We start from the raw sequence: 72,089 nt of genomic DNA, 5'->3' as shown, positions 1-72,089 counted from the left end.
ATTGCATTCCACTTGGATACAACCTAGTTTGAGCTGGAAGATAGATTCTTTTTGAGTGTAAGTTCAGACTGTTCTATCTAATGAATATTGTGCAGGTAGTCAACATTGATGCCTAATAATGTACACCACAGAATGGTCTTTGTTACGATTACTGATCTGAACGATCTATCACTTTATGAAGAGGTACTTCACGATGTCCTTGACCAGATAAAAGTACGATCTATTATATCAGTTCCACATCTGCTGAACCCCTATCAATATTCGTAGTTTTTCTTAACTATAGCATGGACAGATATTCATATCTGATTGGGGGTCCCTTGGAAGCCTGGAGCAGCTCTTGTAATGAAAGAGGTCATATGGACTCTGCCCAGTGTATGATGAGATAAAAGTCAACACCGATTGATCCTCTATTGGAAACCCTGGCAATGGAAGCGCTACTGTACTCTTTAGGAATAAAAACAATGAGATAGTAGGTGTTCCTGCACAAGGGATTGGACTATTGGAGTAGTAACTTTGAAGCAGAATATTGGGCAATCGTCTTGGCTGCAGAACATGCTATGCACAGAGGATGTTCCTGGTTATGGATAGAATGTGATTCATCCACAGTGGCTTTGAGTCTTATGGGAGCAAGATGGAAAATAGGCACTTCAAAATTTAGGTCCTGGTGAATAACTCATACCTTTCAGAGAAGCTATTTTGGAGCAGATGCGGCAGCAAGGCATGCCTCAACTCTTGATAATAGTCAAGCTGTTTGGACTTTGGAGTGACAATCGACAAGGGTTTGTATCGAGAATGGAGTGCCCCTTTCAAACTTTTTTTAGATTCTGTTAACTCAGATGCAATGTAATCTTATTCTCCCTCTGTAACAGATTCTTTTATTCGTAATGCAATTCCCTACTTGCGTGCAAAAAACACGGACATACATATCTGATCATTCATAGTTCAGCCGACTGTTAATCATTCATCAATGATAAGGAAACAAAAGAGTTCTAAGCTGAAAGAAAGGATGGAGAACAGTCTGACATATCGTTATAAAAGGATATGAGGAACCAGTGTTGCTCGGTTCATGTTTGACCAGACAGCTTGATAAGTAGGCAACTTCACAGAACGAAGTGCGGCCAAATCATTTCATTTACTATCGTTTCATTAGTTATATTGAATTTAGTGTAACCGAGGTTTGCACATTTACAGATGCAGAGTTTTTTCCCTCTTTCACGTATGTATATGCTAACAAGTGTATATGTTTTTTTTTTTGAATCATCAAAAAATTTCTTATTCTTTTCACTTGTATAGATTTCCTAGCAGATCCTGACCAGGATTGAGTGATTGACGACCTACCCATTGATATATTAGTCATTAATTGTAAGAACAAAATACTGCAAAAACAAAACTTTTCTTTCAAGGTAGGCTGCTGCTTCGCTTTGATGAGGGTTGTCTCTTAGGATTCCTCAATGAATTGTATTCAGATCCATATGGCCCCGGCTTATGGATTTAGTGTGGTAAAGTTCTTAATTTTAGCCTACTCAGCAATGAATATCAAAACTCGTTCATTCATCGATATATTATCAGTAACTACTGAAAATTAAAATTTGTGAGGTTTGCGATGCGTCGTATCCAAAGATCCTACACCAATTTAGAGCTTCACCGTGGCTGGACTTCTGAGATTCTAGATCATTTTACAAACGAGTGAGACTTTAAGTATACTAGTCCATCAGACGAATCATATCAGTAATCAGTTATATTGGACGGGTGGAAATCAGCCTTGAGACTTCCTGTTCAAGTTACTGAGATTTTGGATAGGTATAAAAGAAATTTCTTTTGGGGTCATGACAATGAACGACGGAAGATGCACTATTTTGCTTGGGATCTAGTTTGCAAGCCTTTTCGTCTAGGAGGACTAAGCGTCAAAGACTTAAAAGTTCAAAATGTGGCCTTATTGGGTAAGCATGTTTGGTCGCTATTACAACCATCTTCTTTATGGGCTTCGCACATGAAAGCAAAGTATTTTCCTTCTACCAAATTTCTAAGAGCCAAATGCCCCAAAAATGCATCTCTGGTGTGGAAGTCTCTGTTCAAGTTAAAACATCTTCTAGCTTATGGGTTGAGATGGAACATTGGCAATGGGATTTCAATTAGAGCATGGCTGGATTCATGGGTTCCGGATACTCCATTTACTTTACCTCTACAGACACAACCTGAAGGATGCCACCTTGATAGGGTTTCAGATTTTATCGACCCAGTGCTTCGAAGCTGGAATGTTGATCTTCTTTCAATGTATTGGCCACCTGTATATGTTGAGAGAATATTATCAATTTCTCTCCGTATCCATCCTCATGAAGACTCTATATTTTGGGCACCTAATAAACACGGTATTTACACTGTGAAAAGTGCCTATGCCAAAGTAATGGAATATTTACAACCTGAAGCAGATCTTCATGCCTCTTTATATAGGAAAATTTGGTCTCTCACAGTGCCTTATAATATGAGATTCTTATTATGGCAAGCCATATATGGAGTCATTCCTACATAAGATTTCCTAGCAACTAAATCTTTCATAGTTGATCCAATATGTTATTTATGTGCACATGCTTCTGAATCTCAGGTACATCTGTTTGATAATTGTTCTTTTTCGAGAGCTGTTTGGTTTGGTCTTAACTTTGGCTGAAGCTATTAATGGCGCAAGGAAGGACTCTCTTCGATTATGGCTAACAGATATATTCTCGCTTATCAATAGTAGAGCGAACAGAAATTACTTCAGCACTCTTTTTACCGTTACTATGTGGCCTATATGGTTAGAGCGAAATAAATATAGATTTCAGCAGACCACAGGTCCACCAAATCCGGTTGCCTTGATTCGTTGGGTTCATAGATTAACTGCTGAGTTGTTAGAAGTGTATCCTAAGAAGTTAAGATCAGTGGCTCCAATACAGTTATCTTCAGTTCTTATATGTTGGCAATCACCAAGTCCTAATTATTTTAAATTCAACATTGATGGCTCTTCACTTGGAAACCCGGGACCTGCAAGCGCTGGAGGTGTTCTTAGAGATGTATTTGGGCAATTCGTTATGGGTTTTGCTACTCCACTCAGGCAAGCTTCTACTTTAATTTAAAAGCTGAAGCTCTAGCATTGAGGACTGGTTTGCAGTTGGATAAGCAGATGGAATTGTGCAATGTTGAATTTGAAATTGATTCTCAAGTTATCTACAATCTTGTGAAGAATGAATCACAACAAATTCCTATGGACATCAAAGCCATTGTTTTGGATATACAAGATTTGCTTGCTGAAAATTCCACTTCTAAACTCTACTGGACATATTGGGAAGGAAATTTTGTGGTTGATTTTTTTGCAAAATTGGGATCTAATCAGGCATCAATCAAACTTGGTGGTCGAATCCCATAGTTATTCGAGAAAACTTGCCTAATACACTTTCACATATGCAATTGGGTGTTACCTCTATTTGGTGTGATAGGCCACCTAACTCTATAAATAGTCTTTTGTTAAATGACTCGGCTGCTACTTGTACTTTTCGTACCTTTCGTTAAGTGAATAAATAGAATGCATTTTACCAAAAAAAAAGTAATGTCATTGTTATCACTAAAACAAAATGAACATTTGACTAAACATATTGGGAAGTTTAAGTTGGTTGCAAGAAATTGTGATGGTTTTGAGATTGACGTTGAGTTGCTCAAGGTGGGATCTAGTCATACAAAGTCTTTCTTTTCCGAGTATTAAACCTTGAAAATGAGATGGGGGTATTTTATGTCTTCAAATACTATCTATATTTTTTCGATAATTTCCAATACCCATACTAACTATTAATGGTAGCAATGTGGATGTACCAACATTGGAGGGTGCATTGAATCAACCTGAAGGAAATGTGGTGAGAACCATTCCTACAAAAGAGAGATTTGAAGGTATCAATAGGCCTAATTCTACAAGAGTAGAGAGGTTAACTCCTACAGGAAGATAATGTATTTTTGAGTGTGTAAGTTCCGACTGTTCTTGCCTAATATCTAATGAATATCGTACAGGTGGTCAATGTTGATGCCTAATACATATAACATAACAGTTTTAGATTGTGGTTGTTGGTTGTAGTGAAAGCTTACAAGTAGAGAGATTGTTGTAGTGAAATTTTAGATTTGATTGGAGTTTGGAGTGTCTATATACAAACTATCTTAATGGGGATCAATTGGTATCATTTTCTCCCAACAGTTGGGTGTAAGGGAGAAATGTTCTTAGTTTATGTCGGTCCCATAGGAAAATGGGTGGATGTTTACAAGTGGGATTATTTGAAATCGATATGGATGGGCGTAAATAGTTTGGAAGAAGATAAAATGTGATGTGTTAGTCGTTCTACATGTATTTCATTAAAGGCGACAATGGAACAAGATATATTTTCCCACTTCATTCATTGACAAGGACAATTATGTGTACTATTCTCTTGAGATTCGTAGTTGTCACTCCTCATTTGGCGACTTCCATAGCAAGAAAACTTACGACACAAAAGAGCAATTGCATTGCACTTGGATACAACCTAATTTGAGCTGGAAGAGAGAATTTTTTTGACTGCCAAACTTTCTTGTGCTCAAATGTAATCAGATTGTTGATTTTATAATAATAATTATTATTATTATTTTGAAATAAAATTCTTGTTATTTTTGTTGAATGGAATGGAAAACGTTCTGCATAGTTGTACTTGTCATGTTAGTCCAGAATCACCTTATAGTTGATATAGAGTAATAGAGAATTAGTTTATATTAAGGTAAACTAGTACCCAAATGCAGGAATATGTAACAAACTTTACACGAAATCTAAATTTGGGGTACAAACTCTTTTTTGAGCAATTTTGGAAAACTAACTTGTCACTTTTTTGCAATTGTGTGCGCATGATCTTTCCACAATTCCAACATATTGAATTCAATTGTAAATTCTCTATATTAAATGGAGGGATTGGAGACTTCGCTAGGTGCTTGGAAGATGAAATGACTTGTATTGAAATGACTTATATGTTTTTTTTTTTTTTTTTTTCCGTTAATACCTTATATATATATATATATATATATATATATATATATATATATATATCATCAAACTTAAACCAAGACAGGCAGAACATTGTGAGTCAGGACGCACTGTGGAAGCTGACACACTTTCTGCTGATGGTAAGCCCATTTCGCCAACAAGTGTGCCTCTTCATTGTCTCTCCTACTTATCCACTTAAATTTACAAAAAGAGAAGGAATAACTTAATCTAATCACAGTCTCTCAAGCTCTCATACTGCCAAGAACATGTTTGGCTATTAAGAGCCTTGATGCTTTCTAAGCAGTCCCCTTCTATCAAAACCTCTGTCCATCCTGATGCTAGCGCCAGCCCTACAGCTACCTCTGCAGCCACCATCTCTGCTTCCTCTGCTGATCTGGCTTGGTACCTTCTAGTGCCAGCCCCCACTATCTTTCCTTCGTTGTTCCAAGCAATTGTACCAGCTGCTGCCCTTCCTGTTGCTACCTGGAAAGAAGCATCATACTGAATATTAATACACTCATTTGGTATAGAAGGAAAAACAGAGACAAAATCAAATTGAGTATCAGGTAGTTCATGAGCAATAGAGGATCCATGCTCTAGGTTGCATGTAGCTAAGCTAGCATAGCACTTTTCTGTCTCCATCTCACTCCTTCTGGTTATTCTTTCTTTGTTTGGTGGTCTATGCTCGAACTTGGCTTCATTTCTGGCTTTCCAGATGTTGTATAGCAGATAGCATGCTTGTACCCTAGTTTGGGATACATGTTGCCTTTTGCTGTTGCTCCAGCTTAGGAACTTAGAGACCCAATCTTTGACCACATTCTTCCCATGATCCTCCATTCTCAGACCCAGGCCTGATGAGAACCACATGGTTCTTGACCATTCACATTCAAAGAACAGATGAACATCATTTTCCATCAGAGATGAGCAGAGAGGCACTACACCATAACAGGCTATTTGCAACGGCAAAAAAGCGTTGCTAATAATTTTCGCAACGCTTTTTAAGCGTTGCAAATATGGCGTGGGTAAAGTGTTGGAAATTTTATTAACGGTTAATAACCGTTGCAAATTGAAATTTCCAACGGCTTATTAGCCGTTGTAAAACAGAAATTTCAACGGTTTTTAAGCTTTGCAAATATTATTTGTAACGCTTTGTTATGCCTATTTGGTACAAAAATTTTAGCAACGTTTTTAAATTTGTAACGGTTATGAACCATTGCTGATGGGTTGCAAATAATAAAAAAAAATCCCATATTTTATAGCAACCACCTAAACCCCGCCCCACCAAGGTGAGAGAACGCTAACATTGTGTCGGACAATTATAAATATCTCTTTGGAGCCAAAGAGGCAAAGGCTGAGGGACTATCGGTTCATGGAGCTAGCCACAGCTTAAGATGAATCTACTACACCTATATCACTCGCTGAATCAAAGGGCCAATAAGTATCAGCAGATGAACCCAGAGAAATCCCATCTGATTCCTAGCAAACATTCAAATCAAGATACACCAGACGAAACATCAAGTAATAGCAAATAAAGATGGGAACAGTAATCATGATAGACTAGAATTACTGAGAATATTCAGTACAACTAATTGTCATATAAATCTTGCTCCAACAGATTTAAACACACTGAAATCAAACTTTTTATCATCTATTAAGGTCCTAATTCACCACAAAAAAAACATGTCTTCATCACAACAATCTCCACCAGCACAGCATGCCGACTCCACCCTTTAGCGATACTGAAAAAGTGTAGACAATAGCAACAAATCATAATATGCATCTTATTAATTCAATAGCCTTGGAGAGAAAGGAAATCATGTCCCTAATTTAATAATCCACTTTCTTTCTTTTGGTCTAAAAGACTAAAACCCATTAGTGTCAACTAAAAACATACCTTGATAAAGCCAATTTCCTTGGCATTGCTTCGGAAGCACTGCCTGCAACATATGAGACCATTGGCAATGAGTTTTCTGTTTGATGGCAATGTTGCAGATGATCATGCAGGAGAGAGGTTAGGCTCAAGGCGTCTTGACATGATATTAAGTTGAAATGCATCGCGAGATCAGAATCAAATATAATAAGCGAAGTTACGATCAAGATCGAGGTTGTGGCGGCCCCGAAGTTGGAGTTAGAGGTCTTTGAATGTTAAGCTCCTGCAAAAATCCAATTATGTGAGTATTCAACTGGGTACATTTTAATCAACTATATATATATGTCAAAACCCTGCCATATCTCACCGTGATCCATGTCTCATCTAGGACACGTTCGGGGAGATGTCTCGGGGAGACTAAATTGGAGGTGGCAAGGGATGAATCAATTTGGGAACCACAACCAATCCCCTTCCAACTACCAATATGGCCCCAACATTATTTGCCGTCCCCTAAAAGGTGTTACCTTTATCGGCAGATTTGATTTGATGCATAAAGGGAATGGGAAACTAAAACTATGCATACCCAAAGTAGTTGGTAGCAGAAAATAGAGTGATCAACTGCCTCGAAAGCAAACCGTTCAAAACCATCCATAACACATTCATGGGCTCTTACAATAAGCTGCAATTTGTTTCTCTTACAGAAGTCAGCGACGCGGTCAGGCTGCAGGGACAAAAGGCATTAGATAAAAGCTTCATAATTGGAAAAATAAACTTCTGCGTATATCTTCTTTGAAAGTATCCAAGGTCTAGCAGAAATGAAACACCTTCAAAGCTCCCACCAAGTGAAAAGAACTTGTCAACTCTAAACTTGCCCTTCACAAAGAAAGAAACAAATTTTATTAATCAACTAATAAAAGATGAGAAAGTATAAACCTCGCCCCGCGTATATTGCATATGACAATTGCTAATCAAGGACACGACATAAGATATGATGAAAACTTAATAGACTCTTTCTTACGGCTGGTAAAGTGATCTTCATCTGGGAGACACCAGATGAATAACATTGGAATTCCTATGCTATACAAGAGTAATCAAACTATAGATAATTTGGACAGCACCCTGCTTACAAGGGATGGACAACACCCTCACAACAGATGCACAAACGGAACACGTGCTACATATTTTAAATGAAGAAAATAGCTATGAAGACCATATCAGGGAAACCAAAGAGGAATGTGGCAGCAACATACACTAGTGGTGGCAGCAGGAAATCAGTGATTTTTCATTAACACAACAATGCCAAGCACTAATCGAAACTAGCCTAGGTGTTATAGAATTCGAAACACTTACTATATAGCCAAGGACATCCAGGATTACCACAAAGAAAGCTAGATTCCTCTCACGTAAAGCGTGATGATACTTAATCTTTCATGGAACACCGAAAACAAAAATATGATTGGAAACTTGAGAAAAAACTTCAAAAACTTGCCACACCCACGAGCAACTGAACTGCGGCCACGCGCAATGTCACATTGAAGACATGTACTATAGCCATCTAAGTAAGTGCTCATTGTTTATAAAACGACACATTATAAGATATTGCAGATAAAAAAAACACGACACACTATAACCACTCAATGTTCTGCTTTCGATCTTTGATGTCACATGCCTGAAGATAAAAAAAATGCATGCAATTGGTTTAAGACGTTTGAACAAATAGTAAAATATATTTGAATATAAGTACAAGAAATTCAGTGAGCAGGAGGGAGGGATGGTTGATGTGGCATCGATATAATGGGTTTAACGGGTCAAAGTTAGGCACATGAAAGTTCCAAAGACATTAGGAGTAACCCAGTGATGTTTTGTTTTAGTTCCAAAACAAGTTGTAACATAGCTTAGGATAGAAACAGTCTAGACGGATGTGCAAGGGTAATGTTGCGGACGTCACCGGATTGGATAGGCTAGAATTTGGATATAAAATGATAGTTAGACCATATTATCCCTCGTTAAGGCTATGACTTAGTGGAATCGGTAAAATACCTTGCAGTGGAGGCAATTTTGAGCATTGATCTGCAGCTTTGGATGGCCTTCATCGTCTTTGATATACCTTAGTTTTGGGACAATAAGAAATAGACTTTAGATAAAATGTACTGAATATGAACATTTATAATTTAGAATCCAAACCATGGAAAACATGTTATTACTCATATACACATGCAGGACAATATCTTGATTCAGTCCAAAGATAATGTGGTAGATTTACAAGTTCAGTGTATTGCGGGGATCCCTCAGTAGATGAGCGGGTTGGTCATGTGCATGGTTAGTGTTGCTTTCCACCGTTTAAAGAGAAACATCATTGTTATTACAAGTACGATAATAGAGAGTCTGAAAATTTACAGACCCTCAACCACCCGTTTATATATCATCTAAAGAAAAGTCTCAAGTTCTACCAAGTTAGGACACAACCATACTTTTCTTATTTCCAGAAGAAAAGATCTGTTGAATGGTAGCATCACACACCTGATTCAATGGTGCTGATCAAGTTAAATACCCAACTACCACATTTCACAGTATCACTATGTAAGTAAAGTGTTTTATGTCTTGCTTTTAAAACTAAAAGGCCCTTAACTTTCATATTTACAAACATAGATATACAGATGAAAGAAGAATTTCCTGGTCAAACAAACCTGTACAAAGAAGTTGGCACATCATACGATATCATCCTATCGGGCTTTAAGTATTGGATTGGAGAGAGCAAACTTCGAGGGCTGCAAATGTGAGAGTGCATCGATGATGATCGCAAAGACCATGAAACCATCTAAAATCATAGGTTAACAATCTTTTCTATCGAAACAAAAGCTACCGTAACCCGGTGAAAGATAATGATATTTCCAAGGCAAGTGTCCCAAGAGCCCAAACCTAAACTAGTGTTTTGGAAACCGACCGCTTATTAAATAGGAAAGCTAACAAGTTTAATCACCAGCTCAAAAGACAAACATTAGAGTATTTGCATAAAAATTACAGTTACTAAACATAATAAGAGTTGAAAGTAGTATTCAACAAATATAATCACTATATGAGACTTTTTCTCGATTGGGATCGATGGGTGGCAAGATATGCAAGTACCTTCAAGTTAAAGTTCACCTATGCTGCTTTCATTTACTAGTATGTTTCTAAATCATTCAATTAGTGAGCCACCACAACAAAATCATGCTATTCAAAAATCTTGACCACCTTCAACAATCGAATGCTTGATAACAATATGATAGATTCAGGAGAAACATCTAGAGAATATGACGTAAGGTTCCACCCAAAATACAGTCGTTTAGTAAGTGATCCATCTTGAAAAGAAAGTCAGTAATGTATAACATGTGCTAACCCACAAATCCTACGAATTTCAGATAATATGCTTACTTTTGTTGCTTCGTGATCAGGTTTCCCATGCTTCAGGGTCAAAGCCGACCTACCCCTAAGAACGTAACTGCCAAGCATACAAATAAGAGTGATTCCTTTGAAGAGAAGCAAGGAACAAAAATTCTATCAATAACTACAGAATGAGGAAACTTACTGTTCTATTGCGGACAAAGCCAGACCTGGTATCAGTCCATAATCAAATGCCTGCACATGTACACAAAGACAAAGTGACATGACTTCAATGAGAAGCTCGAAACTGACATGAAACCCCCAAATCAGTGAATTGCAAAACCCAAAATCAATTTATGAGAACCTTCAACTAATAAAAAAATAACCAAATTGAACGACCATTGTTCAAAATTAGGTGTTTCAAAATTAAGGGTTTTAAAATTAGGGCCTTAAAATTCGAAGAGAGAGAGAGAGATCTGGGCATACCGAACTAGTATTTATGGATGTGAGTAAGACTCTTCGCCAATAGAGAAGTGTCTGGCGTTAGAAGAAGATGAAGAAGAAGTTTTGGTGGGGGAGGTTTGGGTTTCTTGTTCTTCTAAATAATGGTGTTGATGGAAGAGATCGACGAGATCGATAAAACTTTGTTACAAATTTACGAGAGCTGCCCTTTGAAGTTGCGTGACCTAACACGTGCCTTAATTCTGACGCCAACTAGCCGTGGGTTTGTTTCAGAATAAATGCCAGAATTAAATCAAGTAAATCTCAGTATTTTTCTGACTATTTTCATCAATTACTGACGCCAAATTACCGTCACAACGTTTCTGAGGCCAATATGCCGTCACAATTAAAAAATGGCTAGTCTCACAAATATGCTGTTATGGTGTGGTGAACATGAAAAAAAAAACAAAAATTTGTGTACATGTGTTGCATTATGAAGATTGGTACTATAGAAGGAATACACAAAAGCATTATGATACCAAGTTTACATGAACTAATCATGCTCGAATACACAAGGTGTGCCCCTTAAAGGTGTAATACAACGACCACTTGAAAGATCCCACATCATGATTGTACCCTCATCATCACCTGATGCCATATACCGCCCATCAATTTAAACCTAAAACATCTGTAGGAAATAATTAACAAAATCTCTCTCCCACACACAGACACAAAATCAATGACTTTGGTGGTTCAAGAAAAGATTATTAAGAATTATAATGAATGTGACTCGACTACTGTCAAATCTTGTGCATATCAAAAACCAACCATTATGCAAAGACTATATAGTCTTAGTCTTGCCGGATCAAACACTAATGGCTAGTGTGTTTCCACTAACCAGATAATCAATCAAGTTTTGCAGGTTTGCATATAACATTTTGTAATTTCAGTTGTTTGTTTCACATGTTTCTTTTCAGTTTTGCACCTTTTGTTTTTTAAATGAGTTGTATACCCAAATGGTTGGAGAAGTCCACATCAAAATTCCAATAGAGTAGTCATTCCAATATACTAGCCATCCATCCAACAATTACCATAAGTGGAGCAACCACCATGGGATAAAGGTCACAACTCATTAGTGGACCACAATTAACAACCATCCGATCAGCAGTGTTTAACTACTTCATTCCAACGCCAGTTACATCCAATATCCAATCAGTCAAACACCAAAACATTTCTAATATGTTGTCTTCAAATTGTCTTTAAGACATTACCTCAAACAACCAAAACAGAGCCAATCTTCTTAGATAAGAAAACAATAACGTTGAGCACAAAACCTAGCTAAACATGTCTTTGTTTAATAAGTAATTAACAGTCTTCAATCTCATAATTATTTCGTTTAAGGTTAGTATCTTATCAACAGTCATTGATATATCCCTTCATGAAATTTGCACCATCCCTATCAGACCCTTAAAAAGGATTGTGTATCTCAGACATGAAAGGAATGGACTCATAGGATAATGATGATTTATGGTTTAAAACCCATGATATGGCACCAAAACCATGGTCCACAGATAGTTATGAAAGAAGGGAGATTATTGACACAAATTAGTTATTGAATTCTTGTGGCAGCTCCAGACTCCAATGTTGTGTCATAATCGCTGAGAAAGTGAATAATTTGAAGATGAAAAGGACTTAGCATTATCTATCTGATGCACAAACACTAGTATGAAAAAGCCAAGACATATGCTTGTCAAATATTGGATAAATATTAGAGCACGCCGACATTGAATAATAATGCAGAATCTCTTTCAATTAACTCTAAGATGTCAAAGAATGGAACATGAAAGTCAGCCATAAGGTTGATTAATCAAATAACTACTAAGTTTTCGTTAATCATAGATTGAACAAAATAAATTTATTTCTTCAGGCAAAGTAGGAGAAATGCTTTCTTATTTTCTATGAAAAAGAAAGCAGAACTGCATCTGTGCATCCTAATGAGAATGATAAAACCAATATCTTTAGACCTTTTTGGTGCTACGATTTGATCAAATAAGAGCTACTTTTATTGTAAATACGGCTGTGTAAAATTCTAAGTGTTGTTCAGATAAAACTAAAAAGAAGTCATTCAACTTTCTTCTAACCCTTATCTCCTTTAAAACTAATGACTCGCAAAATGGTTTACCACACATCCTTCAACAAAACTCAAAGATTTTGTGTAAGGCATTTGTTTAACTATATATCAACAAGCAATGACCTTTCTAACGGGTGGTATATCAACATAGGCATAAATGCATAATGTCATTAAGTAGGTTGACAAAGTTTTGAGAAGTCTGTCTCGAGTCCAAACATCAAAAGAGTGAACCACATTATAAGTGTAAAGTCCATCTTTTAGATTCATTCCAAGTTTCTAATCTTGTGATGCATGTATCAAAGCACAAAATTTCATTCGGGTTATGTTAACCTAATCAAAGCTAAAGTGTAAATTATAAAACTGAAGAAGAAAAAACGACCCCCCCTTCGGCCGATACGGAACTTTACACACTTGGCAATGTAAATCGACTTCATGGATTCCCAGAGTGCATAAATGAAAAACAAGAGGAAAGAAAATTAAAACAAATAGAATTTTAAAACGAAAAAAAAAAAAAGGGAAATTGATTGTTTCTACTTACTTGCGTAAGACATGGTTGCATGTTAACGATCTTGCCGATTTCAATAGAAACTCAAACCTAAATGAAAAAAAGAATATCCCAAGATTCAAGAACAAAATATTTGAGAGAAAATTGAAAAGTCTATTTCATAGATAATTATTACCATATTAGGCATTTGAGCTCTCTACTCATCTCTAAATTATCATAAAAGGCACAAAACTTCAACAATAGCAGCAAATTCGAGTTGTGAAGTAGTTTCACCTTCTTAGTTTGCATCATCAAGCCATTGCAGGTGTAGATACCTGCATCTTGAAGCTTCTTAACATCTCCAGCATTGATTTCTTGTGAAATCACTATAAATAAACAAACATAAACGTCAAAATTAGGTTGAAATAGTATTGTTTCTATTTCATTGAGAACAATCAACAAATATTCTCAGATCTGAAGTTAATCAAACACAAGTTTCACTCTAATTAACGATGAAAACTGAAAAACACTCAGTTATGAAGTGAAAAACAACTAGAAATGAAATCCACAACAAGTGAAATCGATTAACAGATCATTAGTCAAGTGAACGATCTGAACTCATGTTGAGTTTTGATCTAAACATGCAAATCTCCCCTTATTACTTAAAAACTCCAAGATAAACTTCTTCAAAAGTGTTCATGTATTCAAAACAAGATACGTAAACAGGTTTTCCCTTCTTTATTCTGGCTTTTTTAACATCCAACAATCTAATTTGAACAAAAAAACTAATTAAACCCTAATAATAAATAAATAAAGATTGATTATTTAAACCTGACGACGGAGGGATCTAGAGAAAACATTATGAGAATGGATATTTCACGGAGGATTGAAGGAGAGAGAATGGAGATTTCACGGAGGGAAGCATTCTTAGGTTAGGTCACCATAAGAAAACCCTAACCTAGCAGCGTGAGAGAGAAAGAGAGGTTTTTTATATACGAGCGCGATTTCTTTTTTGTTTACCTGTTTTCGAAATTTCGATCTTGTTTTGGTTTTTTGGATTTGTAACACTTCTCAAACGATTTTCAAGCGTTAGCAATTAATTCAATAAATTCACCAAAATAAAGTAACGCTTTACAACATTGCTAACGCTTATATAGCGTTGGCAACTTACTAACGGTAAATAACCGTTGCAAAGCAAAAAAGGTGCGTGTTGCAAATATCCTATTATGGTGTAGTGAGGGCAAGAAAAGTCTCCCACCATCTTCCTAGATGCCATCCTATCCCCCATTGGTAAAGCCTCCATATAGACCTTCCAAAGGAACATATGGATATTGGCTGACAATCTAGTTTTCCAGAGAAGCTTAACAGCCTGAGAGTTGAAACTGGAACTCTACCCTACATACTTGTCTTTGGTAAGATACTTGTAGGCAGATTTCACAATGAACTTTCCAGACTTCTCTTCACTCCAGACCATCTTGTCCTTTCCAAGGCCCAAAGGTCTGATCACCACCTCTTTAATTATGTCAGCTAGAATTGGTGGTAAAAAAACTGTGAGTTTAGCCTCATCCCATCCAGTCCCATCCTCTTTGAATAAATCAGCCACATGGAGATCATCAAGTCTGTAATCCTCCACTCCTAACTCTCTTAGAGTCTTTGGGTTTCCATTGCTAACAACCCAAGGGTCATCCAAAATAGAAGTGGAGGTTCCATTATGAATCCCAAAGAGATAGATCCATCAATTCCACCAACTTCATCCATTTCAATCACATCCATCCATTGTTCTAACTCCATTTATTGTTTCAATCACATCCATCAATTCCACCAACTTCATTTCTTCTGTCAATTTTATAGATCACAAATTTCTAATATTCTCCTTCACTCGCACCTTTTGTTTTCATTGGGTACCATCAAAGCTTCACCATTCTCAACTTTGCAACCTTTATTCTCACATTCAAAATGAGTTCTTCTTCTCGCTATGCTAAATCAAGCTCCTCATCCGAAGAAGAGAACATGGTGAATGATGATGAGAATATGTTCTTACCTATCTTCTCGTTGTTGCAAGACATGCTCGAAACTATTCATGATCGGCTCGGTCACCAGTAGAAAGTATATTTATCATGATCGAATCGAGGCGCACAATAGGATTATGATGGATTACTTCGTGCAAAATTTGAAGTATCCCCTTGATGTTTTCCGTACGAGGTTTAGGATGCAACACCATCTCTTCCTCTGAATCTTGAAAGCTGTCTCCGACCATGACAAACATTTCACATACAAGGTTGATGGCATTGGAAAGCCATGTTTGATGGGTATGCAAAAGGTGGTTGCTTGCATTCGTTTGCTTGCATATGGTTGTGGTGCGGATGCGTGAGATTAATACGTTCAAATAGCAAAGAGCACTCTTTTCGAAAGCTCGAGGCATTTTTGTGATGTCGTGATGGCGGTTTTCAAAGAAAAATATTTGAGGGCTCCAAACGAAAAAGACATTCAACATCTAATTCAACAAGGTGAAAATCGTGGTTTCTCAAGAAGCTTGGATTGTATGCATTAGCAATAAGAAATGTGTCATATGGCATGACAAGATACACATGTAGGACATAAGAAGAAACCAACAATAATTTTAAAAATCTTGTGGATTTGGCACGCATTTTTTGGTATGACGGGTTCAAACAATGACGTCAACGTGCTTCAATATTCTCACCTCTTTGACAATCTTATGCGTGGTGATGCTCTTCGTTGCAATTATACCGTGAATGGCCGCCAATTACTATCTAGCCAATGTGTATCATTTTACATAATATGATTGTCAAGGATGAATGAGAGATTGATATCGAAGATTGGCAAATTGACATTTCTTGGGAGCCTCCAATTGCATTGCATATTGCAGGAAATCGACATAAGAAAATTGCAAGAAGGCTCAATACACTTTGTCGTATTCATAGTAGAGAAACTAATGTTCAACTAAGAGTTGACCTCATCAATCACCTTTGGCAATATTGTGCGGATCAAGGAATGTAGTATGAGAGTTATCTATGTCATTAGTGAGTATTATCTATGTTTGTTCTATAGTTTGAGTATTATTTATGTTTGATTTCATGTTATTTCAAGACAATTCAAAGTAAAATTATATTAAAACCTAAAATTGAAATTATAATATTGGAAATGAACTAACAACAATAATGGAAATAAAAGAACTAACAACAATGAAATTAATCTAAGTAGTAGAAGCACCACCACCACTTTGAGTTCCAAATGTTCCTCTCTCTCTCTCTCTCTCTCTCTCTCTCTCTTTTGGTGAATTGAATTATCTCCATTGTCATCATCTTAAAGTATTCAGCAACTTCCAGCTCAAGAGTCGAAGTATCTTGTGCTAATATTTTGTTGTCTTCTTTCCACTTCTTGAGCTCCATCAACTTCACCCTATTAGTGGCGGCATTCGTCATTTGTCCCAAATACTTCTCCATCATCTTGTAATTCTCTCATCCTTTCTTCAACCTTTCTTTCTCACCCCTTGTTCCTGGTAGTCATTTTTTCTTGGTTCCACTTCCACTTGCACTTCCACCTCCACCATGCACCACTTCCATCCCCAACTTGTGTAGGAAATGGATCAATTGGAATGCTACTAAGAGTTACCGACGGTGTGGTGGGTGTATAAGGTACGACTTCATCATCTACATCAAGAATGATGTTGGCTCGTCTCCTCGTTGTAGTGGTGGACCGACTGTCCAATTTTTCATTACATTTTAGACTATCCTTGAGGAGGACCCAACAATGCTTAAATTGAAAGTATGAGTTATGAGCCTACATATATGTTGATTTTGCATTAGCCAACCGATCTTGGATCGTTGTGCCACTTCTAGCCGTCCTATTTGAAGTAGAGATAATTCTCGCCCACCGGTTGCAAGCTCGTTGGATGTGTCCAAATCGACTTGGTTTTTTTATTGTTTTCACCAACTCTCACTTGAAATTTCTCATATATTTTCTCCCAATAGTGTGTGACTCATTGCCCCGCACAAACAATTGGATCTTCATTAACATATATCCACGCCTGGCAAAGAGCTTCGTCTTTTTGAATTGAGAAATTTATGGACCTTGTTGTAGTATATTTCTTTCCTTTTGATGTGGTTGCTTGTTAATTTGGATCCATTGTTGTAGTTGAAGTAGTGATTGTTGTATTTGGAGTAGATATAATTTTTATGAGAATTGTGAGAAAATGGTAAGAGAGTTGTGTGAAGTAGTTGTGTATAAATATGCATTTTCATAAAAACTAACAATTTCTAGCCGTTGGAATGGTCTGGATTATAAAGATGGCAAAGTTTCTGCCATCCATTACAATTTAACAGACAGACAATCCGTTTCCCGAACTTAACCGTTGCTAAAAAATGTGATTGGAATGGTTTTTTGATTTTGGGCAGCCAAATTTGTTTGGGCAAGCTAAAAGGCCTATGTGGCACCTTTTAGCAGCTCCCCATTGGACTTGCTCTTTATATATATATATATATATATATATATATATATATATATATGTTTGGGAGGATTCTTGGATTATCTTAAAGTTTTGGATGATTACTTTGCAAAAATATCTATGAACTTTATTTAATTTCCTTAATTATATTATATTTTCAATATTCAATTTAAAATAATTCTTTTGAAATGTTTCTAAAATTAATTCTTTGGGTGATGATACCAGAGGCTTGGGGCTCGAACCCCGCCAGCATCAAAGAGTTACTGATCTCCATTAAAACAGGCTTATCAATCTAAAAAAAATAATAAAAAAAAAAAATACCGATGATAATATCCAATAAAAATTAAAATTGAGAAATTCGCGTTGTAATTGAATAAAAAAGAACCCCTTGAAAAATCTGCAACATAAATCTTTTAATTTATAATTGAAAATTAATATTTTATTTTATTTTTATGAAAAAATAGAATAATTTGGAGAGAGAATAAAATAAATATTTGGTTAGATTTAATTTAACTAGAGTTAATCAATATTAAAAAGATAATAGATGTGTGGTGGATGAGTGCTTAGGAGACTTTTGCGAAATTTTCAAATAGTAGCATATTGTGAATTCTTTTTGAGTTGTTTTGAATTTGTCCAAATTGTATCTAGTTTTTATTGAAATTGGGAAACAACCAAAGGAAAAAATATATACTTTACTAGATCCTACCCTGTCTCCAGTCTCCATTTGCGAAAGACTCGAAATCTTACTCCATGAATTTGCCAATCTAATTTTACCGTATATAATAATGTGATATATTTTGAATATATCGAAAAAATGGCCTGACCGAATTATTGGTCTGGCATGATATTTTCTACTATGGTGGAATTATGCATTTTTTATTACCCTTAAATAAATATATCTATTTGCAAAGGAGTCCATTAAAGTAACAGGTTAATTAGACATACCCCCACAATTATAGTGGATTTAGCAATGGCCCCCTTAATTTTGTGTTTTTTTTACATGCCCCCCACACACACACACACACACCCTAATTAAGTCTTAATCAAGTGAGATTTCGAAGTGGAAAGGACTCATTTGTGATCTTTGCGTCTCGATTTTTTCAATTGCCACATGTCAACCATCAAGTGGGTTTCAAACTTTCATCCGATGACAACTAAAACGGTATTGTGTACAGAATAAAGTTGTGGACAGGGAACTGTTTGCTGTCCACAAGACCTCAACTGCTAATTGGTAGAGTAGCTGCTCGAAAAAACTATTTAACTGCCTGGAAAAACTATTTAGCTACCCAAAAGTTGAACTAACCAATCAAAAAGTGATGTTTGTGGACAAGTCTGTCCACAAATTCGTTCTCTATTGTGTATGAACTAGCTTACGAACCTGTCCTACGAACGGGTGTCGTTATATTATATTATTCTGAAAAATATTTGCAACTATGGCAAAGTTATGAGATATGAATATTATATTGATCACTCATTCAAATTTTTGCAACATGAAAACCCCACTCCATTGATAAAACCCTTTGAATTATTTTCGTTGTTTAATATTAAAAGTTTTACTGAAATTTTGTGAGAATGCTCAATGAGGCAAAGATCATATTAAAGGTACTTGAATAGCAAGACATTTCCAATCATATAAAAAGAGATATGATAAATACAATTTTAAATGTAAACATACACTTGTCAACACATTAAAAAAAAATTATTCTTTGAGGTTAGTTCAATGCATTTGCATATAGTTTATGATTTCTTGCTAATTATTCTTTGATGTTAATTCAATGCATTTGCATCTATTTTTTTTATTTCATGTTAATAATTTTTCTTTAGGATCTTTCAATGCATTTGCATCTAATTTCCGATTTATTGTTAATTATTCTTCTTTGAGGTTAGTTCAATACATTTGCATCTAGTTTTCGATTTCCCGTTAATTATTCTTTGGTGTTAGTTCAATGCATTTGCATTCAATTTTTGATTTACCGTTAATTATTCTTTGTGGTTAGTTCAATGTAGTTGCATTCAGTTTCCGATTTTTTGTTAATTATTCTTTAAGGTTAATTCAATGCATTTGCATCCAGTTTTTAATTTCCCATTACTTATCTTAGTTGTAGTGTTAATTACACACCAACTTCTATTGGTCCTTCTGTAGTGTCCTTGCAAAAATGGCATAAATTTTTTTATAAATGATTCACTATGTGGGTTCATCAAAGATTTCTATATGTTTTTAAAAAAAAAAACAAAAAAATAATAAAAATAAATGTAATTGAATGTTAGGAATATAACTAAGAATTAATGGCTATAACTAAGAATTAATGACATTATATATATATTAGTTAATAGTTAAAAAGGATGATTCTTAGAATATACATAATTGCATCTTGTCCTCAATGTATATAATAAATCCATGAAATAGCAATGGTGAATCTCTGAACAACCTATCACTCAAAAAAATAAAAATAAACACTTGTGGTATCTTTTAAACAAAAAAGAATATGTAATGGCAACAAACGTTGTAATTTTAGCATTAATCAATCTAAGACACCAAGTTAGAAAATAGGAGAGTGGTGATTTTTGCAACAAGACAATTGTTGTTGAATAGAATTTTTAGGCTTCAATAGATCAAAAGCTTCTCAGCACATAAGCACATAGTACAACACATTCTACATTTATAATACAAATTTCCAAGCTCTTTCTCCAGAGTTCAGGTTATCCCTATTGATCCTATAATCAACCATTTAGGTACTTATTGACTCAATTTGGTATAAGCAACTACTCATTATGACACCAGATGTTAGTCTCTCAAACTATTCCAAGTTCTATTCTATTCCTTCTGATCTCATAAATTCCTCTTTTTAGTTCTCAGTATTTAAAAGCATGGTAGAAAGAAAGATGATGCACAAAGTGGGTAACTTTAAAACCTCTTCCCCCAAAAACAACTGCACACCCCATTGAATGATGGAGCACCCGGCCATATTGTTCACATCCTTGACCTGGGCTAATCAACCATGATTCCATGAATGTCATTGCATTCCTAGGCGTTGTTGTCCAATATAATGCACATACCAACTATTAGCAGAATCTAGGTGAGGTTGAACTCTACCTATTTATTTGGATATATCAAACTTACACAATGTAGGGTGTTACGCTTGTTTGGTGATTGGGTATTATCTCCATCCACTTGGTCACTTACATAGCAATAGGACGACAACTTTGAACAAACCTCTCAAAACTCATAATCCAACATACATAGAAGTTTGTTCTGATATCAAAGTCAAATGTTCTAAAATTAAGCAGTTTGAATGTCCAACATCATGTCATGTCTTGTGCAAATTCTTGAACACTTGTTGAAATCAATAAAACCATCTGCGTGCATTTGCATCTTGAAATTAATGTTTTAGTCACTTCCATATCCAAATTCTACTTCCCTAATAGCCTCAAAGACTTTGTATGGAGTGATATTTTTTTCCTTAGATATCTTCCCAACAATGTATCGAACACATCAAAAACCCGCTTCATTTCCTCCACATTTGGTTGCAAAAGAGGATGTCAAACTTGACCATTGCCTTTCTTGTGAACCCGTGTTCTTTGGTTTGGATGGAAGCCTTGAAAGGTTGTAAACTCAACTTTGACATTTATATTGGCACTGTAATTGATGAGAGTAGAATGAAATGAATGATCTCTCTAAGAGACATGCCTTCATATAAACCTGTAAATATATACAATTTATTCTTACTTTAAGGACATTTATCTAAAAGGAAGGGCAATGAGGTAAAACATAGATCTGCTTCTTGTTATTATGGGATGGCTTATATGCAATTAGAGAATATAGGAATTTAATATAAGAACACAAAACTAAAGAACAAACAAAGGATAGTGATGTTTGTCAACATGTTTACACATTGAGATTGAGTCTAGTGTCACGAAAATCATAAAACCAATGTCATTAAGCATGAGGCTAATCAGAAAGTGCTTTGACACTAATAACAAACATTCTGAATACACAAAATCATTTATGCAAGCTATGAAAAAATCACTCAAAACTCTGAAAAACTATTTATTCTAATGGAACACCTATAAAATACCAATTATTAAATACAATAAGTTGATGAAGGCTTCTACAGTTCTACCTTAGGATCAATTCATTTGAGGTGAAACAAACAAAAGACAAACAAAATAACACTCCAAGTTGTGCATTCAACACTATCAAAAAATGAAGGCAAAAAATCTGACATACATTAAAAAAAAAAAAAGTTGTTAACATACCTAGCATGGGGAGCAAATAGGATTAGATACCTTGGTAGTCCATGCCGTAAACGGAAACTCCACTAGGTAGAATTTACTCGTTATTGTACTAAACAAATGTTTATTCAAGTATTACTGGCCACCATATGAAGAACTTTACGCCATTATGCTTGTATCTTTGTCATTTATGATTTGGGGAAAATATGTATAAAAGAATGCACCTGCCAAGCCAATTGGACAGTTTGAAGCCACATCAAGATGATGATAAGCAAAGTTCTTTATCCAATGTGATAATACAAAAATTGGTATAAGCTCAACGATTTTTTTTTTCTTAGGTGGTACAAAAGAGTAGGTGTGAATGGAACAATAATTTATCCACTACCGGTCACATTCTATGGTATGGCTCAATATGATAAATTTTAATGTGATAATGTCCATCATGATAAGTACATTAGTGATCATGAAATGATATTGTCTAATTTGAACTTCTACAAAATCTAATAGAAATATATAAATATACACAATGTTAATTAATTAAGTGGTGTTCTTCAATTCCATTTAAAACACTTCATTTTCTTTGTCAATCTAACCACCAGAAAATTTGGGTCATCTCAAGCACATTTTTTTCGTGAATTCAGACAAACAACCACATGCAAATAGGTATTCTTCATAGCTTCAAAAATCTTAGCTAATCTCAAAATCGTCAGGTCTTGTCTAGTAGTGCACTCAATACCTAATTCCATGATTTCCTATCTACTTATTCTCTTCACTTAAAAAACTAATATGGCAGTAATCAATGTGCTCATCAGTTTATAGACTACTATGCTTCCTAACAATAAACTCAGCTCGTACCATTATATGAATATGAAATATTATGAGAAAATGTGTATATATTTGAAATGAAAATAAAAATAAGATTACCTCTTAATGAACTCTAATGATAGTAATAAGTTCCAGATGGTTAAGAACAGATGTATTTAAACTGCAATAGTGAAACAACAAGCATCATGCATATCATACACATTATAATTCAAGAGATATAGAGTGAAAATGGTGTTTTGTCAACTATTGAATGTAGCAGAAGTGGCCTAAATCCTTTGCAGTAAGATTTTCATTTGACCTTAGCTTAGTCAACAACAAACTTTTTAGTTAATGACTATTAGAACTTTTGTTCGTCGCATGAAAATGAAGGTATAGATCCACCTATTAAACACCTTAACCACAAATGAACCAAAAGGTCACATTCAAACGATTTTATGTCCAATATGCATTTTAAGTTATATTTCTTAATCCGAATCATATAGTAGTAGCAAATAACGTAACTGATCAAAGAAGGGGATCCTAAAACTAAAGAATCATACATATTATTAAGCATCTTAAAATGTGTTGACATATATAATCAAAGGGCAACAAACAACAAATCCTAAGAAAAATCAAGTCTTAGCAAACTACATGAGTTCATTCTCTAATGGGCAAATGTTGTGCATGTTAATCCAATAGACTTGAACAAAAGTAAAGTTCATATACGCTAGTGTGAAAGCAAATAGTGAACTAATGCAATGCACTACATCTTAGTTCACTAAAAAGGATCAAAGAAATGGAAAGATATATAGTCGAACATTTAAGTATATCTAGTTATGTTTTGACACTTCTTTAATGTACATTTTTTTGTAGATCATGCAGAAAGAAGTCCGATAGTCCAAGTAGTTTGCCACTTCATCAACAATCATTGACAATTTGTTTCTTACTTTTTTTGTCCGTTAGCGAATTGTCTACCGATTATTGCAGCTACGATGGAACTTGAGTTTGAAGGAAGCGGACCTGTGGAAGATCGAAGAGGACCAACCTGGAATTCTAATAGATACCTTATATGGACTCTAAAGGGGATTCCTAAATTATATGGACTCTAAGATTTTATTTAGTAAGTTTGTTATTTAGTAAGTTCTTAAAGGAGCTGATTGATACAATCTTTTCCGAGAAGTAGGGAATTTTTCGTTAGTAAGAGACGTAGTTAAATTGGTGATCTTCCATTTTGGTATAATGATTATCCATTAGTAATAGAGAAGTACTTTTGTAGTTTTGTTCGTAATCTTTTTTTTTCCCTGATTTCTCGTGAGTAAAAACTGACGTGGACAGCCTAAGAGAGCTCCAAACAGGACTGCTATTGGTAAATGCACCTATCCAATCTCCTTCCAATGGGTAGCGATCAGAGAAAGCGAGTGATCTCATCCTAGGTTCGTCCTATTATCCTCTTCGGAAAGACAAAAATCTCGAGGGCTTATGCAGCCAAGCTCACAACTTCACTCAAAAAAACACTTAAAAAGCTACATTTTTCATGCCAACATTGATGATTAGAGATGTGTTCATGGTTTCAATTAATTTTTTAACTCTTTTTTAGGAATTAATAGAGATCACACCCTAACTACCACATATATTGTTATATGGGTTAGTTGAGTAAACCACAACACCTATAACTAAACCATTTTTTTTTAAGTAGTTAATATGGAAAGAAAAGTAAGTTATGAGTGCCCATAACTTAACCTGTTATACGGAGGTTTTATTTTTTTGGAGTGAGCCACCAATCAAAGGAAAAAAAAACTACAGAAGTATAGCAACACCAAATGGGGACCTCATCTACCATTACATGAAATGTGATTGTAATTCTTTTTTGGATACTCCATTGCAAAATATGCTCCTATACAGTAGTATACTTTATACTGTAATTCTTATATATTATACTATTTCAACAATCAGATTCATAAGATATCTACATTTGTATCTTTGTTACTGATATAGTCTCTGACTGGCATCTAAGATTACACTACAGTTCATACCACATAACTACAAACTGTCCAGTAATATTTTTTTAACATAATTAGGAAACAATAGAATTTACCTTGGCTAGAATGCCTCTCAGAATGAATTCATCTCAAGACAATAGGTCCGTCTTTTCACCGCAGTACCATAAGGCTCCTCAAATGCAGTAGATGGCGATAATGGCTTCACCCTCAGTTCCTCCAACTGATCTTCATTCATACAAAGCAACCATTGCCCATCCGCATCAGTTAAAACCAAACTGTTAAGCATCTGATGCTCAGCAATTATTGGCTGTAGCAAATAATGCCTAGCCGAAGCAGCAATCAAAGAGCTATAGTCCAAATCACTCGCAATTTCAAACCCCCATTTGTATAAAACGATTCAGGGTACTCCCATTATCATCTGAACTATTACCAACACCCCTTGAATACAAACGACTTGAGCGTAAACTTCTTTGTGGCTGATTGCGATGAAAGAATGTAACTTCTACTGTAAAACTGTTTGTGCTTGGATGTGATGATATAACTCATAATCACGCAAGCTAGCACGCACACAGACTGTGTGTCTCTGGTTCTGTGATAATATAAAACCAAGTTTATTCAGAATTTAAACCTTTTAGAGACGTGAGAAACAGGTTGAGCAATTCTACTAAAATGTACACACAGAAATAGAAGTGTAACCACACAAGCAAGTGGATGCAGATACACAAAAAAAAAGATAAAGAAATCATCTATCCTAAAAAAGTGAGCAAGGCATTCAGTCAAGAGCAATCATGCAATTTACTACGAAGATTAAACATAGTATGGACATACTGGCATACCGCATCAACAGAAGCCTCTGTAGGACCTCTGAGCGTACGTTCGTAACCAAAGAAGATTCAATGAGACAGAGATATACTTGTTCAGTTCTATTAGATGTGGCTGGTACTGCTTCAGTAATTAGTTTTCTTACATTCTCCATAGTTGGGATCGGTGGGTTGAATGGGTGAAGAAGATTCAGAGTCAGATGATGAAGATTCGCCGTATGAAGAAAATAGTTCGTCCATCGTTTTTTTTCTTCTTTTGTGTGCGTTTTTGGGAAGGGTCTCGAATTCGGAAATTTTTGTTATAGTGTTTTTTATTGTCAAAAACGCTGTCCAAGTAAAACATATTCTAGAAAAACTGAAAAACTAGAATTTAGAATGACGTTCGAATTAGAATTTAGAATGTCAAACGTCACGTCCCTCTATAAATACTCAAGTGCTCCGTGCTGCTGATTTACCTTTTCCTAGTAATAAATTTGCCCAGTCCTAAGTTTGGTCATATTTTTTTTTATCTGACTGAATTTAAACTTGTATAGGTATCATGGCGAACAAAGTAGCAAATAAGAAAAGCAATCTTCTTCCACCTACTCCTGAACCAGCACCTTGGATTATATTTCCTTGTGGAAAGGGTAGAAAGTCACATACCTTCACCAACATATTAGATCCACAGAAGAAGGGTTACGTCAGGAGCTTCCTTGAGATTCGGAGAAAAAGGTGTTTGTTATCAATGCATGGTTGGCTGTTAATGATAGATGATCTCAAAAAAGACCAGTTTGGAAAAGAACAATATTTCTTGTGGAACCCCGATACACGAGAAGTAATTAACCTACCATCGAGGGATTCACAAGATGCAAATGACTGTTGTTTCTGTATCCTATCGTGTGCACCTACAAATCCAGATTGTATAATTTTGTTCGTGGGAGAGGATTTCTTTCTGTTCTGCACACCAGGAGATGAGAAATGGACCAGACAATCCTACAAGCTAGAAAAAACTGATGATGCTTTAGATGACTACATTGATAGAGGCATTGGATGTACACATGGAACCATCTACGCCCTTACGTTTCAAAGAAAAGCCACTGCTATTATTGAACGAAATTGTGGCATATTGTCAGTGAGGTTGTTGGACTTTGAGAAGCCTCAAACGTATCCCGGAACAACGTATTATCGATCTTACATGGTGGAATCCGGTGAGGAACTATATTATGTAGTCATACATCACCTAGGAAGTAATATTAAGGCAATCCGCCATGTCGAGGTTTTCAAATTGGATTTCGCAAAAAAAGTTTGGGTGAAAGTGGAATCCCTAGGTGGATGCAATTTTATTTTGTCTCATTATGGTTGTATGTCTTTCTCCGCTACGAAGTCTGGAACGGAAGGAAATATAATTTATTTCACTTTAGATGAAGACAATAGCTTGTGTGCATTTGGTATGGAAGATGAGAGTCTATCAGTTTATCTGCCTTGTCCCAATCTAAAAACACCGTTCTTCTCACCTTTTTGGTTAATGCTCAGTGATAGTAACAGGTATGCCATGCATCTTACTCCGTTCTTTTATAGCATTTTTTTTTTATTTTTACTATTATTTTTTAAATTTCTCAGTTCTAAGCCGAAACTAATATAGTTTTTATTGTATTAATTAGGCTGGTGCAAGTCTTCAAAGGAAAGGCAAATACAAATACCTTGGAGGAATCTCAGAGGGAGAAGACCAACGACACACTTGGCGTTGCAGAGGAAAATGTCGAGAAACCAAATTCGCCTAACTGGATTGACATCCCCTTGGATATACTGCTTTCAATAACAATGAAGCTCCCTTTACCCGTCGATTACATAAATTCTCGTCTTGTTTGTAAAACATGGGCGTTGTATCTTCCTCCAACTATCCGATGGACTGTCAATCCGATTTGCTCAACAACTCAATGTCCTTGGCTCATGTTTTCTAATAGAGGGAGTAGCACATGCAGTTTCGTTGATCTAAAGTCCAATGCTACAGATAGCTTTGATATGCCGGAATTATTGGGTGCTCAAATCTGCTTTTCAAGTGATGGTTGGTTGCTAATGTGTAAAGGCTATCGTTCAATGTTCTTTTTCAATCCCTTTACTAAAGTCACAATTGAACTTCCAGACTTGCCACGGAATTTTGCATTTAGTGGCTTATCCTTTTCATCCTTGCCCACTTCTGCCGAGTGTGTTGTATTTGGTATCATACCCATAACATACAACTTCGCGGATGTATGCTATTTGCGTTTAGGAGAAAAGGCTTGGACTTGGTTACAATGTGACCATGATATCCGAATCACCCTGTCTTATACCAATCCAGTATTCTATGATGGGGCATTCTATTGTTTAAGTCAAGAAAGGCACATAGGAGTTTTTGATCTAAAGGATGGCAAAAGTGATTGGACTATTCTTTGTGCGCCCCAACCTTATAAATCCATGAACGAAAACTATCTGGTTGGGTGTGACGGAGAATTGTTCTCAGTTTATATTGGTCCCAAGGGAAAATGGGTGGATGTTCACAAGTGGGATTATTTGAAATCGAAATGGATGGCAGTAAACAGTCTGAAAGATAAAATGTTATTTGTGAGTCGTTCTACGTGTGTTTCATTAAAGGCGACAACCGAAGGAATGCAGAACAAGATATATTTTCCCATTACATTCCGAGACAAGACCGATTACGTGTACTATTCTCTTGACAGCCGCAGTTGGCACTCCTCATTTGGCGACTACCATAGTGAGAATAATTACGAGACAAAAGCACAATTGCATTCCACTTGGATACAACCTAGTTTGAGCTGGAAAATAGATTCTTTTTGAGTGTAAGTTCCGACTGTTCTATCTAATGAATATTGTGCAGGTAGTCAACATTGATGCCTAATAATATACACCACAGCAGAACGGTCTTTGTTAAGATCGATTACTGATCTGAACGATCTATCACTTTATGAAGAGGTACTTCACGATGTCCTTGACCAGATCAAAGTACGATCTATTATATCAGTTCCACATCTGCTGAACGCTATCAATATTCGTAGTTTTTCTTAACTATAGCATGGACAGATATTCATATCTGATTGGGGGTCCCTTGCAAGCCTGGAGCAGCTCTTGTAATGAAAGAGGTCAGATGGACTCTGCCCAGTGTATGATGAGATAAAAGCCAACACCGATTGATCCTCTATTGGAAACCCTGGCAATGGAAGCGCTACTGTACTCTTTAGGAATAAAAACAATGAGATAGTAGGTGTTCCTGCACAAGGGATTGGACTATTGGAGTAGTAACTTTGAAGCAGAATATTGGGCAATCGTCTTGGCAGCAGAACATGCTATGCGCAGACGATGTTCCTGGTTATGGATAGAATGTGATTCTTCCGCAGTGGCTTTGAGTCTTATGGGAGCGAACACGCCAGGGAGGATCAGAGCAAGATGGAAAATAGGCACTTCAAAACTTAGTTCCTGGAGAATAACTCATACTTTTCAGAGAAGCTATTTTGGAGCAGATGCGGCAGGAAGGCATGCCTCAACTCTTGGTAATAGTCAAGCTGTTTGGACTTTGGACTGACAATCAACAAGGGTTTGTATCGAGAATGGAGTGCCCCTTTAGAACTTTTTTTAGATTCTGTTAACTCAGATGCAATGTAATCTAGCTTGTTCTCCCTCTGTAACAGAATCTTTTATTCGTAATGCAAATCCCTACTTTCGTGCAAAAAAAAGGACATACATATCTGATCATTCATAGTTCAGCCGACTATTAATCATTCATCAATGATAAGGAAACAAAAGAGTTCTAAGCTGAAAGAAAGGATAGAGAACAGTCTCACATATCGTTATAAAAGGATATGAGGAACCAGTGTCGCTCGGTTCAAGGTTGACCATACAGCTTGATAAGTAGGCAACTTCACAGAACGAAGTTTTGGCCAAATCATTTCATTTACTATCATTTCATTAGTTATATTGAATTTAGTGTAAACGAGGTTTGCACATTTACAGATGCAAAAAAAATTCTATCTTTCACGTATGTATATGCTAACAAGTGTATATGTTTTTTTTTGAATCATCAAAAAATTTCTTAGGGTGTGTTTGTTAAATTTTAACTCATGGAAAGGAAAGGAAATAAAATGGGTGGTCTATGGAATGGAAATGAAATAATTTTAAATGGTATGTGTTTGGTAAACTGGGAAAAAGAAAGTAAAAACTGGGGAAAGGAATAATCATGTTTGTTTGCAAAAGCTATGAAAAGGAATAATTGTATTGTTGGGTCATGGGTGTATTAGTAGTAAACCCTATCTATCTATTTCCTTTCCTTTTCACAAAATTTTTAGGAGTTAGCTAAGGACACAAAACCTTTCCCATTTATATAATTTTGTTTCCATATGGAAAAACTCATTTCCTTTCCATGGGTAAACAAACGCCTTAAAAACTATGGAAAAGGTGGACCACTCTTATTTTCCTTTCCTTTCCATAGTGTTTCCATCATAACAAACACACCCTTATTCTCTTCACTTGTATAGATTTCCTAGCAGATCCTGACCAGGATTGAGTGATTGACGACCTACCCATTGATATATTACAGTCATTAATTGTAAGAACAAAATACCGCAAAAACGAAACTTTTCTTTCAAGGTAGAATTTCTTTGCCCGGCTTTGATGAGGGTTGTCTCTTAGGAATCCTCAATGAATTGTATTCAGATCCACAAGGCCCCGGCTTATGGATTTAGTGTGGTAAAGTTTTTGATTTTAGCCTACTCAACAATGAATGTCAAAACTCGTTCATTCATCGATATATTAACGGTAACTACTCAAAATTAACATTTGTGAAGTTTGCGATGGGCGTCGTATCCAAAGATCCTACACCAATTTAGAGCTTCACCATGGTTTGGACTTCGAGATTCTAGATCATTTTACAAAGCGAGTGAGACTTTTTAAGTATGCTAGTCCATCAAACGAATCATATCGATGTCGGTTATATGGTTTTGTTTTCCATAGGTGTCCTGCCTTGAAGAATTTATCAGTAATGTCATTGTTATCACTAGAACAAAATGAACATCTGACCAAACATATTGGGAAGTTTAAGTTGGTTGCAAGAAATTGTGATGGTTTTGAGATTGACATTGAGTTGCTCAAGGTGGGATCTCATACCAAGTCTTTCTTTTCCGAGTATTAGACCTTGAAAATGAGATGGGGGTATTTTATGTCTTCAAATACTAACTATTTTTTTTTCGATAATTTCAAATACTAGCTATTAATGGTAGCAATGTGGATGTACCAACATTGGAGGGTGCATTGAATCAACCTGAAGGAAATGTGGTGAGAACCATTCCTACAAGAGAGAGGTTTGAAGGTATCAATAGGCCTACTTCTACCGCAAGAATAGAGAGGTTAACCCCTACAGGAGATGGGAAGGAAATGCGGTGAGAATCATTCCCACAAAAGAGAGATTTGAAGGTATTAATAGCCCTACTTCTACAACAAGAGTAGAGTGGTTAATTCCTACAGGGAGATGGGGCCTCTACTTCTTGGTTAGGGTCTAACCAATCTTGTTTATATGGCCATTGGTTTTGCTAGTGGTGCAAATGCAAGGGTACAAAGTCATATAGCGACAAGAGTGACAAGTCCGGTGGAAACCTATATAGAAGTTCGGATCAGCTCCTCAAATGAGATGCTCCAACATGTATAATGGGTTGAGTAGGAGGAGGCTAGTGTATGTATTACACCTACTCAAACTATTCCAATAGTGCGTAAAGTAAAACACTTGAAAGATCTACTCCACCTACACAACAAGGCTCTAGAAGTGCTAGAACGGCATTCATGTCTTCTACTCCTCCTAGGTGTTTGAATACAGAGAAGGAGAAAACTACCAATTATTGTAGTAGACATCATTCCTGAGACCCAAGAGTTGAACAATGATGAATTACAGCTCTTTTACTATGAGAATCAAGAGTATGCAGCACTGGTAAAGGAAGAAAATGTGAAGTTTTTTCTATGTGGTATATACTAAATGTTTAAAAAGCGTTTGAGGCGTACGCTAGGCGAGGTGTATCTAAAACGCACTAGAAGCGTGGAGTAATGTGTTTATGCGTAAGAAGCTACGTTTCATCGTAGACTTTAGGCCATATAAATTTAATTTTTGAAAAAATCAATATAAAATTTCAGTTGATTTATTACCGAAATATTGCATGCCCTTACAAAATTATCATTTATCATTTATTTTGAGTCCAAAACCATTAAAGAGGGACAAATGTGTTTTTGAATGTTTGATGGGTTAATGAGACTAAAACAAATAGCTAGAGGTCCAAAGCACAACCGATCAGTTTGTATAATTCTAATCACCCATAACAAACTTGTAAGCTCTCTCTCATTTCTTTCATTATCAAGCGTTAGACCTCAACAAAAAAAAAACAAAAAAAAAATTCAGAAAAGATTTGCGGTGCAGCTGTTCCACGTTTGTCATAATTATCTTGTTACCATTATCAATAAAATTTTCACTTAAAAAAAACAAAAAACAAAAAACAAAACAAAATAATTTTTTACTTTCAATGTTAATCTTTTATAGTTTTCTCCATATAATAGTAGGGTTATATAAACTTATATATATCATTATATGAAGTTAGCAATTTGTTGAATTGTTGTAGACTTGTGGACTAGATTATGTGGATATATATAGACATAGTAGTATAAAGACTTGCGGTGCAGCTGTTCCACGTTTGTCATAATTATCTTGTTACCATTATCAATAAAATTTTCACTTAAAAAAAACAAAAAACAAAAAACAAAACAAAATAATTTTTTACTTTCAATGTTAATCTTTTATAGTTTTCTCCATATAATAGTAGGGTTATATAAACTTATATATATCATTATATGAAGTTAGCAATTTGTTGAATTGTTGTAGACTTGTGGACTAGATTATGTGGATATATATAGACATAGTAGTATCAATTAATTATTTAAGTACTTGAGTAGTCAACTTCATCAGTCCATATTAAATTCTTAGTAGTCAACACACTCTAGTTTTGTGAATTGAAATAAATGTATAATTTTGTTGATATTTATTGTTTATACCTTTTGACAAAAAAATATAAAAAATTGCATATATATATTTTTTTGTGGGGTGGGGTATGCACATAATCTCGCACCCCTTGGCTTAGACTCCCGGCTCCGTCCATAGTCGCATTAACAATAATTAACTAATTTTGTTTGTTAAAGATATATGCAGGGTTATGTTTAATGTGCAACATTCATACCTCATTACCAGCTGATAAAAAAGAAGTATACAACCTCATTAGCCCCTGACTTTGAATTTTAATATTGTTTTTTGTGATAAATTGGTTGACCAGATGAGTAGATCTAGATGCATCTCAACATGCTTTGCCAAATCTTCATTGTTGCCTTCAATCTTTGCTTTGCACGTTCCGCATCCTTGTGTGATGGTTCCTGTTTTTTTTAGCCCGTCGGCTTTCTTATAGTTCTGTCTGTTCTTGTTTCCCATCTGTTACAGTAACATAATCAAATTTTCATTAATTTTGACATATATAGCCATAGATGGATATAAAAGGGTGCGTGTAGGGGCGGTCGCACTCACTAATATTAGAAAAGCTCCACTACCACATAACTAATTGCCTAGAAAAATCTTCAAACTATAAAGACTCACACACTCCAATTTTTTTTTAACAAACTTCCACTACCGCACCCCCAAAATTTTAATTTATAACTATAGTGAAAATATAATCAAAAAAAAAAAAAATAGTATGAAAAAAAAACTAATAAAAAATATTCCAATTAGTTAACCAAAAATATAACCAAATTTTTTTACTTATCTTTTTTCCCTTACAAAATTATCATTTATCATTTATTTTGAGTCCAAAACCATTAAAGAGAGACAAATATGTCTTTGAATGTTTGATGGGTTAATGAGACTAAAACAAATAGCCAAATGCACAAAACCCAACCGGTCAGTTTGCATAATTATAATCACTGTTTCGACCCCCACCTACGTGGCAAATGTCCATTAGTAGGGGTCTCTATTTTATTCATTTAATCAACAGGGCTAAAGCCCAATTTACAATACCATGGATCAATGTACAGACCCATTAACTCATATGTCTAAGGCTGAACCTTAGCCACATGGCTTGCCACTAATGTACATTGATTTATGTCCAGATTCATTTATTATCAGTTGACAGTTGTATTCTATCACAATTACTCAAGATACGAGAATACTTGAGCTACAAGGACTCTCTACTCTACCTATATAAATACCACATTATTTTTCATAAGGAACTACGTTGAAACTTGATCCCTAGAGAATAGATCTTGGGTACGTAGGCAGCCATTATTTGGTTAAGTTTCATCTCCCCCAACATCAACTTCCTCTGTTTCTTAGTGCATTCTTTACCATTGCTCTCGTTGTGTTGAAGCAGTTTACTGCCGAAACATAATTGGCGCCGTCTGTGGGGACTTTAGAATTCATTATCACGTGAAACAATCAAGATGGTAAGCACAAGAAGCAGACCAAATAGTCGACATATTCCTCCCGCTAATAATGCTCGCAACCTTCGAAATTCAAATCAGCCAATGCAAGAACCGTTGAACAATCAAGTTGATCCTAGTGGTAGGATCAATTCTCAACATCGATCAGAAGTATGAACAGCCACCGCCTCGCCCGGTATAAAAGCCCATTACAACCGGCACCAACCCTAACACCTTGCAACAAGAAAACCGACAAGTCGGTAATCCTCCATGCGGTCCGCCGTCGTCCATGTCGATCCTTCGGTTGACATGGATATGGGCGTGGACATTACTCTCACGCCAACTAAGCGGAAAAGGTGATAGTAACAGTGACCAATTCACCCCTAATACGGTTGGCGGGAGTTACGGCGAGTCAAAAAGTTAAATAGGAACTTGAGAAGGAAGCGGCAAAGAGGCAAAGGCGGTGGGCGATGGTGCAAATTCAACAACATCAAGGCGACCGCGAAGGGGACGCGAGGCCATTCTAGTGTATGGGACCGTCTTGATGATCCACTTCGCCGTCGTCCTCGAGAGCGTGCTATTTCTCAAGCAACAATCAACCCGATGCACGCGCTCTAGGAGTAATGACCCTATTACCCGTACTTATGGGGAGAATCGGATTGGCAGGGATAACTACTACCCTAGACATGTCCGATCTCAAAGGGAAGATTTACCTCTGAGAAGCAATTTCAGGGAAGACCGCCATCCGAGATATGTCCGACATGACTGGGAAGGCGGGCATCCCAGACAAGAGCAACAAAACATGGAGAAGTGGTATAATTATTCCGACCACCCGGCCAAGAGTGACTACCGGCCTAGACAGGCTGGTTACAGGGATAGACAAAGACAATCACCGGTCGGAGCTGATCATGCGTACCGCCATAGATCTCTAACTCCAATAAGAGATAATGGAAGGTATCATCCTCCACATGGGGAGGACCGGGGGCGTCCAGTTGTTCGAGCCAATACTTTAACTCTGACAGAACAACAGTTGAAAGAGTTGATTGCAAAAAAATTAACGATAGAGAGTCAAGGGATGTAAGAATGAAAAACTTGACAGTCAATGATGGCGTACTTGATAAGTTTTCGCTCGACATTCAGGAAGCTTACCACCATCCCAACTTCAAACAACCCGATTTTGAACTTTATGATGAGTCGGAAGGAGATCCTGGCTTGCATGTTCTATCGTTCAAAAATAAGTTGGTGTTATGGGGTGGTGGAGATGATCTGTTCATGTGTAAGCTCTTTCCATCAACTCTAAATGGAGAAGCATTACGCTAGTTTAGTGAGTTGCCTTCAAGATCAATTCACCAATACAATGAACTAGAAAATCAGTTTGTTAATCGTTTCCGCCACAATTGCAAGACACCAAAGGATGTCGACTCACTTTTGAACATCAAGCAACAACGTGACGAAAAGTTACGTACTTTTGTTACTAGGTTAGGAAAGAAGAGACCACCGCCGCCGCTATCAAGAACGGCGGTACGGTACAAACGCTTTTCGAAGAAGCGCCGCGAAGAAAGTATAAAGAAAAACTTCATCCCAGACTGGACCGACCTGACAGGGAAGGCCGACCTCGCAGATTTGCAGAAAATCGCCATCTTAGACATGTCCGTCCAGACAGGGAAAAAAGGCGTCACGGAAGAAAGTATAAAGAAAACCTTCATCCTAGACTGGACCGACCTGACAGGGAAAGCCGACCTCGCAGATTTGAGAAAAACTGCCATCCCAAACAGGTCCGACCAGGCAGGGATGGAAGGTGTCACAGAAGCAACTAGAGGAAAGACCACAATCGTAGACAAACTACCGACCTAGATAGGTTGGTTATACGCAAAGAAAAAGACAATCTCCAGACCGAACCCGAAAGTGTGTACCGCCTAAAATCTCTAACTCTTGTAAGAGGTAATGGCAGGTGTCATCTTCCACATAGGCTCGACCGGGCGTGCATGCGTTTAAATCTTACGGGTGAAATGGATTTTACTCTTCTATACAATTTTTTCCGATCTATTGGGAAAAATAATGGAGGCTTATATCGATGATATAGTCGTTAAATCGAACAATACGGGTGATCATCTTTCCGATCTTTAACTTGTTTTTGATAGGCTTAATAAGTATAACATGATACTCAATCCGCCAAATGTCCTTTTGGGCCTCTCTTACGGAAAATTTCGGGATACCTCATGACTCGTAGAGGTATTGAGGCTAATCGATCGATCTGGCGCCCGTTATTGATATGCTATCACCAAAAATAAGAATGAAATTCAACGACTTATCGGGTCGGCTTGCCGTTCTTCATAGATTTATTTCTAAATATTCCGATCGTTGTTATCCCTTCTTCCGGACTTTTAAAGAGTATGCAACTTGGAACATTGATTGTGAGATGGCATTGTAACAAGCGAAGAAATACTTAGTTAGTCCTCCTATATTAACAAGTCCTTCAACGGGTCAACCTAGTGGCATATAGCTGGCGACTACATTGATGGAAAAATCTATGGAAGACATTCGCCGCTTGCTAATTGGGGGGGGCGAAGACCGACATGAAAACGCAATTCCTAATCCCATTGACATATGGATTGTTTACTCGGATGGCTCACATAGTAAACTGGTCCGCAATGGATGTGTTTTGTTAAACCCGACGGAGAAAAGATTGGGAAATGCGGCGACTTGGCCGCGCTTCAAATAACGGCCGAAAGTATGAGGGTCGCCATATGTGCCTTGAGAACGGCTTTGACTGAAAAGCTCTCGGTTATACACGGATTCTCGCCTTGTTGCCAATCGGTTTGGTGGGCCTTTTGAAGCAAGAGATGGCGTATGGCGGCTTATCTTAGTTTGATATGTAGTCTTTCGACAATTTGATAGCATCTCTATCAATTAAAGACCCGAAATGACTTACGCCATGCGGATTCATTAGCTTATCTCTCGCCAACCGTTAGAAGCCGGGAAGGGTCAAGACACATCACTTTTGCAATCATCTTTTCGTCAGTCTAAGTTTGAACGTTTTTACGCTCGCTTCGTTCGTTACTATCATTACGAAAAAATCTGACGAAGTTACCACATTTAGCTTCGTCAGTCTAAGTTTGAACGTTTTTACGCTCGCTTCGTTCGTTACTATCATTACGAAAAAATCTGACGAAGTTACCACATTTAGCTTCGTCAGTCTAAGTTTGAACGTTTTTACGCCGCTTCGTTTTCGTTACTATCATTCGCGAAAAATCGGACGGTTACCACATTTACCCTTGGTCTAAGTTTGAACGTTTTTACGCCGCCGTTCGTTACTATCATTACGAAAAAATCGTGAAGTTACCACATTTAGCCGTCGGTCTAAGTTTGAACGTTTTACGCCGCTTCGTTCGTTACTATCATTACGTAAAAAATCGGCGGTTACCACATTTAGCTTTGTCGGCCTAAGTTTGAACGCGTTTTTACGCCGCTATTTCATTACTATCGCTACGACAAAAGTCGGACGAATTTACTACGTTTAGCCGTCGATCTAAGTTTGAACGTTTTACGCCGCTTCGCCGTTCGTTACTATCATTACGAAAAATCCGGACGGTTACCACATTTACCCTTCGGTCTAAGTTTGAACGTTTTTACACTCGCTTAATTCATTACTATCATTACGAAAAATCGGAAGTTACCACATTTAGCTTTGTCGGTCTAAGTTTGAACGTTTTTACGTTTAAACTACTCATTACTATCGCTACGACAAAAGCCGACGGTTACTACGTTTAACTTCGCTAGTCTAAGTTTGAACGTTTTTACGCTCCCCTTAGTTCGTTAATATCGCTCACGACAAAATCCGGACGGTTATCGCATTTAACTTTGTCGGTCTAAGTTTGAACGCTTTTTTACGCCGCTTAGTCCATTACTATCGTTCAGACAAAATCTGGACGAGGTTACCACGTTTAACCGTCGACCTAAGTTTGAAGCGTTTTTATGCTCGCTTAGCCTAATTTTGCAAAGTTAAGCACGCGTTGGGGCGTTTTTTTTCTCTACATGGGGGCGTCTCGTTCTATTTCATTTTAATTACATAAATCTACAACATTGTCAGTATTCCGCAGGTATGTTATCTGACACAACAACAATATTCAATAGCAAACTCATTTTTATTTTTATTTTTCATCAAAAGAAGTTTTAGCTCTATGGTATTACATTCACACAATTACTTAATCAATTGTCTCTGTCAATTGTCTTACGGTTGTTCGATTAAATCTTCGTTTTCTTCTTCGAAATCTGCATTCGTTTCGCTAGCGCTTTCGGTTAACTATCTTCCGACTTCATTATTTTTTCTAAGGCATTGTGCCGATCTTTCTACGAAAAAATTTTTCGAGCGAAAATTTTTTCGTCGATATATTTTTCTAAGGCATCGTGCCGATCTTTTTCTGAAAAATTTTCCGGCCGAAAATTTTTTTCGTCGGCCGATCATTATTTTTCTAAGGCAATCATAATCGATCTTTTTTTAAAAATTTCCGAACGCAAAATTTTCGTCAGCGTCATTATTTTTTCTAAGGCACTGTGCCGATCTTTTCTGAAAAATTTTCCGAGCGAAAATTTTCGTCAGCTTCATTATTTTTTCTAAGGCATTGTGCCGATCTTTTTACGAAAAATTTTCCGAGCGAAAATTTTCGTCAGCTTCATTATTTTTTCTAAGGCATTGTGCCGATCTTTCTACGAAAATTTTCGACAGTTTCATTATTTTTTCTAATGCATTCTGCCGACCTTTCTACGATAAATTTTCCGAACGACAATTTTCATCAGCGTCATTATTTTTTCTAAGGCATTAAGCCGAACTTTCTGAGCGAAACTTTCCGAGGCTCGTACAACCGTCGTTTCTCCGTACGGTAAAAATTCGCATTACGTTAACTTTCTAAGTGAAAACTTTATTTAGCTTCTTTATTATTATTTTTTTTCTCTCAGCATTGTGATCTTTTCGTTCGAAACTTTTCGTCAATATCTTTTTCTCGTAATTCCGCCGTTTCAACCTACAACAAAAATACAAATATTTTCGTTAATCATTCAGACTTAACCAAAATTTTACGATAATTGATAAAAAAAAATACTGACTTGTCGAAGTTTTTTGCCACTGCTTTGTCCTATTCTCCGAACTTTTCTCCGTCTTCTTCGGCAGCCCAAAATAACTCAATAATTGCGCAATTTCTTTGCTTAACAGACTTGCACTCCCGCAACTTAATTGTGGGTAAGCCGTTACTACTTCATCTTCTTCGACTTTCATTTCAAATGCATACACTTCGTCCATCTCAAATCTCTCGAGTACTAGTATTTTCCGTAGTTCTCTAAGTGACCATCATCGTGGCGTCGTACGTTCGTTGTATCTGTCACATTTTTTCCACCTCACTACATCTACGATCGTCATCACGTCTTCTTCTTCTTGATTATATTTCACCCGTATAGTACGGTCGTTTCTACCTGCAAAAAAAAAAAAAAAAAAAAAGGGTAGATTGTTCAAAAACTGGATTTATCGGGTTAGTTTAAGGCAAAACAAGTACGGTGCCCCCTCTTCCTGGCGCTGCACCGTATCTTGTTTGGTTGTAACATGAACTTCTGTATACTGGCGCCATGAGTATCACCACCTCCCCATCTTCTCCACCAGCCGATCTTCAGAGGGTCACTGCAAACAAACCAAAGTTAGTATTCTTTTGTCGAGGAGCTTGTGTATATACGCCTGTCACATCTTGCTGTTTCAGGCAAGATGCGAAACGTTTTTTTTACAGCGCGCATTCAAGTAACAAGTGTGAAGCGAAGGACTTGAGCCTGATGGACAATGGTGTAAGCATGGATGCCTGCGGTGCATTGTTAAGCTCGACCATATCATTATCAACAATACCAACCGCCAACACCACTAGCGGCAAGATATAACAAAGCAGGTGAACCCAGACCTCCAGCTCCAACCACTAAAATTGAAGACTTCAGTAGTTTCGACTGAGCTTGTACAACGAAAGAGAGAAGTAAAAGATGACGACTATGACAATATATCATATGAGGAGAAAGTCCGTATTCGTTTTCATAATAATACGCGTCTTCTTTTTTATTATCTAGGGGTTGAGCTTGGAGAGATGAGATTCGTTTTTCCCTTTTACTCGTTTCTGCTTCCAATTTCTCTCTCTCTTTAAATCCTCCTATAATCATGTGCTAGTCAAACATTCTAGTCAAGGTGCAATTCCTATTCAAGTCCGACTTATACTTGGACACTAGCCTCTCTCTGACTCTCTCTTTTACAGCCACACCAATTCCAATCATTATTAGGCGCACGTGCATATGTTTTTACCAAAATTTGTTTTTAGTAAATATCATGTTTCACACCCTTGTTAGTTATAAACACCTTGTTTAGCCAATTCTTTTTTTTCTAATTGCCCTACCCCACCAACTTTAACTTCACCATTTTCACTTAATTCCACATTCGATACCTACATGCAAATTAGTTTGCAATTTTATTTTATCTGTGCATTTTCGGCTATCTTTTATTTTAACTACGTCATTGCGTCCCGTATACGTTCATTTGACATTTTTTTATTTCCGCTAATTCACGAATTTTTCCCGTTTGTCCATTTTTCTTATCGTTTACGTTCACACGACACTTTGTTATACACTCCGCTTACTCTTTTATTATTTCACGTTTTTAGGTGATTTATCTTCTCTTCTTTGCCATGTGAACTTTGTTCAGCGACAAAGAGAAGCGATGTTCGACCCCACCCACGTGGTAAAACGCCCATTAGTAGGGGTCTCTATTTTATTCATTTAATCAAATGGGCTAAAGCCCAATTTATATTAATACCATGGATCAATGTATGGATCTATTAACTCATATGTATGTCAACCTTAAATACATGCTTTGCCACTAATGTACATTGATTTATGTCCGGATTCATTTATTATCGGTTAGACGGTTGTATTCTATCACAATTACTCAAGATAACGAGAATACTTGAGCTACAAGGACTCTACTCTACCTATATAAATACCACATTATTTTTCATAAGGAACTACGTTGAAACTTGATCCCTAGATAATAGATCTTGGAGTGCGTGGCGACCATTATTTGGTTAAGTTTCATCTCCCCCAACATCAACTTCCTATGTTTCTTAGTGCATTCTTTACCATTGCTCTCGTTGTGTTGAAGCAGTTTACTGCCGAAACAATCACCTATAACAAACTCATAAGCTCTCCTTCTTTTATTTCACTCTCAATTCTTAAACAAACGTCAGACCTCAATCCAAACAAAAAACAAAAAACAAATTCAGAAAGAACTTGCAGCACAGCTTGTTGCACGCTTGTCCTAATTATATGTAAAACTCGTTATCATTATCAATAAAATTCTCACTTAAAAAAAAACAAAATAAGTCGGGTAATTTTTTACTTTTAATGTTAATCTTATGGGAGGCTATACATTTCTTGGTTTGATTTAATGAAACAGGTCAGGTCTGTTTTAACCACCAAACTTTTTTTTTTTTTAAATATTAATTAGCTAATTTCAGGAAGAAAATGTCAAGTTTTTTCTATGTGGTATATACTAAATGTTTTAAAAAGCTTTTGAGGCGTACGCCAGGCGAGGTGTATCTAAAACGCCTAGAAGCGTGGAGTAATGTGCATATGCACAGGAAGTTACGCTTCAGTGTGTGAGGCGTGGGGCGTAAAGCTTTCATCGCAGACTTGGCCATATAAATTTAATTTTTGAAAAAATCAATATAAAATTTCAGTCGATTTATTACCGAAATATGTGGACATCGGGATCTTTTCGACCAAAATTCGTGTTCCTCAACGGCTCTTTTATCCCAACATTCGTAAGTCGGTTTGGTGGGCCCAGGAAAAGCTCCCCATTCAAAAAGTGTTGCCTTTCCAATAATCAGTCGACCGTTACACTTTCCCCAACACTCTGCCTTTCTTCCTAAGTTTTCTACTCGTCTGCACCACCACCATTCTCAGCTGACACCTCTTTTCTCACAAAAATGCTGAAGTTCGGACTCTCATTGTTCGGACGAGGCTTCAAATCCTCAAAATGGTTAGTGTTTTTGTTCAAAACTTTATTTTCTTTATTTTTTGTATCTATTGATGAATTTGAATGACTGAATTATTAAACAGTAAGACAATGGCGAAGATGGTAACAGCAAGGATAAAGTTACTGAGGAACAAAAGAGAAGTGGTGGTCAGGCAGATGAGACGTGATGTTGCTTTGCTTCTTCAATCTAAGCAAGACGCCACAGCTCGAATCAGGGTATTTTATTTATCTCTTCTTTATGAATTTAATGTGATATAATTTTAAGTTTTGATCATCACTGGAGTTGGACTATAATTGTGGTGAGTTATTATAACTCATTTTATGGGCGATGTATCAACCTTTAAGAGTCATTGGTTACAATTATGGAAATACAAGAGTAAAACAAGGGGATCTTCTCTTTATTCTTGTGTTGAACTAGGGCTGTTGTTGTGAGCTTAATATTAGGGTTGCAATTTATTAGATGAATTTTACTTCATTTTGGTACAACGTTCTTCCTTGGAGTAGCACGCTATAGGCTACAGTAGTCATGTTTTCTGCCGGGGTCTCTCGTGGTTTGAAATAATTGAAATTTTGTGCATTGAGCAATCTTGCTGGTTATAGGACAGACTTAATTAAGAAGCTTCAAGAGTTGGTGCATTGGAAAAGAAGGGATACTTTTCTTATGCTGTTCGAGGTGTAATCATCTAAAAACAATGTACCAGGATACTTTTCTTTATTAGATATCATTGTATACTGGGGCAACTTGTCTCAAAATGAAATCCTTGATGAGACTTGGATTCGGTTGGTTTTTGTAGGTTGAACATGTAATAAGAGAACAAAATATTATGGCATGGAATGAGATCATTGAGCTCTTTTGCGAACTAGTTGTGGCACGACTTTCAATCATCGCAAAACAGAGGTAACCTAAGTATCTGTTTGTGGCCTTTTAAGTGTTTTTTCGAAGAGTCTAACATAGGAGTATGGGACATGTTACATTCCAGGGACTGTCCTGCAGATTTGAAAGAAGGGATTTCAAGTTTAATATTTGCAGCCCCAAGATGCTCAGATATTCCAGAACTACAGCAACTGCGAACTATATTTGAGAAGAAGTACGGGAAAGAGTTTGTAAATGCCGCAACAGAACTGCGTCCGAATTGTGGCGTGAATCGTACGGTAAGCCTCTGTTGATGTCGTTGTTCTGATTCTGTTGACGCTCTTGAAATAATGACCATTACTTCCCTTTGACAAATTCGTGTGGTCACAAAGATTTAGTTTGACTGACAATTTTGTTTACTGTGTATGTGTGTGCTTTTTTTGTCTTTGTAGCTGATTGAGAAGCTGTCTGTTAGAACACCTACCGGGGAGGTAAAGTTGAAGCTCATGAAGGAAATTGCCAAGGAGTACCAAATTGCATGGGATCCTACAGAATCTGAGAAGGAGCTTCTGAAGCTCCCAGAAGAGCTTGCCAATGCGTGCCTCTTTCTCTCTCAGCCTGTCTCTCAGTCATATCTTGTATACATTGTGACAACGATTTATTGTAGGAAGGACCAAGGGGATTTGTTAGTGCAACCAGCATGCCTCTTAAGCCTGTATCATCACAATGCTCTGAGCCAAATCAGTCTACTAAAAGGTACTTTCGGCTATTACTTGATTGTCTCTCAAACTCTTATCAGATACAATTTATATCTTCAGTTATATAGGAAGTGAAGCACACAGAGTTTTGACTTTGTCTTCTCTGGATACAATTAGGTTATCCAATGACGGAGTGCACAACATGAATTTTGAGGACACTGCCACTGCTGCTAAAGCAGCTGCTGAGTCTGCAGAGAAAGCTGTTGCTGCTGCTCAAGCTGCTGTCTATTTGGCTAATAGAGATGCTCATCAAGTATCAAAAGCTGATTCCAGCCTCTATACTGATGGCAACAGAAATTTGATACCAAGCAGGAAACACGAATCGGTAAACTCCACTAGTCTTTCTGTGTCAAAAGATAGGCCAGTAAATTCTCAGGACAGTGTGCATCATTCTGAACCCCCTGGGAGGGGTTACGAGTCTCGCAGTTATGAGAGCTCTAGTAATCTTTTTATGTCAAATGATCCACCAGTAAATTCTCATGTTAGTGTGCATCATCCTGACCGTCCTGAGAGGACTTATGAGTCTCAGAGTTTTGACAGATCTCGCGCTTTGGGAAATGAGGACAGAAATAGGAATTTCAGGAGACACAGCAGCTACAATGCCCCAGCAGTGCATTCTGATATAAAGTTTGATGAATCAGACGGGCCAGATTCAGATTGCAACGAAGAGATCGAGATGGAAACATGTACGGGTGAAATTCGTCCTCCGCCTGATAGGCCTCCACCACCATTGCCTCCATCTCATACATATCAGTCTGATAAAAGAATGGAGATGGACAACTCCAATTTGTATAGACGCAACTCACTTCCTCGCGTTCATCCCAAATTGCCAGATTATGATGCACTTTCTGCTCGATTTGAAGCCCTCAAGGTTCCAAATCGTAAATAGAGAGCGCCTTATCTTCTTTCATTCTTTTCTTTTTTTTCAGTTCTTGTTATTCTTTTTGTCATGCATACTGTATTTTTTTGAATTATATGTCTCCTAAACAAGCTTTACACACTATATATGTCCATCTCTTTTCATCATAATGAATCAATCTGTGCAGCGAATAGCATTTTATGTTCTTTGGATGGTACTTGTGTTAGGAGCCCTTAAGAGCATCTGTACTGGAGACCTTTCTTTTGGGATGAGAGTGAGAGTGAGAACAGTAGACCATGATAGGCATGTTTCCGAACTTCTGTGTTAACAACCTTTATGGTATTACATACATATTTTTGGAGAGTTGCACTGCTATGGGGGTGAGAGAAATGTTTAGAAACTTCTTTATCTCAGGTATTAGGCTTTGGGTAAATTCCCCAATCAGCCGAATTGGAAACACATTGACATTATCACGGCCGAATCAGGAATTTACCCTTAGGCTTTTATAGTAGTGTTTTTTTTCCCTAAATTGTTTAAACGGGGAGCAAATAAAAAACAGAAAAGAAAAAGGAAATGCTGAAACTATGCAACCTCATATTGAAATGTGATCCAAATGATCTTCTAGCTGACACAAAATCCTAAAGGCAATTCTAATTCTCTGATTATGTAATATTAGAAAACACATCCCGCCAAATAAAAATCAGTTAGTCGAGATAGTGCTCAAAGATTCAGTACTAGTAAACAGCAAAAGTCATGAACTATACTGAGAGCACAGAACAAAACCTATCCATACAAAATTGAGTTAAAGCTTAAATACACTTAATTCAGTTTACAATAGGTGGCCTTGGCGAGCTTTTAATAGCTTCAGCCCGAGACCATCTAGAAAAAAAGCCAGGGAAGTAATCCCCTCCAGCCATTAGCGTCCCTTTTCTACCCTATTTGTTGACATGGAAGAGACTGAGCCAGTTCTACAAGTGGTTATGGAAAGAAGGGCTGTCTCTACTTCCACTGTTGGATTTCTTCGAAGTAGAGAAACGATGTATTCCATAAGCTCTTCCTCACAAGGCACTTTCAGAGGACCGTGAACCGTAGAACCAAACTCCTCTTCTGCCATCTCCAATAGTACTTTAAAGATGGGGTGATTTAAATAGTACAGAGGCACAACAAATCTTTTGCCTTCTTTGGCATAAACAACAAAGTGACCCTTTCTATTCTTCCTCCAACTTCCTATAATCTCACTTAGCTTCATGGAACTTCTCATTGCACTATGATGTTTGTTTTTGACCCAAAGTGCTTTGATAGGCTTCTTGAAGTATTAGAAGTGATGGTTTGAAAGTTAGTTAGATGGGTTTTGGCTTTTAAAGGAGAAGTCTGTTTGGTTGGTGACATGTACAAAGGTGGAGCGGATTGAAAATCATTGAAGATGAGCGATGACGTGAAGGGAGTTTGTGTGGAAGGAGTGAAATCTCTTGTGACCCTGTGTCACTGGACCACTTATTTCTATGGAAAAGCAATAGTGTCCAACTTGATCTTTATGTGGGGGCCAATGGCCGTTTGTTTCACATACGAATATGTGGTCACAAAATTGGAGGTGGGATGGTGGATGGATGAAGAGAAAGAGAAGGTTAATGGTTCCTGATGTTATCTTTGTGATGGTACTTGTGATTTTTATATATAAAAAATCTTGCGATTTTGTGTGTATTGGGGCCTTTTGGGGATTGGATGGGATGTAGGGGTGTCTTTTTTTTCCGAAATCCCAAATTTTCTGAATTTCGATATGATTTTTTTTGAATTTGGCAATGATATTTGTATTTTGATATTTGAAATTCTAATATCTGATTTTTTCGAAAAATAATTAGATCGAAATTGGATGTGTTTTTAAAATCCGATCCGATTTCCGATTAATTTCTGAATTTTTAACATATAGCGGTCTATTTCATATAGTTACTAAATTAAACTACATATAGTTTACAAACCAAATAAAAACCCTAGAGAAGTAGAATATTGTCTCTCTCACAACTTCAAGAAATCAATATTGGCATTCTAGTACATGTCACAATTTATTTAATATTTCTATTTATTGAATTAATGCATTAATAAGAAAAATAAATTTGCTGAATAAATTTGTTGAATGAACGTGTTAAAAAGTCTAAATTGTTTACTGAATTAATATATTTCAAAATGATTGCTAAATGAATGTATTAACTGGACAAAAAATGGTTATTCTAAACAAAAATCCGCTTATATAATTCAAATTTCCAATTTACTTCCATATTTTGCGGATTCCGAAATTTTTGAAAATTTTACTATTTTCCGAACTTTTCGAATTCGGAAAAAAAAATTATCATCCAAAAAATAATTGGATCGGATTTGGAAAGGATATTACCATCCGAAAAAAATTGATTTTTTTTTCGAAAACCCTTTATCCGATCTGATCCGAAGTCACCCAAGTGATCTTTGTAACAAAGATATTTCATTTTTGCTAGAAAATTTGTGTTTGTGTATTTGGATTTGTGGAATAGTTTTTTTTTTGCTAAAGATATTAAAGATATTGTATTATCTGAAAATTATTCTCATAGTGCAATTATTTCTGATATTATGATTAATCCAACATCCTAAGAAAAGAGGTGGAGTTACATTCCGAACATAAGAAAAAGAAAATTTAGGAAGCCACTGCCTCCAACCATCTTGTACTGGTTGGTATAAAATATGTAAACTGTATTTTTGTAGTTTAGAACAAGGCCCAAAATATCGATATCGATCAATATATCGGTGTACTCAAAAACCGATATATATCGGATATATCTATTATTTTGGTGACTATTCCAAACTATTTAAAATATCAGAAATATCGGATATATCGGACATATAATATTGGAAATATCAGAAATATATCGGAAATATATTAGAAATATCGGATTTATATTAAAAAATAATCAAAAAGTCAACCGATATATATCGTAAATATCGGATATATCGATTATATCGGCGATATAAAGTTTTATATCGGAAAAAAAAGAATTCTATATTCGGTGGATATATATCGAAAATATCAATATCGGTGTACCAATATACCGATATATATCGGCGATATATAGGATATATCAGCGATTTAGAACAAGTTATATGGTAGACGTCCAGTTGTCTGCTGACTGACAAAATATGAGTCGGTTGAGTTGAGCACAAGTACTGGGTAGCATATCAAGGAAGTACATGCGGCATTGGGCTGATATTATACTCCGGAGTTGAATGAATAACCAAGATTAGTCAATTCTTGTTATGATTTACCAGTACCAAAATCGATTATGGTATGTTAAAAGTCTTGATCGACCTAAGTAAATCGATGGCCTAAAGAGACTTCTCGTGATTAGTTTAAGAGGTACCTAACCTGTGCCCTGTGGATAACTCCTTGAGGGGCCTTGCATGTGCTCGATTTAGAAGAGAAGATTGCAAGTACTGTGTTGGATAGTTATGTTATCACAAGTAGCAGGTACGGATTAGTTGATAAAACCCAATCTCTCTACAATTTACCTCCATCACCATACCTGCTTTGTTTTATGTATATGAATCGCTTGCTTGAACCTATTTGAGCCAATAAAGCCTGCTAAAAGAAATTGATAATGTTAGCTTTATAGAAACTTCCACTTGGGTGGGATTCCCCTGTTCACAATGAACCAGACCAAGGAGCTGTTAGAATAGTTGTATCAACACATCAACTAGAGTAGAACAGAAGGAACAGTAGACAAGGACAGAATTAACAGGTAATAACCAAGGCGCAGATTAGGCTGTCTTTAAAGAAAGATTTAAGCCCTTTTCCATGGAATGAAAAAGGCAGTGACGCGTCTTTTCTCACGAGGATTCAATGGTTAACAGTTAGCCCGACTTTTGCACTAGTAACGCACTACATACAGAACAACAATATAACTCTCTCGGTAATTTCACGAAGAAGAAAAAGAATAGGATAGGTTATTGTTTCTGTTTCTCTAAGATGGGTTTCTGATCTATTCTCTCCCCTCTATGGACTCACAGTCCTATTTATAGAGGTTAGGTCGGTCTACTAAACAGATAAGGAAGAGAGACCAACTCCTAATAGAACACCAAAACTTGCTGCTCAAGAAAAAAGCAAAACAAGTTTAGGCAATTGGTCAAACCACTACCCACAATAATAAGCCCAAGCCCAAGCCTGAATCTAACCCGATGTGGTGGATAGCCAATATAGGACTATCTATTATGCACTAAAGTGGAGATAACATTATTTGTTAATCTCCTCCACTTTGCACACACACACACACTAGTATTTAGAAATACACAAGAGATTCCAATAATCCCCCACTATTTCAAAATACTAATAGTCCTCCAATATTTTAGAATAGGATATTACAAAAAAAATGGGTTAACTAAATGCCAGAGAGAATCGAAAAAATAATGCATAAGATACTGGTGCTTTACGGGCTTGAACCAGTCATAGGATAACATGTCTTATAATACGTGAAAGTGGTGGATTAAAAAATCTTTGAACCAACATTCCCTTGTAGTAAAATAGATCACATGCACCCACATTGTTCTTTCATTATATACCTGTTCTGCGGTGTTGCGCTTTTTGGCCATTGCGCTGCCTGTGTTCCATGAATGTTCTAGAGTACTTGCCCGTATACTCATAAGAACCGACCTAGTTCTACATTCACGTAGGTGGATATCCATCAAATGTACATTGCAGTTAAAATACACTATCTCATTATAAAATGGACTATGGATTCCAATAAGAGTAAAATAACTCATCCTTACTCATTGCAATTCTAGTTATACAAAGTATACTATAGTACCATCTCACCATAGGGTGGGATATCTCGTAAATAAATAAGACGATAGTACTGCAGGATGACGAAGTGACTTGTTTTTCCCTTTGAACCTACTTCATGGGATCTCCAATCACATAGGTAGGGTTGGTTGTCGATGTCACCCTATATCACGGGCATAAGTCTCATCCCCTCGACGTATAACCACTTGCCTCCAAATAAGTGAATGTAACGGCCGACATGTGGCCAAACTAAGTCCGACCTAACATAATCTCTAGTAGCCGCTTGATTAAGTTATATCTCAAACTTATGTATATACATTTCCCATTGCACATATTTCTTTATGTCTTAGCTATTACAATGAGACGGTTGCAAAAGCATAGACCGTCGGGAGAATTTTGTTTTAGAGCCAATGAGAAGATTTGCCAAGAGGTTGCTAACCCACTCAACATCATCACATGCCTTTTCTAAGGCGATTAGCTTGGATGATATCCAAGACACTCAATTTTCACCAAAGGTAATCACATAAACATTACTGGATCCAGTTTATAACATATTATCCTTCCAACAATGATGGAAATCTACTAAATATCAGTCCATAATCAATGGCTCTGCTATAGTACTTGGATAATCTGACAATATACATCAAAATTCCTTATAAGGACACAATGTGTTATCAGCTCAGTATGCTATAAATGTAGGCAATGTCATGTCTCACATACATTATCCATCAAGTACAATAGGCTACCAATGATATTGACATATTTAGTATGAGAAAACACAAGTAGATTATTTTTCATAAGATGGATATTTGCCATAAAAGGTGTTAACGCATGCTTACTATTAGAATACCCATACTTTTCAATGAAAAATATTTCTACTACGTGCTAAAACAATATAATAAGACCAACATGAGTTATAATTCCTATATTTACCAGTCATTCAATTCTGTAGTGCCCGAAATTCCCTTAGACCATCCAGCCGGTCTGGTTTAAGGTACGATGTGGGCTTCAATCATATTCAAACGTCAATATTTTGACAATTGAATATAGCAGTTACAGAAATGAGTTTAACAACATAATAAACTATCATTTTCAATGACGGTCTATTATGTGTTTCAAATAAGAATTTCTCTATCTCATATACATTCTCAATGGTAGCACTCATGATATTAAATCATCTAAACAAAGAGAGATTAACACATGTCTTGCTTTCTTCTAAAGAAAAGACACACCTTTATCAACAACGGTAGTTTGACATCCATATGACACTAATATGTTGTTGAATTGCTCATGCCAGTTATAGGCGCTTGAATCAACTCATACAAAGATTTAACTAAATTGTATACCTTCAGCTCATCACCTGGTACTACTTGGTATTGTAGTTCCGTACAACTACTCAACTAGAGTCTTTAGAATTATGTAGAAGAAATTCTAGTTACATGAGCAATGTTTCAAAGTAGTATAAATCTTGTCTCTGATTGAAACCCCTTGACTATTATTATTAGCCTTGTATTTTGCAATACAACTATCACGTTTTAGTTTTCTCTTGAATATCCAATTCAACCTATAGATCCCCCAATAAAACAAGAGTCCAGTTTAGAAGAGTTGTATCATTAAAAAAAGGACACTTCTCATAGACAGACAACTTCCTTATAGGTTAATGAATCTTCTTCAAGAAACATATAAACATCATCACCGTGAATGGTGGATATACTCACTGATAGTCTTCCATATTTCTTGTTCAGAAATTATAGGATCCTCTTACGTAGTTCATTATGAACATCCAACCACTATATGCCAATTTTATAGAAAGCACATCCTCAAAATAAAATTAGCATATAAGACATTCAATAATAGTGTATTATCTACAAGATTATTATCACGCATGACAACTAAAATAAACATCACTATTATGAGTTTCACCAATGAACATCTACTAGATAGTTCTAGGTCTCAAAAAAATTCTTTTAGATTCATTCACAATAGCCTTGGCAAGACACCCCCCACATTTTGAAGCATTTTTGGATAGGCCCAAAACCTTTCCATACTTTGTAGTTCAGTGTCTTTCCAATTATCTTGTGAAATGAACTATGGTAAAACAGTGTCATGCAAATGGGTCACTAACCCCCACAGTTCAATGGTTACTCAACCTAATTAAACTTACATGCAAAACACATTATACCGCTACAAACATTAAAAGAAACACTAACAATAATATGCACTCTTATGACAAGAATATACTTTACTCAAGTCTATGATTATGGATCATATTAAACATAGTCATATTATGTTCATGCTATCTATATGAAAGGAAATCCACAAGTGATTCAAATGAATTTTAAATAATAGAAGAATTAGATGAAAAAGGTTTTACCCAAGATAAAATCATTATCATTCTTCTTTTCATCATTCAACATTCCAACTTACATAGAGAGACAATCCACGCACTTGTACATCACCTTGGCTATTTATTCATAGTCATAGGAGGATGATGCCTAATAAGACAATCCACAAGCGTTACATCTCCTTGTCTAAAATAATCACTGGAGGATATTGTCTAAGAAGACAATCCATAACCTTACATCTTCTTGACTAAATTAGGTTTAGGAGGATATGATTGTTTCCCATATTGTTTCCTCTCGTAGACAATGATGCTCATTACTTAATAATATATGACATGGTTAAACTTCATGCCTATGTTAAATAATGCATTCATGCCAAACATGGTTAATATCATATCATAGGTTCAGGAAAAATAAACTTTAACTGTACCCCTCACAACAAAAAGTATACGATATTTAAGCAAATCTAGCCATTGAATATGCAAAACAACTGAAGACTTCACCTCCTCTTTTTACATGAGCTCAAGCAAGATAGGATACCCTATCAACAAGACCTCAAGTACTACCACAACATCTAATGGCTCAACCCATTAATGTCTTCAACTAGAAAAATTTACCAATAAACTATCATCAAGTTCAAAGTAAATCCACGATGATTAATATCCAAAACTAGCACGCTATACAACTTTAACATATGCTATATTGGATATAAGCTACAAGCTAAGTTACTTCATCTAACATGTATTTTCACAATAGTACAATTATAATCATCGTCTAACAACACATACACTCAATAGAGGTAAACAATTATGCATTGAATACATTACAATTACTATCCATAATTTGAGTGTGATTGATATTAAATATCTTAAGGTCTCTCTTAGACCATCTACATGCATTTACATATGTACAAAGAAAATAATATCAAACTACTTCTAGTCAAACCAATTAATATTTTAGTGATAAACATGTATAATTTGTTGACTAAGTTATTAAAGAAGTTTAAACTTATGGATTTCCCTCCTAAAAAAAACTAGCATGCAACTCAAGACAAGAATATCACCATATAATCTAACCAAAAGAATTGAAAAGAGTGAAAGAATACGATACCTAACCGATTGAAAAACCGGATTACCATATTTTCCTCCTTCTAGAAAAATAGTTCAAAAGAACTGTAATTCTGAACCAGCTCAGGACGAATTGGGTATCAAGCCTTATACCAGTGGAAAGCTCTTTGAATTAGCTATCCAACACAAGAAGCGGATTGCAAAACCGAGCTCTGAACTGAAAGTTATCGCAGTTTCCGTAACGAGTGATGCAGCTGTCAAAAAGACGAACTTTGACGTTTTTATTTATAGAAATCTCATATTTGACTCCCACAAACATAGGAGAAAGGTCTACAACCATATAGGGTTTGATAAACCATAAAAGATCAATAAATATTCAATCTTTAATTGGTTTCCCTAACAAAAACGAAATTATTAGAAAATTTCTAAAGTCATAACTCAATAACACAAACAATAACTCAAAGTAAAAGACTTATCTTTTGATTGCCGTATTTAAAGCACTCTCATTTGTTCTACTACGAATTCTTTTCTTAAGATTGTTAGAATAGTTGTATCAACACAGCAACTATAGTAGAACAAAAGGAACAGTAGACAATGACAGAACTAACAGGTAATAACCAAGGCGCAGATAGGGGTCTTTAAGGAAAGATTTAAGCCCCTTCCAATGGTGCGAGAAAGGCAAGCGATGACGTCTTCCTCACAGGATTCAATGGTTAACAGCAGTCTGACTTTGCACTAGAATAGACTACCATCTAGAACAGCAATATAACTCTCTCTGGCGGCTACAGGAAGAAGAGAAGAAGAATAGGATATGTTATCGTTTCTGTTTCTCTAAGATAGGTTTCTGATCTATTAAAGTCTCTCCCCTCTATGGACTCACTGTCCTATTTATAGAGGTTAGGCCGGTCTCCTAAACAGATAAGGAAGAGAGACCAACTCCTAATAGAACACCAAAACTTGCTGCTCAAGAAAAAAACAAAACAAGTTTAGGCAATTGGTCAAACCACTACCCACAATAGTAAGCCCAAGCCCAAGCCTGAACCTGACCCGATGTGGTGGATAACCAATGTGGGACTATTTATTATGCACTAAAGTGGAGAGAACATTATTTGTTCATCTCCTCCACTTTGTACACACACACTAGTATTTAAAAATACACAAGAGATTCTAATAAGAGCTTCAAAGACTCGTTAAAATGGGTGGGATAATTGGTACGAGTCTGTCCTGTGTCTCTTGTACTCCTTTTGAAATGTGCAACACTGTACGATTCAGGCGCATAGTACTATATTGAACTATACCCTGTACAAACAAGGCCGTATCCTTGTCGAAAAATGTCACGTTTCAAGTAGCTGGCCAGCAAAAATAAGTTAAATTGGTCTGACCCCGTTCCGTTTCAACTTGCAACATGGGGCAAGGAAATAATCAAAGCAATATGAAACAAATGTGTTGCTAGCTACAGATGACCTACTAAGATGAGAAGATTGCTGAACAAAAAGGAAACATGCCTCCACCTTATTCATTCACACATGGTTTTGCACCCTATCCAACCCAACATTAGGAGAAGATGTTGTTCTAATGCTGTCTGTGTACTTGCAAATATATATATACACATACATAAACAGCCAACTCCATTGCTCTCTAGTCTCTCCACAACACCAAATTACAAGTACCATATCACACACCAAAGTTCAAAGCTTTGTTTCTGCTCGATATCTTCTTCATTTCTAACTAAAAAGTTATCCTTATTCTCAAGCTGTAGCCATGGCCCATGGTTAGTTCCAAGATCGAGGCTAACCAGATGTTGAGGAACTGGCAGAAGGCAGCTACTGCCGGGAGGAAAATAATAACTTAACACGGCCTAGGAACTATGTAAGTAACGAGGACGAAAGAAACTGTAATGAGTCTGTAGCAGATAAAGGTCATTTTATTGCGTACACATGGATTCAAAACGTTTCATGATTCCTTAAAGTATCTTCAAAGTAATGTCTTTAGAGTTTAGAGAGCTCTTCAGGATGTCTGAACTCTGAAGAAGAGTTTGGGTTGCCAATCTTGCCATTTAACGGTCCCATCAAACTGCGCGCCTTGTGACGCCGTTTTTATGGAATACATTGTCGCAATATTTGGAGGACGTGTATCTAAAGATTTGGAGAAGGCATTGTGCTTGTGTTTGGCTTCCACTGGAAGGTGCAACTCGTCTTCATCCTTCTCTCTGATTGGAGGAAATTATGTACTTATTCAGAGCTACTGACTAGTCACAACCAACCATAGAAACTTTACCAATAATTATATTTGTAGTATACAATTTTTGAAACAGTACACGTGTTTATATGATGAAGTTGTGTTCTAGCTTGCAGAAACTTTTGCGAAGATTTAATCTTGACATTGCCCGCACTGTTTCAGTGGTATATTAAAAATTCATAATACGACATTAAGTAGATAATATTGTTGCTCAGAGAACTTGAAAGCTGATTTTGCGAGTTGGGTGATGCTGAGCAAGGTTTTGTTGACGATTTTTATGAGCAATAGTGCACGGTTACTATCAAGATGAATTGGATCGTAGAACATGAACCGTAACTTTAAAAAGTGGATGGAGTGTTAAATAATCTTGTGGGAATTTCGGATATGATTGCTCTTAACGTAACTATAAACCGAAACTCTATAATTTACACAGCAAAAACCCAATTTTGATTAAATTAAGGGTTAACTAGTATTACCTCTAGATGAGCCAATTAGGATTTCTCCCTTATTAGATGGGGAAATTAGGGTCTTTTCTCTAAATACACACAAAAAAAAAATCAACTTCAGTTGACCGTGTCTTTTTTGTGTATTTGGAGGGAAGACCCTAATTTCCCATCTAGTGGGGGTAATCCTAATTGGCTCATCTAGTGGGGGTAATATTCGTTAACCCTTAAATTAATAACGATCTTTCCAATTCCTATATCAAAACACATTTTCTCTGCTACAAAATGAACATGAATATTTTATTTGAAAAAAAAAGTGTAAAAAAAAATGCAGCTCTAGCCAAGGACAACGTCCTTAATGATGATTTAGGATTATTATGTTGTTGCTTAATGATGAACTAGCCAGGCTCTAACCACAGTCTCAGTGCCCACATTGTTTTCTAGTAAAATTTGTTTTAGGAGGCTTTGGTTAGTATCTCAGCAATGCAGAAATTTCATACTCCATTAAAACTTACTTTACTACCATCAGCTAGCAAATTAAAAGAGACCTCTTCTCTCGGTGTCATGAGTTTAGAGCGAGTAAGATTCATATTCTTTTTCTTTGCACATTATGACATGTAAATTATGTTGCTGTGATGTTGATAAATCAAGTGCTTCAGAACTTTCCCGTTTGATAACTTGCATTAGCAATTGAACAAGGACTGTTATTAGTTAGTTGTTTTGCAAACAAGAAGGAATCAAACGAGTTATGGTTGCCTCCGACTCTCTCAGATCAACACAAGCTATCAAGAAACTTGAGAAAGCTACTTGGTACTGCCAGAATCTTGTATGGGAAATTCAAAAGCCATGTTTATAGGGAATCGACTGCGGACTTGTTGGCAAGCCTGACAATAGTAGAGAAAATTGTATCTAGTGTCTTTATCCAACCTTTTGATGCTAAATTGTGTAGCATGCACGAGGACAAAAGTGGTGTAACCTATGTAAGTCTTTTGAATGCAGGTCAGAGTCTGCCTAACTCTTAATCTATTAAAAAAAAAAAGTTGGTGAAAATCAAAAACAAAAAATCAATTTTTATGATTTTATCGAAGGATAAAAAAAATTAACAAGGGGCTTGTGGTGCAATTTGTAGCGGCGCTTAACCTTTAAATCTTTTGTATAATTTACTTTGATATCAAATATAATATGTTAAAAAATAATAATAAAAGATAAAATCCCCTGCTTGTGAAAAGATTCAGTCCAAAGCTTTGCTTTCCAGCTAGCTAATTGCTTTGACGCCCACACGAGTTCAATACGTTTGTAATGTAGCCGTGTAGGGTGGGTAGATAACAATCGGTTAGACCGAACACGCTTGTCCAAGACTAGACGAAGTGCAACTATGGTTCACAGACAGATTAGAAACGAAATTCAAGCTTGTCCACCTCCAACCTATCGCTCTAGAGTAGAAACATAGTTTTGTTACTTTGTATCAAGGACCAAAATATCACCAATATATCTGATATATCACCGATATATATTGGTATTTTGGTACATTGATATTGATATTTTTAACATATATCCATCCAATATAGAACTCTTTTTTTTTCGATATATATCAGAATTTCCGATATAAAATTTTTATATCGCCAATATAATCGATATATTCGATATTTACAATATATATCGGTTGATTTTTTGACCATTTTTTAATATAAATTCGATATTTCTAATATATTTCTGATATTTTCGATATTATATTTCTGGTATTTCTGATATTTTAAATAATTTGGATTGGTCACCAAAAAAATAGATATATCTAATATATATCGGTTTTTATGTACACCGATATATTCATCGATATCGATATTTTGGGCCTTGCTTTGTATAATGTAACCGGCATATGTTTCCAAGTATTATAGAAGGAGAATTTAAATTCGATCATCAAACTTTCTTACCAATATGCCATCAACAGTTCTAATTAGGCCGAAATCCTTCCTTCAATGTATGAGTTAGCGCAATAAATAAGCTAGATGATATATATGGAGTCTGTCCCTATTCTTACAAACAGCAGGCAAGTGGCTGTCAATGTCTCTCTATTTAAATTGTATTGAACTTGAAGTTCATAACTTCCATCACCAGAATTAATACTCCAAACTCTCCCAAACAGTGTCCTGCCTCCACATTTAACAATAAATTTAAACATAATCAACAATCACACATGGTTTTGCATCCAATGCACCCCAACATAAAAAGGGCCACAAATACATGGAGTGTTCCCTTGGTAACAAGAGCCTCAATATATAACGTTGCTAATCCCATTTTCTTCAACACCAAAACAATACCTTAATTTCGAATTCCTCTTCCATATTCTTCTATCAAGACTTCCTTTCTTGCTTGCTAACATAACAAAACATGATCAACCACAAGAAACTCATCTCAATGGCGAAAAAGTGGCAGAAATTAGCATCCCTTCGGACAAGAAGAATATCCCTACCAAGAGTCTTCAATGATCTGGACACAGAGAAGTCTAATCAATCAATCGCCAATAAGGGTAATTTTTTCGTGTACACTTCTGATAAGAAACGTTTTATGATCCCCTTGGTCTATCTCACCAATGACATTATTAGAGGGCTACTTAAAATGGCTGAAGAGGAATTCGGGCTACCTACTGATGGACCTATCACATTGCCGTGCGATGCGAACTTCGTGGAGTATATTATCTCAATGGTGCAGAGACGAGTATCAAAAGATATGGAGAATGCTCTGCTGGTATCGATGTCAACCAGCCAGTGCTTAGTATATTCAGTTCCACAAGAACAGATTATTAACCATCAATTGCTTGTGGGGGGATTCTGAAGGTGTCATATGTGTGACCGTACAATTTTGTCAATTCACCTATGTAATCCATACAATTTTGACTCTGATTGATACTTAAATTTGATCTCCAATTGCATCATTTCTCCTCCTGTAGTCTAGTTATGTGTTACTGATTAACAAAATAACAGTTCCCCAAACACCTATGTCAAGGAAAAATGCATAAATTAATAAGGCTAATAGCCTTCTTGATGCTAAATGCTGCAGTCCACCCACAGTTTGAGATTTCGAAATCTTTGGAATTCCGAATTATTGAGAAGCCTGAATTCCGCTCGGAATCCACCGAATTCCGAACATATTTTGAAATTAATATGACCAAACCTCCAAATTTATCAGTGATCGATACCACTCTATTTTCTTAGTCATGAGTCCTATTAGATTCAACCAGTTGAAATTTGAAATGTTCAATAGACTTTGAACTTCAAAATATATCTTTTTCTTACGGCCGGACATGTGAACTGGGGCACTGGGCCCATATCCATGTGCAGTGTAGAACTCCAAGCAGTTTTTGCCCCAAGGCTCCAAGCCCAATCAAAACCCACCACGTATTCAAATAATTTGGGGAGCCAGCTAGCGTTTTTTCTCTTTAAAAGTAGATTTACTGTTTTTTTCCAATAAAATAAAAATAAAAATATAGAATTGGGTAATGACACCGTTTTCTTCCAAAGCGAAAATTCATCTTCTCCATTAACCAATTTTTTGAAAGGGTGTTAATATGTGTTTCTTGTCCTGCTCTTAAGTTCTTTATATGAATTCATTGAAGTTGTACTAGTAGAGGGTACTGATGATGGATAATATAAAGACTATAAACTATAAAGACATACATAACAAATCATGCACGTGAACAGACTAGTTGTAACAACCGACCTTTAAAATTTTAAATTCAAAGAAACACTGTTACTAAATTAAATCTTAGTAATTAAAGCAATTAACAATGTTGATTACCCTAAATTTTGAGTTTATAGTAGCATAATGTTGGTGGAAGTGTTAACATTAAATTGTGATCCACCACAACCCCAGTGATCTGTTGGTAGTGTGGTAAATTATTGGCTAGTTTGGTTAACAAGTCGTGGTATAACAATACACTACACCATAATAGGATATTTGCAACACGCACCTTTTTTGCTTTGCAACGCTTATTTACCGTTAGTAAATTGCCAAATTTAAATAAGCGTTGGCAATGTTGTAAAAGCGTTGGTTTATTTGAGTGAATTTCCGGAATTAATTGCTAGCTTTTAAAAGCGTTGGAGAAGTGTTACAAATCCAAAAAACCAAAACAACTTCGAAATTTCAAAAATAGAGAAACAAAAAAGAAATCGTCGTCGGTATGTCAAAATAAAAAACCTCTCTTTCTCTCTCACAGCCGCTGGGTTAGGTTAGGGTTTTCTTATCTCTATGTCCTTTTCAGCAAAGAGAAACCTTCATTCTACAGTTCCATTAGACCATTACTGAAAGAAAACACACTTGTATAGAGCACGATGAAATGGAGGAAGAGAGACGGGGTTTGGAAGCCACAATATGCAATTTTACTACCCCTTTTTAGTTCTATTTTATAATTTCTAAAGAGAGACGGGGTTAGGGGGTTTAGTATATGAGAAATGGGGTTTCTTGGTTTTACTCTATGTTGGCCATTCAATAAACTGTTTCAGTGGTTAATTTTGGAGGAAGTCGTGGTATGATTATTCTCATCAGGTATGGATTGAAAGAGATGAAAGTTCGGCTGCACCTTATCCTTGCTTTACTTGCACTTTCAGATCCTGAAAAATAGTGGATTTGTTCAAATTTGCTCAAGCTCCGTCCTTTCTTCCTAACTTTTCAGTTCTCAAGGTAAGACCTTTTCAGTTAGTTTATTTGTTCATTTTTATTTGTTCTTTCTTGCTCAATTCACCACATTCGGGTAATCTGTTTACGTAATTGTTTTTTTTATTGTAGTGTAAAAATTGTTTGATTTGAGAAAAAATAATGGAGTTAATGAGCAAGAAAAACCATCATTAAGACTTTGTCTTCTTTTTAATTTCTTTCGAATTTTGAAGACGGTCAGACTATATATATCACACATAGAGTAGAGAGAATTGCTTTATTTGCAAATGCAATAATTCCTTAGCAAAGGAGTTGGAAACTCCATGAATTGCTTGGACAAGGTTCACTTGGTGGATAAACGCTTCAAGGCCGGGTCTTGTTCAGCACTCTTGTAGGCTAGTATGCGTGTTCAATTTTGCAGATAATTGGGTTTAAAATAATGTTCATGTAATGGCTATACTATGAATTTTTGGGGAAGTTTCTTCAAGTTTATAATTATAAATTCAAGCTTCCTAACTATATATATATTGTCATAATTGTTGCAGTGTTCTTAATAACTTCATAATGATTTAATTAGCTCGGGTCATATGCATTGGTTAATTTTCGACAAACCCAGTTCTTTTGTTGACATTAATGATTAATCCACACCAAATTAATAAAGGGTAGATGCTTAACTAGTGAATTCCAGTAACTTAAGTGATGTGAAACATGAACTACATAAAGTACCAAGAATGAAATGGCGGGAATTAAGATTCAATTTGAAATTTACCATCGGGTAAAGGATTTAGATATATAATTACAAATCCTTGTATTTCTAACTTTACAATATACATTGTATGAAACCAATGTATATTTGTGCTCATGAGATTTGTTTGAGTTTTGGGACTTGGGTATTTTTTCTTTGGTTGTGAAAATTAAGTTTGAGTGTATTTGGTTTCATAGGCGACTAGATTGTACAAAGTGTATTTGTATCAAGGTGGGAATTGGAATGTTGGTTAAGATAAATGTTGCACTTTGCCCTTTCACTAATGTTTTACTTCTTATATGCGGTATGTTGGTATATACTTTTCCATCTTGTTCGCAAGATATTGTCTTTGGACTCGTGATTGTGAAGGAAATGCTATCCCTTCCCAAATCTTCTTTTTGTGCTAATTGGTATTCTAGAAGCCCTTGGACTTCTTCTTTGTTGGGATGTCTCTTTGGAGGTATATCTGAAACTTAGATCGTAGTTAGTATTACACTTAGGCGAGTGATTCACGATTAAGTAGAGATCATTATTCAAATTCAATGCTCCGGGACGAACTGAAATGTATATTCCATTTTGTTCCCAGGGTTTATTGATACAAGTGAAACTTGTATGTGTTTATTGTGAGTGTAGTGGATATATCGGGTTTATTGATACAATTTTATTGAAGGACACGTTGCAAACAAGTACGTGTCTTGGCGAATATTAGAGAGCTTTCAAATGTAGGAATCGTTTATCATGCATGTCTACTTTCCCATGCAGTTTAGTAGGTATATTGATGACTTCCTTGTTTATTGTGAGTGTAGTGGATCAGACGAGGGACAACTGCTATCTAACATCGACATCATATGGCTGGACTAATGATAGCTTCATCGCATTTCAAGCAGGTGCATCCATTATTAAGGTTGCCATTACTAACACACTCTCTCGGCATCTATACAATAATTGTTTTAGAAAAACTGTGATCCATTTTTTTTTTTCTCCATCGAATTTGTCTTCATTGATGCGACTAAAAGCCTCAAGGTATTTATTCTTTTTCACTTCCCTCTTTCTTTTTGTTAATTATGCCTATTGGCACCATGTTAATCTTAAAAGTGAACTGGTCTTTCCGGACTGGTTTTGCTAGTAGTGAAGTGTTTCTTGTTCAATTTTAATTTGGTCCTTCACAGAAGTTTTCTTCTAGGGATATTGCTTCTCACACCACTTTGAAACCAAGGTACATTTTTTTATACTAGTCTATTTTTTGTGCTTAATTTAATGTTGTAATTTTGTTTAATGTTGTTGTGTTGTATGGAGATAGTAATGGATTGAATTTTGAGAGATGTGTGGAGGGAAATTTCAGTGTTGTATGCTATCCCTTATGCGTAGTGAAGAGCCCCTTGACTTGCCCCTTAACATCTGGTGTCGTTTTAAGTACAAGTGTACAACTAAAATAAGGATTTGGTTTGGTATTTCAGGTTTGTGTGGAGTCTAAATGTCGTGAATGATTACAAAATTCATTAATTGACGTATTTGGCTTAGCCAAGTATAGATGTTTTAGTGGGAAATGGCTTAATATAGAGAGGTTTTGTTTTCCAATGAATGAAAGTCTTATGAAAATTAAAGCAATACTTTAAGAGAGAATTCCTATGTATAAGTGTAGAACAAGATGGTTGAACGTCATGTATATGAGTCAAGACCTTGGCTTTTTAGAGAATCCCGACTTATAACGAAGTCAGCAATTTCGGATACTTATTAGCGGTAGTGAACTCAAAGAGGTAGCACACGCGTGAGGGAGGGCCTTTTCAGATTGGTTGGATAGGAATGTATCCCAAAAGTTCGAAGTTTTAGTTCCACATCGAGTAGGAAGATTCGCCAAAATCCACGCTATCATGGTCCTCCAATTTATCCTTCTCTGTTATGGTACCCTCTGGCATTATTCTGAGGGCCATATTCCATGGGAGGGTCTGGAAGACTGTTTCACCCAATGGCAATATCGTGAGTCACTCATGAGTTATGGCCCTCACCTCGTTTGTTGCACCATTTCAGCCTGGTTCCAATAGGCCAACCAGTGTATATCAGCGTTATGGTGATGAACTACCTAGGTATCGAAGCAGAACTGGGACTTACCTTCCAAATACTGTAAGATGAAAATATTTCTTGCAACCTTTCATTGATCCAGTATGTACCTAATTGTAGTATCTTAAATATTTGGGCTATGTATCAGTTTAAGAAGTCTCATCATCTTTTGAATATGGCTGCAGTTTAGCATCTTAGTTCAGTTCAATTGGATGGGGCATAAAATACTTGTGTGTGTGTGAGAGAGAGGGGGAGTCTAAATGTGTTCCTTTACCGGTGTCGCTTCGTCATTGCATGAATCGTTGGTTTAGAAAGAAAATGATTTTAAGCCATCTTTTCGTTCTCCGTCAAGTGCATTATATAATTTTACCGTCTCTATATTGTCTCCTTCTTACGAACCAATAGAGAGATCTGATTTTGTTTGAACTTTTCAGAAGGTTTCTTTGAAAGACCGCCATTCTTCAAATAGCGTAAAACCGAGAGGAAATTACAACCATGATCATAATGACCGTCATAGTGACAGAGAAGGAAACTGGAACAACAATACGAGATCCCGAGTAGACATTATGTTTAATGCCTTTGTAATTACTTCAAGACTTGGTTTATTCGTCTCTGTTGACTATAAAAGACCACCCTCATTCGAGCCCGCACTAGTAGTAAATATAAATGGCGAAATCGAGTGCGGACGATGAAGAGTTACGAAGAGCTTGCCAAGTAGCAGTGGAAGGAACTAGTTCTTCTTCTTCTTCTTCAAAGATTGTCATGTGTATCAAAGTTTGGGGCAAGGTCGCGAGAGTAACGTGGCTAAACCTAGAGTCCTTGCTCTTTCAAGTACGTATAATTAATCTTTTCAATAATTTATTATTATTATTATTATTCATCATTTGTTTATTAAAGGTCAGAAGACTACAGCGTTGCTTCATGTTTTGAAATACTCGTTCTTGAGGTCATTTTCTCTACTTGTCTTTTTTTATTAACTGATTTTCTCATTTAATTTTTTCTTTTCTCCTATTTTGTAGCTTTGCCGCCAATTTGTACAAACTGAAGCATCTTTCTAAAGTGGAGGTTATTTCTAATGATCCCAGTGGATGTACATTTTTTCGGTAATTTCTCTTGAGTTCATATAGTCATATCGTGTCGCTTTGTTTCCCTTCTCTTAATTTGGACTGTAGAATGTGGATTTGACAACCTTAGGAATCAGTGTTGCTCCATCTCAGTGGACCATGCGCAACATTAATGACAGGTAACTAACTTGAATTCTAAAACATGCCTATAAGTGTAATATTTTTACATCCTATCAATAGTTTATTGGGTTAACTACTGTCTTATGTTTGTAGGAACCGTCTTCTGCTGTGCACCTTAAACATATGCAAAGAGTCTTGGGCCAACTTCCGAAAGTTGTGGATATAGATATTGTGGAGCTGGCTCTTTGGGCTAAGGTAAGTAATGGCATGCATTTTTCTATTTATTTATTTTTTTCGTACCTTTACCTTGTTTGCTAGATGCTGGAGTCTTCCTCCTCATTTAATGAGTTAATGGAGAGGTATACTTTACCATAATCTTAAGGAGGGTTATGTTGTTTTATAACTCTTAGGCTCCAATAGCACGGACGCGGTACATGCGTGTCCCACGTGCTAGGGTAGTTTGGACCGAATGAAGCGTCTTGGACCTTTGCATGGAGGCTTTGAGATGTCTCTGTGACTCTTTTTTTATTGTTCCTATGTTTATGAATCTTGAATTATTATGATATGACACTACACCATAATAGGATATTTTGAGACAAGGAGATTCAGTCTATCTTGTGGGTTTAAGTAGAAGTCTGGGGCTATATCTAGAAAATCCCCTGTCTTTGCTTTGAATGTTGGCTCCGTTGACTACCCACGTTATAGAGCAACAAACATGGAAGTTATTGAACTTGATACAAGTACTTATTTTTCCATGTCTTGGATTTATCTAGGTGGCTGATTTACTACGGTAGTTACACTTTATGTTTTTCTTTTCTATGATTAGTTTCATATTGTTCTTATTTTCTTTTTGTTCCAGATTTCGGTAGTACATTCTCTGGTGTGCTAACTGATGACCGTGGAAGGGTTCAAGCAATTTGGGGAAGCTTTTCGACTCAGGTTTGTTTAGTGCTACTTCTTTCTCTATGATACTTATTGGTTGGAAGAGCTAACATACCCGATTGTAGCTAAAATACGGTGGTAGTACATCTGAGGATCATCAATTTGTAAGAGGGATTCCAGTATTTGCAATTAGCGAAGTACTCGACCAGATAATTTCTGGTGGTAAGGGACCTGGACTGCTGATAAATGGAATCAAAAGGCCAATGCTTCTTGTTAGAATATTGGTAGTTGAACTCTATCCCGATTTGCTTGCTTTCAAAGGCGAGGAGTTTTGGACTAAGCGATGATTGGGTTCAAGTATGTTTTCATCTTCTAACTGTTTCCTTTTCCTTTAGAAATTCATACATATTTCGCAACGTTTTTCACCTTTAGTATCGTGATATGAGTTTTTGTAGTTTGTAGCTTCTCATTAGAACTGTGGTTTAGTACTTTGTATGTAGTGGTGAATTCTTGGTAGTCACAGTGTTTTTAAAACACATTTGATTTATATGATAAACAATCCCTAACAACAAACAATACAAGAACTCACAAATAAAAAGATTAAAAAAGAAGAAGGTGAAGTCTCTTATAAACTGATAAACATGCGGAGATGCAGGGTCAGGTGTTAAATAAGAAAAACACACACACACACACACAAAAGGTTGCAATGTAGTATCAGTGCATCACTAAAATGAACTTGACCGCTTTAGTCTTGTCGGCGTCTCACTTTTCTAGATTTTCATTATAATGTTCTTAGTGCTAAGATCCTTTGTCTCTTTGTCCGTAAACATGTAGCATTACTCGAAAAGTATGGCATTAACTATGTGTAAACAAGCAACAACAACTAGGGAAACTCTACGACCATTGATAAAATTAGACATATATGTCGGGTACCTTCTCACTCTTATCCAAAGTAACCCAACTTTTAGTACTAAATGTTATCGATTTTTGTTAGCCAAAGTATACTGATTACAGATTAATAAGGGTATAACAAAGCAAGCAATCAAGAACATGTATTTCAAGCCTTGGCTCTTTTATATAGATATTGTTGATTCTCTGTTATTTTTATAGCAGGACTAAATCCTTTTTTCAACGTAAAATGTGTGCAAGAATAGATTGTGAATCACAAGTACTACACCAACTAAATATTACAACTAGTTATAGATAATTGATAACAATAATATAAATGAATAAGAAAGCTAATCTGATTGGGGAAACTCTGAATTATATAAATTGATGATGCAAAAGAAACATGAAATCCAGTGTGCCATCCTTGGTAGTCACAGTGTTTTTAATTTTTCTTTGCATTGTTATTTTCTAATGGCTATTCATTGTATTGATAATCCAGTTGGAGAGTGCACAAGGAGATGCTATTGCTAGAGCGATGGGTTGAGGGTGTGGCGGGGCAGGTTTCTGTGGCCGTGGAAGGGGAATGCGAAGGCGTTGAGCTTTTTGGGTTTGAAGATGCCAAGGACTTCCTAGAGTGAAAGGAAGATTTTGAAAGCAATGATGGTTTGTTTCGTGGGAAGTTTGCTTTCTGTCCTTAATTTTGTTTGCTTCAGTTTGGAGTGAGTTTATAGCTATGTATATATTTGTCTAAACCATTCTTGTATTCATTGGATTCTTGTATTCATTGGTTATTGTAGGTTTAGCTGGTCTCGCTACAAAATATGAGAAATTATTATTTTTTATTAGCAACCCATCAGCAACGGTTTATAACCGTTACAAATGAATTTTAAATTATGGAAATTTCTGTTTGCAACGCTTTTTAAGCGTTGGAAATTTCTGTTTGCAACGCTTTGAATTTCTGTTTGCAACGCTTTTTAAGCGTTGGAAATTTCTGTTTGCAACGCTTTGAATTTCTGTTTGCATCGCTTTTTAAGCGTTGGAAATTTCTATTTGCAACGCTTTTTAAGCGTTGCAAATATTTCCAACACTTTACCGACGCCATATTTGCAACGCTTAAAAAGTGTTGCAAAAATTATTAGCAACGCTTTTTTGCCGTTGCAAATAGCCTGTTATGGTGTAGTGCTAAAAACACACAAAAAAAAAAAATTGTGATTCCACTACATAATATTTAGTGAATTTTGACACTACAAATAGATGATTAAATAACAATTCTAGAGTACGCCTGCTGCACCGGTACGCATGAATTTAGGCTCTTACATAGTACTTCGTGATGCAATACACACGCACTTTTTACTGTGATGAGTGGTCTCGACTACACCCCTCTCTCTCCTGTGCACATTAGATTTTTTCATGATTAAATTTGATCCTTTCTTTATAGAGTTGTTGGAAAGAAGAATCTCACTTTTAAAGAGGGGCAAAACAGGAAGTTCACGTTTAAAGAGAAATATTGGCTAGTTGGCTCCCCAATTTATTTGGAAACATGGTGGGTTTTGATTGGACTTAGAGCTCTTGGAGCAAAAACCACTGGGAGCAAAAAATCACTCGGGCTCGGGAACTAGAATGTCAAATTGCATATTCAATTTCACAACGAATGTGCCCGTATTCGGCCACGAGTGGTTGCATTTTTTGGATGCTATTGAACTATTGAAGTAGTGAAGTACCCTACAGAGTACAATAGTTCCACGGATAAGTGCGGTTTTAGAGTTTGCCTAAAAATAGATAAAAGAGTAGGGTAGATGTTATCACTTATCAGTGTTGTTTGTTTCCAAAGCTTTCTTATTAGTTCATTGCATGTTTGGTACGTGGGGTCGATGAAAAATTGATTGTATATGACATGGTATATACAATTTTATAACGGTATGAAATGACAACTAATTTGATGAACAAACCCTAGCCACCTGGATCAGACTAGTGAGCATTGCTGATTTGCTGGATAAAATCCAAAGAGACGCCCATCTCTTTTGTTCATTGCGCACGTTGATTTAGCTAGTTGCTACCATATTCCAGTATCAAAACCATAGGCAAGACCAACGAGCACGCTGTTTTGCCACACTTAATTATTGTAGCCTGGCCAACACATATGAAGCTACACCAAGATACTATGTCAGTTTGACAGTTTTCCATGTACATATATATATATAACTATATCTTCATGACTTCATTGCCGTTGTACCTCACGTCCTCACCAGGATTCTCTTGTCCAATTCGAAGACATAGCTAGCAATATTTTTTCAGCTTTCTTGATTGCTTGAAAATCGTTTGTTCATATATTCAACAGTGTGGTGGTGAACAATGATCAATCCCACGAGGTTCGTTGAGATGACAACAAAGTTGCAGAAAGTAGCTTCCAATAGAGGCAGAAGAATGTGGTTATCCACACCTTCTAAGGGATCTTTTGTTGTGTACACGGTACACCACAGATAAGAAACGTTTTGTGATTTCCTTGGAATATCTCAAGAACAATATCCAGTATTCTAAAAAACGCTAGGCGGTAGTCGGGAGGTGGGAGAGCGCCTAGCGCCTAGGCTTTTTAGGCAGTGCCTAGACGGGCTAGGCGTTAGACGGTTTTTTTTCCTAATATATATAGTAATACGCACCTATACTACAAGAAATGAAGAAAATCATTTACTATAACTCAAAAAATAAACACAAACAAATATACTTATTACAAAAATGTGTAATAGTTGAAGAATATCGACTTCATATAAAAATATACTATTTGTTATAGTAGCATATAATTTACATTAGACTTTTGTCTTTTAAACTCATTCAAATCTTAAGTCTACACAGGCCTTTAATTTTTGACATTTAATTAATCATTAAAAAAAAAAAAAAAAAAAAAAAAAAAAAAAACAAACAAACTTGACTGGATCGCCTAGACCAGCTGCCTAGCCCGCCTAATCGGTCCTCCTAGACCCACCTAGTCGGTCTACCGATTTTTCAAACGACTTGGGCCTAGGCGAGTCGGTTAAGGCACCGCTTAATGCATGCCTAGAGAGACCGCTTACACGGGCCGCTTAGACCGATTTTTTTAAACAATGACAATATCATTAAAGAGCTCTTTAAGATGTCTGAGGAAACCACATCCTCTCAAGTCTCCACTATCCCAAAAAGCACATCATATGCATATATGAATACCTTTTAGTTTTCGACCATTTCACTCCCATTAGATTATTCATCATTATATTATTCCGAGAAAGGATAGATAGTCCCTCTCTACTAATATCGTACATTATCTACGTGTTAATCCAAGTTGAAAATATTGGCTACATATATTATTTATGCTTTAATATATGGGTTAACTAGTATTACTTCTTACTAGATTAGCCAATTAAGATTTTTTTCCTATTAGATGGGAAATTAGGGTCTCCTTCCTTAAATATACACAAAAAAAACACGGTCAACCGTCATGATCAATGAGTGAGCGCAAAAAATATACAGGAGATTTTCATAAATAATAACCATTTTAACAAATAAATTAGATTAGTTTTATCATACACAAATGCGGCAAAACACATAATTAGACAGTTGTAATAAATAGTAAAAATAAACGCCATTCTAGAATTCTAGGTGCCATACGGTATGCTGAATTCGCAGGAGTACGTTCAAGTGTTCAACACACTAGCACAAGTCAAAGGGACTACGGATTTACGTGTGTAGAATATATACGCTGATAACAAAAAAACAGAAGAATCTGCTCCGTGCATTTGAGTTAGATCCCTATGTCAGACATCCACTTGTGAGAATCAAGCTGGGTGCGTCACCAAGCTTCAGTGGTCGACCAATGAGTCGATTCATATGCATATGCAACTTTGGAAGCTAGCAGAATAGTTTGGTCAAAATCTCATGACTGGAGAAGGTAAATGTCCATAAAGTGAGTGATTTTTTGCTCCCAGTGTTGGTTCCTTCAAGCGTTCCAAGGAAATTATCAGCTACACACGTTTCATTTTTTCCACAAAAAAAAAGGTAGTTACACTTCACACAAAATCCTCAAAATTCCCAATTTTACTAGTTTGTCTCTCATAAGTCATAACTAATAATTAAAAATGAAATAAAAAGGAAAAGAAAACAAGACAAAAAATATGAATTAAAATATAAAAAACACAATGGATGCATTAAGAACAAACTAACAAGAAGATGATATTATTATTATTAACACATTTTTACAGGAAGAAGATGAAAAAGAAATACACACATTTATTGGTTTATTCCACTTTACATTTTCTTTATTTCTTATTTTTATTTCATTTATGAAGGACAAACTAGTAAAATTGAAAATTTTAAGGATTTTAACTTCCCTCTTTTTGCGGAAAAGATGAGATGTGTAAGACTCAAAATCTCCTTGGAGCGCACGGAGGAACCAATGCTGGGAGCAAAAATTCACTCCATAAAGTAGGCCCAGCCCATTTTTCGCGAACCCCGCAGTTCTCTCAGAACTTGCTTTGAGCCCCGTGAAATTTTAATAAGAGGAGCGTAATATTTTCTGATTGTCCAAACCAATCAAGAATCTCCATAAACGGTAATACTGTCTCAAAGTCCCCGTGTCTGAGCCTTTAAGGGCCGGAGGAAGTAAGACTGAACTACTGAATACTGTATCACAGACCGCGACTAAATAGGGCCCCATGTCAAAGCCACCCAACGACAACATTCAAAGATTTAAATTCTTGAGCACGATTGATGCTTCAAATCAGCTGATAGCAAGCTAATGCAAGAAGAAACCCTTTGGCCACACCACCAATGCATTTCTTTTATCATCAATTTCGTTATTAAGGTATTATCTAAAACAAACTGATATAAATCGATCATATCTTCATTTTTAAAAAAAACAGCCTAAATATGGTTTGAACAGAACAGAATAATGGAATGTGCAGTGCTTATGAATAAAATGTTTGAACAGAATAATGAAACTTTGTAATTTAGTTTAGGCAGCAGTAAAATGTCGCTATAGGTGATGAAGTATTTGTCTATCCATTCAAGACATTGTGACTTGTGAGTATCGTTCCTATATGAGTTAAGAAAATGAGTATATACGGGAGATGTTGGATTACCTAACAGACAGACAGACAGAAAAATTCAGTTCTAACTCTATATTACTAACCTTCATCCTTTAATCACCTCATAAACTCCAAATATGACCCCTCATAATCCCATGCAATCAAGTCATCACATGGTTTTGCATGCCATGCAACCCAACACGGAGAACCAAACTTAATGGAGTGCCTCCCCGTGAAAGTGTATATAACAAAGCTAGAACCTCATTCCTTACAACACAAACACAATTTCTCGTTCAGCACTTTAACAATCAAATTTCTCTTCTCTTTCTAAGCAATCAATTTCGCACAATACCACACGCCAATACACCATGATTAACTCTAAGAGAATCATCGCAATGGCAATGAAATGGAAGAAAATTGCAGGCATTGGGAGAAAAAGAATTTCTGTACCAAGACCTGTTGTCGATTTTGATGCAGAGAAGTCTTCTAAGTCGGTAGCAAGTAAAGGCCACTTTGTTGTGTACACTTATGACGAGAAAAGATACATGATCCCTTTAGCCTATCTAACCAACAACATTTTTAGAGAGCTTCTTCAAATGGCTGAAGAGGAGTTTGGACTACCAAGTAATGGACCAATCAGATTGCCCTGCGACGCGATTCTTATGGATTACATTGTTTTGTTGGTTCAAAGAGGTGTATCTGATGATATGGAGAAGGCTTTGGTTATCTCTTTGGCCAGTGGACGCTGCTCAGTTTCTCCATCTCTTACTCGAGCACAATCTAGCCATCATCAATGCCTTATCCAGGGTTTCTAAAATGTCCTATAATTATCATATATTGTCGACCTCTGTACATAATCCATACAATTTTGACATTAATATCAGTCTTAATTAGCCATTCTCAGTTCATTTCGTGCAAAATGATAATTTTATCCGTGTTAGCTGTGACATTGTTAGATTAATGATGACAAAGACGACGCTCATGAATTTCTTTTATCCATATACCATCCACGTGACAACGAAATAAACATATCAATGTTCAATATAAAAGAAATTCACTTGGTCCTCAGATTCATTATATTCATTTCTGATTGACAGAGTCAGAGTGGGATAAAAATGG

General features: G+C 36.2%; 3 protein-coding genes, 3 long non-coding RNA genes and 1 pseudogene across 6 annotated transcripts; 6 read left to right on the top strand and 1 right to left on the bottom strand.

Moving 5' to 3' along the window:
* Window positions 1-20,841: 20,841 nt before the first annotated feature.
* On the bottom strand, window positions 20,842-25,887 carry LOC147520295 (uncharacterized). Its single transcript, XR_015214399.1, has 2 exons — window positions 25,651-25,887; window positions 20,842-25,403 (listed from the first exon to the last, which is right to left on the bottom strand). It is a non-coding gene; the product is annotated as an uncharacterized LOC147520295 (long non-coding RNA).
* Window positions 25,888-26,110: 223 nt separating this feature from the next.
* LOC147520294 (uncharacterized) lies at window positions 26,111-29,313 on the top strand. Its single transcript, XM_086594941.1, has 2 exons — window positions 26,111-27,159; window positions 27,276-29,313. The coding sequence occupies exons 1-2, from the start codon at window positions 26,174-26,176 to the stop codon at window positions 28,447-28,449; spliced, it is 2,160 nt and encodes a 719-aa protein (XP_086451067.1). The 5' UTR covers window positions 26,111-26,173; the 3' UTR covers window positions 28,450-29,313.
* Window positions 29,314-41,966: 12,653 nt separating this feature from the next.
* Window positions 41,967-43,694, top strand: LOC147520293 (uncharacterized). The gene is made up of 6 exons (XM_086594263.1): window positions 41,967-42,154; window positions 42,235-42,367; window positions 42,946-43,049; window positions 43,132-43,303; window positions 43,457-43,632; window positions 43,676-43,694. Exons 1-6 carry the CDS (start codon window positions 42,102-42,104, stop codon window positions 43,692-43,694), a joined length of 657 nt encoding a protein of 218 aa, XP_086450389.1. The 5' UTR covers window positions 41,967-42,101.
* Window positions 43,609-44,829, top strand: LOC147520292 (uncharacterized). Its single transcript, XM_086591856.1, has 2 exons — window positions 43,609-43,760; window positions 43,880-44,829. The coding sequence occupies exons 1-2, from the start codon at window positions 43,705-43,707 to the stop codon at window positions 44,649-44,651; spliced, it is 828 nt and encodes a 275-aa protein (XP_086447982.1). The 5' UTR covers window positions 43,609-43,704; the 3' UTR covers window positions 44,652-44,829.
* An 18,087-nt stretch (window positions 44,830-62,916) lies between these two features.
* LOC147520291 (uncharacterized) lies at window positions 62,917-63,963 on the top strand. The gene is made up of 3 exons (XR_015214398.1): window positions 62,917-63,025; window positions 63,397-63,793; window positions 63,860-63,963. It is a non-coding gene; the product is annotated as an uncharacterized LOC147520291 (long non-coding RNA).
* A 1,374-nt stretch (window positions 63,964-65,337) lies between these two features.
* Window positions 65,338-66,758, top strand: LOC147520290 (uncharacterized). The gene is made up of 2 exons (XR_015214397.1): window positions 65,338-65,385; window positions 66,416-66,758. It is a non-coding gene; the product is annotated as an uncharacterized LOC147520290 (long non-coding RNA).
* A 4,607-nt stretch (window positions 66,759-71,365) lies between these two features.
* Window positions 71,366-71,785, top strand: LOC147520289 (auxin-responsive protein SAUR64 pseudogene; annotated as a pseudogene).
* The last annotated feature ends 304 nt before the right edge of the window (window positions 71,786-72,089 follow it).

The sequence above is a fragment of the Coptis chinensis genome, chromosome 2 (genome assembly GCF_015680905.1).
Source record: "Coptis chinensis isolate HL-2020 chromosome 2, ASM1568090v1, whole genome shotgun sequence".
Taxonomy (NCBI): domain Eukaryota; kingdom Viridiplantae; phylum Streptophyta; class Magnoliopsida; order Ranunculales; family Ranunculaceae; genus Coptis; species Coptis chinensis.
Note: the sequence above shows the minus strand (reverse complement) of the source record. Positions and strands in the feature narration are given on the sequence as shown.

Coding starts and splice junctions, on each gene's coding strand:
- LOC147520292 (XM_086591856.1), top strand. CDS start 43,705: ATGCCTCTTAAGCCTGTATCATCACAATGCTCTGAGCCAAATCAGTCT. Junction 43,761..43,879: donor CCAAATCAGTCTACTAAAAG/GTACTTTCGGCT, acceptor GGATACAATTAG/GTTATCCAATGACGGAGTGC.
- LOC147520293 (XM_086594263.1), top strand. CDS start 42,102: ATGCTGAAGTTCGGACTCTCATTGTTCGGACGAGGCTTCAAATCCTCA. Junction 42,155..42,234: donor GGCTTCAAATCCTCAAAATG/GTTAGTGTTTTT, acceptor ATTATTAAACAG/TAAGACAATGGCGAAGATGG. Junction 43,050..43,131: donor TCAATCATCGCAAAACAGAG/GTAACCTAAGTA, acceptor GTTACATTCCAG/GGACTGTCCTGCAGATTTGA.
- LOC147520294 (XM_086594941.1), top strand. CDS start 26,174: ATGGCGAACAAAGTAGCAAATAAGAAAAGCAATCTTCTTCCACCTACT. Junction 27,160..27,275: donor ATGCTCAGTGATAGTAACAG/GTATGCCATGCA, acceptor TGTATTAATTAG/GCTGGTGCAAGTCTTCAAAG.